We start from the raw sequence: 72,089 nt of genomic DNA, 5'->3' as shown, positions 1-72,089 counted from the left end.
ATTTATTTTGTCACACAGTATATATAAGCATAAGCATGAAATAATTGTACAATATATAAGCATATATATGAGTATAAGTATGTAATGACTATATTAATTGGATATAACGAAAGGAAACAATAGGACAGGAACGGTAGGCACGTTAAGCCTTCTTGTTTGTGTGCCTCTGCTGCCTGGTGTTGTGTTTAGAGATAGTCATGCTCGCAGTTATGCGGATTATTGCTTCCTCTGTTGTAATATAATTGTAAAGGAACACAACCTTTTGTTTAAAAGCAACTTTAAAAAAAATCCTAAATTGCAATCCTAATTACTGAGTAGGTTTAGCTTAAATTAATGCTTAATATAATGAGGACGACTTCCTTCGGAGGAAATGGAGATTGCACGGTTTGTTTGTTTTAGTTGTTCTTACTACGTCAAGAAAGCCATAATAATGGTGCTTGGTGTCAAACAAGTTAGCCCTCCTATGGAATTAAGTCTCTTTAAATATTGTGTTGGGTGTCATTGGTATACTGGTGACACTAATGGAGAAAGCAACAAAAGGCACCAAAACAAAAACAAAACAAAATAAAACCCACACCAAAAGACAAGACGAGAAACAATGAATGAATGGAAATGAACCAATGAGAGAAGCAACCTAGAACTAAGGAGAAATTTCCTAATGGTGAGAACCATCAATGGAACATCTTGCCTTCAGAAGTTGTGGTTGCTCCATCACTGGAGGCTTTCAAAAAGAGTCTGACAATAAATTATCTGAAATGGTACAGAATTTCTAAAATTCTGGGCTCATGGAAACTCACCGAAATGAAGGTGTTAACTCTGATACTACACTGCCAATGCTTAAAAGATCTTGACATAAAGATCAAGGTACCATATTTTTTGGAGTATAAGATGCACATTAGTTTTTGTGTGGGAAAACAAGAAAATTCTGCCTCTGCCTACCAGCATCCATCAGTATTCATCTGGCTAGCGTCCTGGCAGTAAATAGCAAACAGCCTAGTCAGCTTCAGCACATTATCGCAGCCTGATTCAGCACGAGCAACTGATTGGCAGGTGGATTGGCCTTTCGGAATACTCCCAATCAGCTGTTCCAGGCTGCAGGGATTGGCACAGACCATCGCCGTCTCCATGCATTGCATTTTTGGCCTCTGTGCCTCGTGTTTTTGGCCTCCAAATCCCCCATTTTTGGCCTCTGTGTGTCACATTTTCGGGTGGTTCTAAGCGGTGGGGATCCCCATTGCCACCGATCCCTGCCACCTAGAACCGCTTGAAAATGCGACCCATGGAGGCCAAAAACGGGGTGTGCAGAGGCTGAAAATGTGACCTGTGGAGGCTGAAAACGTGATGCTTGGAGGTGGCGATCTGCTGTGATGATCTCCACAGCCTGGAACAGGTCTAAAGCAGCATGTGGAGGCCGAAAATGGCCGAAAAGTGAAGGCCGGCGGGTGGGTGAGGCTACATTTGGTGTATAAGACACACCCAAATTTTCAGCCTCTTTTGGGGGGGGGGAGTCCGCCTGAAACTCAGAAAAGTATGGTATATGATGCTGTGAATGGCTAAATTCCTTTGTCAGTATAAAGAAAAATAATGTAGACATCTTTCCTCTTTGTTTCTTAGCATTAGTGATAGAACATGTGATTTCTGTAATTAGTAAAGGAGTTCATTGCATCCTGTTACGATATTCCATTGTTAAGTTTGCTATCTCATTCAAATGTAATGACATGAAACACATTTTCCTGATATTGGATAATAATAATTAGTTGTCCATACTATCTTTTGTGGGATGTTTCCAGCACTAAATTCCTATATGTTTCTTCATTAACATTTTTAAGACGGCTGTAAAACGAGTGAGTAGATTCAAATGTTCAGCATTTCTAAGGATGCTATTAGGCATGTTAGTAGTATAAATTAGATTAAGGAGTTCTTGGTGCTCTCCAAGCTTGGCTGTTTGCTTGCAAACATGTCATTACCCAACCAGATAACTTCATCAGTGGGAGGGAGAGAGGGATTTACTGGCTATCTACTGGTAAGTGTAGCTTGTCCTGCCAGTCTTGGAATGGGTACAATCTGATTCCGTGATTAGAGTAGTTAATCTCAATGTTGTCTCTTGGTGCGTGAATTATAGGCTATTTGTTTCCTTCTCAGGCTTTTGATGGAGAAAATAGCTTCCCAATTCAAAAGATAGCTAGTTGGTAACAGTTCCTTAATTTCAAGACATATAGAATAGAATAGAATAGAATTTTTATTGGCCAAGTGTGATTGGACACACAAGGAATTTGTCTTGGTGCATATGCTCTCAGTGTACATAAAAGAAAAGATACGTTCATCAAGGTACAACATTTACAACACAATTGATGGTCAATATATCAATATAAATCATAAGGATTGCCAGCAACAAGTTATAGTCATACAGTCATAAATGGAAAGAGATTGGTGATGGGAACTATAAGAAGATTAATAGTAGTGCAGATTCAGTAAATAGTTTGACAGTGTAGATGGAATTATTTGTTTAGCAGAGTGATGGCCTTCGGGAAAAAACTGTTCTTGTGTCTAGTTCTAGTGTCTAGTTCTAGTCTATATTCTTTAATGGGTAGATTCAACTACCATTTCAATTGGGAAAACTGTTAGCATCTAGGAAATTTATACAAACTGGGCCATCATTAGACACATAGATCACACAAATCACATTTATGCACCATTCAAAAGAGACAATAATAAAATCTAGGATGAAACAAGAAAATAGGGTTCATTCCCTCCAGCAGCCAATATTCAGATAAACGGGTCAATAGCAGATGATGAAGCAGAAAACAATATCCTAATAAGGAACCATCAAGAAGCAAAGCTGCTGTATATAAAGTATATATTATTATATGATACACAAACAGGCAGCAAACCTCTTACTCATTCGCACTGATATTACCTATCTGGATAATGAAACATCTGCAAGTGAACAACTAAACTCTTAGAGCATCAAGGATTCAATCCCAGACTACATTCTTCTGTTGAAACTAACTAGGTTCATGTTGCATATCTTAGTTTACAGTTAATGTTTAAGTACACAATATCTTTTTAAAGAATCAACAGACTAGATGAGCATTAAATATGTACCTCTTTTAGTATTAGCCCAAGGAATTCTTTGGGATTTATTTCTGACTAAATGACTATAATTGCAATGAAAATAATGGGGGAAAAAATCCACTGAGAGCAGGGGTGAAATGCTCCCAGTTCGGACAGGATCGGCTGATCCAGTAGCGATGGCGGCAGGTGATTCGGAGAACCGGTAGCAAAAATCCCTGCCCCCCTCCCCCGCCCCAGCTGAGCTGCGTGATCATCAGAGGTTGTTTTTTTTAACTTTTAAAAGCATTTTTTCTTCTGCTGAAAAAAAGAATTTAAAAGTAAAAAAAAAACCTCTGATGTTTGCGCGGCTCAGCTGGGTGCTAGCCAAAAAACGGGGTGTGTGTGTGTGTGTGTCCGTTTTTCCTCCCAGCAGGCTCCCTGAAGCCTGAAGCCTGCCAGGAGGAAAAACAGACTTCCCCCCCTCCCTGTTTTTTGGTGTGACTAGCAGGCTCCCTGAAGCCTGCTGGGAGGAAAAACGGACTCACCCACTCGTTTTTTGGTGTGGCTAGCAGACTTCAGGTAGGCTGGGAGAAAAAATGGTGTGTGTGTGGGGGGGTCATTTTTAAAAGAGCGAGAGAGAGGGGGGGAAGGAAGGAAGGAGGAGAGGAAGGAAAGGGTACAAACCTGGCACTAGACGCAGCTTCAGAGGATAATCCAGGGCTGGAAGGGACCTGGAGGTCATAGTCCAGGGGTCTCCAACCTTGGCCATTTTAAGACTTGTGGACTTCAACTCCCAGAATTCCTCAGCCAGCAAAGGTGGCTGAAAAACTCTGGGAGTTGAAGTCCACAAGTCTTAAAGTGGCCAAGGTTGGACACCTCTGATCTAGTCTAACCCTGCTCCAGCAGGACATTGTTAGTGAGTTTCTGTCTTTTGATTGCCCAGTCACATAGCCATGCCCACCCAGTCACATGACCTCCCCCAAGCCATGCCCCCCCCCAAGCCATGCCCACAGTACTGGTAGCAAAAAAATTTAGATTTCATCCCTGATTGAGAGTATATTGGGAGGTTTGCCTTAACCCCAAAATGATTAAGTACCAAAGACAGCAGTTATTTGTGGATTCAGTTTTGCTTTTTAATGAAAAGTATTGTATGGATTCAAACTTTGATTCAAAGAAACGTCCTATATTTTCTTTCAATAATTTAGTAATTAATTTCTAGGCATCCACAGGAAATGGATGGATTTCTCTCTGATGCAAATAGCTTCAGACAAATATTTTTGTCAGCATAGCCTAAGGAGAAGAAAGAACTTACCGTATTTTTCGGAGTATAAGACACACCGGAATATAAGACACAGCTTAGTTTTTGGGGAGGAAAATAGGGAAAAAAAAGATTGCCTACCAGTCCTTAGTCTGGTCAGCTTCAGCAAATTAGTTAGCTGATTTTTATCCCCTGCTTGGGGATAAAAAACAGCTTCTAAAGCACAGCTGATCTTTGGAGAGAGAAGCAATGAGAAAAGCAGGCGAAGCACAGAGATTGCTTCACTGGCTAGCGCCTCGTTTGGGCTGAGAGTCGGAGGGAGCAGGCAAAGCAGGAAGATTGCTTCACTGAAGAAAGCTTAGCACAGAGATCACTTCACTCGCTATCGCCTCATTAGGGCTAAAAATAAGCTTCAAAAAAGCTACATTCAGAGTATAAGACACTCAAATTTTCAGCCTCTTTTAGGAGGGAAAAAAGTTTGTCTGATACTCTGAAAAATATGGCAATTTCTATTCTCATCTGATTAGGTGGTGTTAATTGCCCTCAATAAAGGAGAATATTTATAGCTCAGGGCTGAAATGAGGGGTCCTTGGTGCTCTCTGGGCTTGCTTGTTTTCTTGCCAATGTTTCATTTCTCAGATTAGGTCACATTATCAATGTTCTTCTGTTATTGTAATTGCCCTCTTCTGTTGTTGTTTTTTCATTTTAAGAATATGCAGATAAAGTACAAAGATGTGTTGCTTTCTGGTACCTTTTTCCAGCAGTGTTTTCAAAAAGGTGTAATTAAAAAAGCATGATCACAATCTATCATTAACTGTTTAGAATGAAATGACAGGCGTTTCCTGAATACGTTTTTATTGAATAGCCATGCACAGGTGTATTGGAGGCAGGTTACTTCAATTACCAGCATAATCCTTTAAGTATGAATTCTGTAGACAGTGGATAGAAGACTGAAATCGGAAGAAATACCGATCTAGCTGGTCATAGCAACTTGCATAAACTATAAAAATTATTAAGCTACAATCTTGATGCAGAAAATATGACTTCAGTAATGAAGTCAATGCCTGGAATGCACTACCAGACTTTGTGGTCTCTTCCCAAAATCCCCAAAGCTTTAACCAAAAACTATCTACTATTGACCTCACCCCATTCCTAAGAGGTCTGTAAGGGGCGTGCATAAGAGCACCAAGGTGCCTATTGTTCCTGTCCTAATGTTCCCTTTGATTGTACTCAATTTCGTATAGTTATTACATACTTATGCTTTTATATATGCTTATATATCATATAGTTATTTCATGCTTATGCTTATATATACTGTTGTGACAAATAAATAAAATAAAATAAATAAATAAAATAAATAAAATAAAATATCTCATTGTCCCTCAGACCCAGTATTAGGATCCTGTACTGGTTAAAAACATCCCTTGGCAAAAGTAATACCTTTTTAATACCCCAGGCCCCCATCACAGAAAGCCCAAATCCTCTCGAATAAAAATCACAACAACCACAGAAAAGGGAAAACATTCTGCAGTATAACACTCATAGGTTTTCATAGCATAAAATGGTCTTCCTGATGTTTGCAGCTCACTTGAACCAAAAAGAAGGAAACTGCTTATGTTGCCCTCTATCCTTCCAAGACTAATATTGAAAATATTGGAGAATATCGAGGAAATAAAAAGTTGATTCTCATCAGTGCAAGGAGGAATTTGAATTAGCTAACTTTACCATGAGGACATCTGGTCTATATGAAGCCCCCAGGTAAATTCTGTCAGGTTTACTGTTTGTTTACTATTACTAAATTGTAATAGTAAGCAAAGAATATAGAATGACTTGGGTCCATCACATATGATCAACCTATAAAATCCTAATCCAATGATTGGAGTAGGTTTTTATAGATAGGATGTACCTAAATCATTCCATATTCTTTGTTTACTATTACAATTTACAAATTCCAGTGGCTTGCAGATTAATCCGTGATGGCTAATCACAGATGGATAAAGCTTCCAATTTATCTTGGAATCAACTCTTTTTGTCTCCTAATTATAGCATTTTGTTTGAATCTTAATTCCAAACAATACATATACAATTACTAATAGTCTTCTGGACAATTTCATTACATTACATTTCATTCCTGTTTTGTGCATTTGGGTTTCATGGCGTAACAAGGTTTTACAAACGTAGTAATTAAGAGGATGGAAAATAATATATTACTCAATCAATAGTAGAGTGGCTTGGAGCCCAGAAAGTAGCACACTAAATTCAAAGAAAAATAAAAGCAGTCCAGAGGCTGACAAAGAAATAAAGGCAGTACAAGCCAGTTGGAGAGGGAACAAAAGGAAACCTAAAACTTTTTGTCAGAAAGCCAGAATTTTGGAGGCTTCCTACCATAGCCAAGAAGGAAAGATAACATAAGAGATCATTCATGTACACATGCATTAAGGAAGAACATCTTCGGCTCAGATAGCACTTCACTTGGGAATGAAAAAATATATCACCTTACACAGAAAACTAGAGGACAAAGAAGCCCAGACCCCCTTTGGTTAACAAAGATGTTTCATGGAAGATCCAGTGTTTCATGAACAAATTAGGCCTATTGCTTCTTGAGAGGAATTGTCAGAAATGAATCATAACATTTTCTTACGGGAAATAGTCTACAAGTGCTCCATTGTTTTACCAAGATCTGTCAATCATCCGTGTAATTGGAAAGAATTGGTTCCCATCTTACTTTGGAGAAGTCATTCCTGGGTCCTTTTTAACCTTCTTTGTTACTACTAGAATTGCTATAGAAGGGTGCTATTGAAGGCACCTCTTTTTTCCTAGAAACTGGTGTTGTCTTCTCAATTTGAGATGCCTGCTAGATTTCTTGTAATGCATAAATCCAGCAAAAAACTTATCCCAAATTGGTGGTGTAATATAAAGGGTGTGGGAATAAATCACATAATAGTCTCTCCCCTCTCTCCCCTTCCATTAAGCAGAAGTCACCTGGTGTCTTCCTAGTTCAAGCACTGAATTATAAATGAGCATGCATTAAGCATGCTTCAGTTTACTTAACTCTTGTGTGGATTTTTAATAAAACAATAGCGCACACAAGGCCAAAATAACTTCAAAAAGCAAAAAAATGGCTATAAAGAGATGCAATAGGAATGAGAAAAAAACATTACAGGTAGTCCTCTACTTACAACAGTTCATTTAGTGGCCATTCAAAGTTAAAATGTCACTGAAAAAAAGTGAATAATGACCATTTTTCACACAACTGTTGCAACATCCCCATGGTCACATGCTCAAAATGCAGATTCTTGGCAACTTACTCATATTTATGACGGTTGCAGTATCTTTGAGTCATGTGATCGTTTTTTGCCACCTTCTGACAAGCAAAGTCAATGAGGAAGCCAGATTTACTTAACAACTCTGGCATGAAAAATTGTAAAGTGGGGCAAACCCCACTTAACAAATGTTTCACCTGACAAAAATTTTGGGGTCAATTATGGTCGTATATTGAGGACTACCTGTACCATGGTACTCCCATCCAACTAAGCATACAGGCTAACTTTTCTAATTTCAATTATTTGCCTACTCTTTAATGTCTGAGGAGCTTTAAGTTTCTCCTATAAATCTGGTACAAAACTAACAAGACTCAAATGAAAGAACTTTTGAATAAGGGCAGGCTAAAAAGGTATCTACTCTAGGATAGGAAAAGAGAAACCAGAAGCATGAATTGGCACCAGTCCTTGATATAAAATGCATTTGTTTCTATTTCAAGGACATTGTGGAAAAACACTACAAATACAACACTGGATATTACAAAGTGCAAGGGTTAAACAAGAATATTCAGGAATCATGCTGAGTGTCAGTCTTGCCTTCCTCAATTCTGTACCCAAATTAAGAATTGAAGAGATGACAAGTAAGGGTTTTAATTTCTAGAGAAACATTTCTTAAGCTTGACAACTTTAACATATCTAGACTTCAACTCCCAGAATTCCCCAGCCAGCCCTTAAGTCCACATGACTTAACGCTGCCAAGAAATGTTGTGCTAGAGAGGAATCTGCCCAGGATCTTCTTAAAATTTATTATTTCCCAGTTTCAGCATTACGAGCATGTTTCTCTTCTGAATGTACAGTGTTGATCAGGGAGCAGTTCCATAGGGCCTATTGGGTTATCTTGATACGAATGTATACCAGATGCTGATGAAACAAGAATCCTTGAATATTATTGTTCGGGACACATTTTTCAGTTTGCCACTAGCAGTTGCCTGCAATTGGGGGCACATTCCCCCCCCCCAGAAACCACAATAATCTACAGTGTGGGGCTCATCAGTGCTGGTTACCACCTCTAAAGCGCTCCATGGCTTAGGACCGGGATATTTATGGGACCGCCTTCTGTTACCATTTGCCTCCCACAGACCGGTGCGCTCCCATAGAGAGAGTCTCCTCAGGGTGCCGTCAGCCAAACAGTGTCAGCTGGCGACCCCCAGGGGGAGAACCTTCTCTGTGGGGGCACCTACCCTCTGGAATGAGCTTCCTCCTGGACTCCGTCAACTTCCTGACCTCCGGACCTTTCGCCGCGAGCTGAAGACGTATTTATTCTTCTGCGCAGGACTGGCATAAAATGGGTTTTAAATTGGGTTTTAAATGGGGTTTTATAATGTATTTTATTTTTAAATTATTGGCTATATTGAATAAGTTTTTTAATTTTGGTTTTATTGTATTGTATTGTATTGTTATTTTATCTGGCTGTTAACCGCCCTGAGTCCTTCGGGAGAAGGGCGGTATAAAAATTAAAATATTATTATTATTATTAGTAGTAGTAGTATATTTCACCCATGCCGATATATTTCTTCCATGATTTTTACCACTTCTTGAAAATGAACCTGTAAAACTCACTGGTAGGTATAAAATTTCCCCCTTTTTTGGAAGTTTATAATATTCTATTAAATTATAGAATAAAATACAAAAATACAAAAGCAAATAGTAGGACACAGTGAGGAGGGAAAGGAAAAGAAAAGTGAGGGGAGGGGAAAAAAAGTGTTGACTTCTGAAAATTTTTCTGCTGATCTAGAACATTCCCACCCACCCCCTCCAATGAAACCAAGGCTTCTTCCCTAATATTATAGAAAAAATGTTATCTCTTCCCTTCCTGGGTGTCCACTGCTGATGTTTTAATACCATAGTACACACCTGAGAACAAATTTGCTTGATATTCTATAATATTATAATTCCAAATGTATTTTTTTCCCCATATGCAAGCCTCTTTTTATCCTGCCTATGGGAAACCAAAGCATCCTTTGTCTGAAATATACTTAAGTTCAATATTTTGTTTCCTTGTGGTAAAAATAAAAAGAGAGTTACTAATATTAACAGAAGACAAATGAGACACAATATTTTTTCCCCCAGAGTCTCTTTAAAGCAAAACATTTGGAGATGCATTATACCAGCCGCTGGTGGCTCTATTTCTCAAGTCTTCCTGGTTTCATTATCACTGAACCATTTCTCCCAGACTCTTCCTGATTTATAGCAGTGAGGAGCTACAGTACCTCAATAAATAAATAAAAAAATAAGCATCGAACTAATAAATACTGATATTTAACTGTTTGCATTTAACTAGTCCCATAAAACTGCAAAGACTAATCCAGGGAGTCACTAGGAGTCAAAACTGATTTGAAGACACACACACAGACACACACAGACACACACAGACACACACACACACACCCCTTTTTGTAACCATTACCATCACTGCTGGTTCCAGATTTTGGATAGTCTTGGAGGAGCACCTTTTAAGCTTGAAAACAAAGCCTTAAAGGCAATTTTGAAAGCTTTGTGCCAAAAGCAATGACCTTGCTGTTGGAGCATTGGGCTCCCTGCCAGCATCCTTGGATGCCTTTCCTGTACTGATGTGTTCCATGCTTCTAGTGTTACAATGAGGCCACCTTGTGTTTAGAAAGAGAATATTAATTTCTGTTAAATCTTGGGGGGAGGGGGGGGAGGTAAAGATAAAGGTTATCCTTGTTTAGTCGTGCCTGACTCTAGCGGCCAGTGCTCCAGTGGTGGGTTTCTACCGGTTCGCCCCAGTCCAGGTGAACCGGTAATGGCAGCGGGAGTCTCTGCCCATCCACCCGGACGTCATCACGGATGCTCTGCGATTGCGCAGAAGCACTGTGCGCGAGCTCCTGTTTCTGAACCAGTAGCAAAGTTAAGTGGAACCCACTACAGCGGTGCTCATTTCCATTTCCTAGCCAAGGGAGCCGCCATTGGCTAAAGATGTTTCCATGTCACTTGGTTGACATGACTATATGCTGAGGTGCATGAAGCACTGTTACTTTCCCACTGAAGTGGTACCTATTTATTCATATTTGCATGCTTTCAAGCTGCTAAGTTGGCATGAGCTGGGGCAGGAATAGGGGCTCACCCAGTCTCACATAGTGTTTGGGTCTTGAACTGCCAGCCTTCCGGTCGACAAGTCCAGCATCTTTGGTTGATTGAGATTTGGAGTTGCCAAATTTTTGACCATTCCGACACAAAGTCAAGGTTCTCCTCAAATGCTGTAGATTTAGCCATTTAGAATGATACCTAGAGCGCACTTTCCTTTTTTTAAAGCTCTCAGGACAGATACAGATATTACATTAGGTAATGTAATTAGGTAATTAGCAACCATTCGAAGTTACTACCTTCAGGCAATATGACCTGGATTGAAAGTTCTGATGATCAGGGTCCCATTGCAGAGTTGTGACCAAACTTTAGGTGCAAGGCTAGATGGCCACATTGATGACCGTTTGCATGTCCTGTGGTCACATGATAGCCTTTTTTTGATGGTTTTGTTAAAAACAGGCGCTTTTGGTTTTTGGCAAAACTATAGCATAATGAACAATCAGCTTGTTTAATGACCTTGGTGTTTGTTTTATGATGGCAGTGGCTGCCTTATGACTGCTGTATTTGCTTAATGATCACTGCAAATAAGGTTGGAAAATTGGTCACATGATAGACCCACTTTATGACGATAATGTTGATGATGATGATATTTTTTTATCACTGCTCTTGCCATGGGGTTACTCTAGGTCAAGGGTCAGCAACCTGCGGCTCTGGAGCCGCATGTGGCTCTTTCACCCCTCTGGTGCGGCTCCCTGTCACTCAAAATAATGTGTCACAACTGCCAATGTGTGACACCCACCGGCACGTGATTTATTGAGCTTTTCAACCCCTGGTAGGCCAACCATGGATAAATCCAAGAAAAGAATAGTTTCAGAGGAAAACAGAATGTTTAATTCAACTACATATGCTAGTTTTGTGACCTCTCAAGAAATAGTCAGGCACGGGAAGGGTTTTGTGACTCCCGGTGTTTTCTTTTCTGTGGGAAACAGGTCCAAATGGCTCTTTGAGTGTTTAAGGTTGCAGACCCTTGCTCTAGGTGGTTGACAACCATACAAAAAAAAAAAGAAAAGAAAACCAGTTTAAACAAAGCGAAAGTAAAATAGAACAATAGAACAAAACAGTACCAAGGAAAAAGAAAACAAAGAAAATACATAATAAAAAAAGATGGAAGAGTGAGGAGCAGAGAACTGGGAGGGGGAAGTGGCATCTGCTGTCAATCTACCCCATTGGGTCCCCAGGCATACGCTGTTTAGGCTCTTATGAAATGATAAGAGGTTGGCGCAGATCTTACCCTGGAAGGCAGGATGTTCCAAAGCGGGTGGGGTAGTGCGACAAAGAAGGCTCTTTTTCTGGATCCCAACTGTTGGAAGTCTGCAATAGGCCCTCTCTGCCAGCCCAAATAGGGCAGGCTACACTTAGCAAACTGTACAATTCATGAGGTAACCTGGACCTATGCCGTTAAGGCCATAACCAACACTCTGAACTGCACTCGGGAGCAGACCGGTAGCCAGTGTAGTCTGTGGAACACCGGTGTAATACAGTCTCACCGTCTCACCATCATAACAGTACTTACTACTGTAATGGGCAGGGTCCATGACGATCACAAGGACTTACCTGCATGAGATTTTACATGACTTCCACCTTCCCTCTTAACAGCAGAAATTTCTCTATTATAGTTGTTTTACTTGGGTGGATCACTAGGTGGCAGTACATGACTAGTGGAGTCCAAACTAGGACAAAACTGATGGTAGTACCTTGACTTATGACCACAGATGAATCCAAAATGTCCATTGCTAAACGAGGCTATTGTCAAGTCGTTGCGCCTTATTTTATGAACTTTTTCTCATAGTTATTAAGCAAATCCCTGCAGTTGTTAAGCAAATCACTACAATTTTAAGTGTGTTCAGTTCCAGATTGTTCCGGCTCCAGCAGTAATAACAAATTACTTGAGTAGTATTACTAAGAAAAGTACTTGAATGCATCCATGAATAGAAAGAAAGAGCCACTTTGGTGTAGTGGTTAAGATAGCAGGCTAGAAACTAAGTGACCAGGAGTTCTAGTTCTGCATGAAACCTAATGGATGACCTTGGGCCTGTTGCTTTCTCAACTGTAGGAAGAAGGCAATCGCAAACCACCTCTGAAATTTTGCCAGGAATACTTCAAGGTGTAGTCCAGACAGTTGCCAGGAGTCAAAACTGATTTGAAGGCAGTCCCCTCCCATGTACCCATGAAGTCACTGGGGTGGAGCTCAACTTTTTTTTACCTGACTGCAAAGTGGTAGAAACCATGTGGGAGGAAGAACCTGAAGAAGCAAACTGGCATTTTGCAATCCACACAAGCTTTCCTGAGATTTTAAACTCTGACAGGCATGGCTGCAAAATAGTTTTTTAAAAAGTATATTTGTATGCATGCATGCATGTATGTTTATTTTTATTTATTTTTTATTTTATTTATTTATTTTTATTTATTTATTTTGTCACAACAGTATATATAAGCATAAGCATGAAAGTAACTATATAATATATAAGTATATATATATAAGCATAAGTATGTAATAACTATATTGATTGGATATAATGAAAGAAAATAATAGGACAGGAACAGTAGGCACGTTTGTGCTCTTATGCACGCCCCTTATAGACCTCTTAGGAATGGGGTAAGGTCAATAGTAGACAGTTTTTGGTTAAAGCTTTGGAGATTTTGAGAAGAGACCACAGAGTCAGGTAGTGTGTTCCAAGCATTAACAACTCTGTTACAGAAGTCATATTTTCTGCAATCAAGATTGGAGCGGTTAACATTAAGTTTAAATCTATTGTTTGCTCTTGTATTGTTGTGATTGAAGCTGAAGTAGTCTTTAACAGGAAGGACATTGCAATAGATGATTCTATGAGTTAAACATGTATGTATATATGTATGTATATATGTACGTATGTATGTATGTGATACATAGCTATTTTTCTGTTTCATAGCAAAGCATTGGCATAAGCCATGTAGTTATAAGAATGTAAAATCAAAGCTTAAAGAAATCCAGTACAACTGCTTTTAATAATAGAGATGAGGCAATTAATCTCTGTCTGTGATCTAGCCTTTTCTTTCCACTTGCAAGCTAGACCATTCCTTTAAACAAAGGACTTTCCTGTTAGTCACCCTTTTGCAAAATAGGTATTGTAGGAATTATTAGGAAATTACCTGACTAGGCTGAGGCATTAATAGGTCAGGCTGATTCCAGTCCCTAGAAAGCACCTTCTTGATGGGAGCATCTGAAGAGCTTGACAGAGAGCCAATGCCAGTTGTGGAGTCCCAGGGAATTGTGTATATTAAATTATAGATTTCTTAGTAAATCTTGATAAAGCTAAAAGTCATTGTCTACTGCAGTTTTAGGGGACACGGTGGTTCAGTGGCTAAAACGCTGAGCTTGTCGATTGAAAGGTTGGCAGTTCAGTGGTTCGAATCTCTAGTGTTGCGTAATGAAGTGAGCTCCCGTTACTTGTCCCAGTTTCTGCCAACCTAGCAGTTTGAAAGCACGTAAAAAATGCAAGTAGAAAAACAGGGACCACCTCTAGTGGGAAGATAAGAGCATTCCCTGTGCCTTTGGCGTTTAGTCAGGCCGGCCACATGACCAGGGAGACGTCTTCGGATTGCGCTGGGTCTTCGGCTTTGAAACAGAAATGAGCACCGCCCCCTAGAGTTGGGAATGACTAGCACATATGTGCGAGGGGAACCTTTTACTGCAGCTTTAAGAAATGTACAGAATTAAGAACAGGAGATGAGGTGAGCATTCTGCTTAGCCTGGGGAATGATTGTATCAGTGTGTCAGACTTTTGGGTGTCTGCAGATTCTTAGAAGAAAGAAACAGATAACTATTACAAACTGTGTTCTTCCTATAGAAAAAATATACCTTAGGCCTAGGTTTTATTTTACATAACATAACATAACAACAGAGTTGGAAGGGACCTTGGAGGCCTTCTAGTCCAACCCCCTGCCCAGGCAGGAAACCCTACACCATCTCAGTCAGATGGTTATCTAACATTTTCTTAAAAATTTCCAGTGTTGGAGCATTCACAACTTCTGAAGGCAAGTCGTTCCACTTATTAATTGTTCTAACTGTCAGGAAATTTCTCCTTAGTTCTAAGTTGCTTCTTTCTTTGATCAGTTTCCACCCATTGCTTCTTGTTCTACCCTCAGGTGCTTTGGAGAACAGCCCGACTCTCTCTTCTTTGTGGCAACCCCTGAGATATTGGAACACAGCTATCATGTCTCCCCTAGTCCTTCTTTTTATTAAACTAGACATACCCAGTTCCTGCAACCGTTCTTCACATGTTTTAGCCTCCAGTCCCCTAATCATCTTTGCTGCTTTGCTTTAGTATTTTATTGTACTAAATACTACAAATTTAGTATTTGTAAATCAGCTGAGTAGTATTAGTACATCAGCTCACAAATAAATAACAAGGGAGGGGGCAAGATCAGACCACCTAGTTTACATGTGACCCTCTTCTGGTTAGTAAATGACATTTCAAGGAAGGGTAGTTGTGTTTATAATGTTCTGACCCTATTGGAATCATCCAGGAGAGACGTTGTGCAGGCCACAAACGGATTGAATGAAATCCATTTGTGGATTTCACAATGGATTTGCTTTGCTTTGATTGTAGAGATCAAGTAGAAGAAATGAAATGTCTCAGGAAAGCACCTTCATTTTATTGCAATGCAAGCCCCGCCCCTCCCATTTCATATGTGCAATTATGCTGTTGCAGGTGCAGACCTCATGGTACGAGGGCACAACGCCACTTTCATCAGTTTGATAATTTAACTTGTGGATGCCTGTGGGAGAAAGAAATGTGTAAAGGTGGATAAGTCTGCAATGCTCACACCGGAGTAAAAAGTCAAAGAATCTGAGCCAACTTCTGAATGCCTTTTTAAATTTGGACTGTACCATTTTTGCTTTGAGTGTTTTACTGATACTAAATATATTTATAATATTTTCTCCTTAAAATAGATTCCCCCCTCATGGTTCAATGGAAACTAAATAGCTAAAAAGGGTTAATTACTGCTGTTTATGGCATTTTAGACTCCAAAAACATTTAGTCAAATACATAAGATGAGTAGCATTTAATATTTTAGGCTGATACATAAAAGTCCAAACCCCACATGTTAACAGATGCTGTTCTGCAAAGCAATTGATGAAAAATATTTTTAAAAGAGTAGGAGGTATAATGACATACCAGAGGAGCATAATTATTATTATTTTTAAGTGAAGCAGATATACCAATCTCTACTTAGTCTGAGTGATTTTTATCAGATTTATGAATGAATTTCAGCTTATTTTTGTTGAACTGCAAAAAAACTTCAGATTGAAGCTCTGCTCTTCAGCAATCAAAGGAGTGAAGGACTGGGAGAATTAGTTATTATGAGGTAGTTTTAGCTATAATGAAACAAAACAAAATTCAAAATGCAGAGTGTTTGTTTTATCCTTTTTATTGATCTCTATTCAATTTGATGTTTCTATCATTTGTAGTTTTCCACTCTATTTACTACCATACATGACATTTTTCTTCAGTTTGGTGAGAAACCATTTCTGAGATGCAGTCGTCAACCTATTTGGGTGGTAACCATAGCTTTCCTAATCTACATCAGATAACATAGAGTCATAGACTAAGAAGCCACCTCTGGTTTGCAGTAGCTGATCAGCCAAAACATCCCTGGTTTTCAGCTAAATAACTGCAGTAGATTTCCCATTTCACCTTTCCCATGTGCCCCTAGTGGAAATAAAAACGGGAAGAAACATTAGCTAGAGTAATCCCATTTCAAGTCAGTCTGTATTTGGAAGCTGAAGAGTGGTAGTTCACTGATTGTCTGGCTGGGTTTGGACCTGTGGTGGGTTGCTACTGGTTCTCCCCGGTTCGGGAGAGCCGGTATCGGAGATGTTGAAGTGACAGCAAACTGGTTTGCTCCGACCGTCATCTGGGCCCTCTTGCCCGTCCTTGCGCTATACCTACCTTTATTCCTCTGTTTTTAGCCCAGCTGCAGAGCAGATTGCAGTGCCTCAGCTGTTCAGCCAGTCAATGTGCTTGCGCCAAGCATGAGTTTGGTATGCGTACAAGCAAACCAAGCACACATATTAATTTGACTAATATTCAAGTCAGAAAACATACTGAAGGCAGATCTGCCCTTTCTCCTTGCCCAATCCACAGTACAACTCACCCACTGTTTGAGAATAGGAACTGAAGATACTGCCCTTCACTCATTACAAATGCACTCTCTACCTGTATTTTGAAAGTTTTCAAAGGAACTGTTTTCCCTCCAAAGCTGAAATGCAAATTGTACTGTGGTGGTTCCTTTTGACCTATTGACAGCTCTAAACCTGCTTGGTTACAGTGCCAACATTCCTCCTCATTTCCAGGGGAACCATTTCATCCTGTAGTGCCAGCTCCTATATCCTATGGTGGTCAGTAGCTGCCACTTTGAAATTATCTTATGATTGATTCAACTATGGCCTACTAAATCAAATAAGTTATTTCTCAGTTCTGCTAGAACAGGGTTTCCCAAACTGTGAGGTAGTCCAGAGGTGTGAGAAACCTTTTAGTTGTGCATGATTACAATAAGTCCACCAGAATTGTTTTCTCTTTTCATTTGAAAATTGGGACATCTGCTATTCTTTAATCTTAATCTTAAATTTAATCTTAATCCTAATCTTCCTTTAGCACCCAATCTATTCCCCCAAATTTTAAAAAGTTAATAGAAAACACATTTTTTGGTATCCTAGATGGATACAGTTTGGATGCAGTTGGCTAGGTGGCTGCACTCATTTAAGGTGGCTGAGTCATTTCTTATTAATCTTAAACAACATTCTGATCTAATACTAGTTCCTATTGTGCAATGGTTTATATAGCTCATTTAGGAGACGCTGGAAGCAAAATAAGAGTTGAGCAATTCTGCCTTCTCCTTGCCACTGCTTCATATTTAATTTTCTATAAACTAAGCAACAGAATTTGTATTTTATTCCTCTTATTTTCAACATACTTTCAGAAAAAAAGCCATTTTTGCAGCCTTTGCTTGTATTGGCTAGTTCTGAATTCAACTTCTTAGAAATTGTGCCTATGTTTATATATCTACGTTCATACTTTTCACACCTAAGCCTTTTATGTACAGTATCTATAGTATCTATCGTGGCTTTATAAACTTAAAGCATCTGAACTGTATTTTGTTTTAAGTTACAAGACAGGAATGCTCATACATAGTATACTAGTGGAAATATGATTGCAATATATTTCTTATGTATCCTTAGAATCTTTGAAGAAAAGGAGCTGGGAGAGATTTATATTATATAGTTGGTTTATGTATTGTAATTCTTTGGGTATGTTTGTAATAATGCATTGGTTCTGCCCACTGTTGCTGCCTCCGCAGCATTATTGTATTCAGGACAGTTTGTTGGGAAAGGTTGCAAATGAAACCCTACACTACAGATACCTATCCAGCCTCACCTATTGACTTAGCCAATTGGAAGGGCATCTCTACAGAATGCCACTGTACTGAGAAGGTTAGAGAGGCTCTGCTGATGCTAGTGCTTAATAATAGAGATGCAAGTCTGCCTGATCATCCTTATTTATTCCCATAGCTCCCCCAAGATGAAACAAATAACTTGTAGTAGCAGTAAATATTATTTTTGTACTGTAGCCTAAGAAGCTACAGGTTTTTTACTATGTAATAAACAGGTGAGAAAAAGTTGTTTGGATGTTATAGAGTGAAATAAATAAGATCATTAATGTATATATAAAGAACCAGAATCTCTACTACAGAATCTCGTCTACTAGACAAAGGCAGTGGTGGGATTCAAATAATTTAACAACCGGTTCTCTGCCCTAATGATCAGCTGGGTAGGTGTGGCTCGTTGGTCATGTGACCATGTGAGCGTGGCCAACTCAATGTTACTCAGGTCAATGGGCGCTTTGCCTTAGCTGTTACAATATAATAAGGGTTAGCCAGAGAGGCAGTTTCTGTAAGCAGGGTGATAAAGATTAGGCTAGAAACAACACCTGAATGCTTCAGTTCCTTACAGGATTAGCCCTGTAAAGTGGGAAAAAAAACAAAATAAGATTTCTTCCAACAACCGTTTCTCCGAATTGCTTAGAAAGTTAACAACCGGTTCTTCCGAATAGGTGCGAACTGGCTGAATCCCATCACTGGACAAAGGGGTATTATCAACATGGAATGAACCTGCTCAAATGAAATAAAATAAAGAAATGAAATAAAGAGGTAGATCACTCCATTTAATATTCTGCTATGTATTCTTAATTCTAGTAATTTGTTCATTTCCCTGTAAGCAGTGTACTTTCGTTTATGTACTGCCCTCAAAACCTGAAACATTGTTATTATCATAGGTTCAGATTTCTTAGGCAGCTGCTTACGAAATATATATATATATATACACACACATACATACATACATATATATATATAATTTTCCTTTGGTGGGATAGTTGTTGGAATAGTTGGAATGCAGTTGGATAGTTGGACAGCTGTATGATCAGGCCTGGTGCCTCTGCATAGAGATTCAGGGAAAGGGTCCTAGAGAGTCCCATCCATTTCTGCCTATTTTAATCTCCATCCTCTGCAGCTAGTCCTTGATTTATGACCATTCAAAGTTATGATGGCCTCAGAAAACACTACTTATGACTTGTCCTCAAAGTTATGATTGTCACACCATGCAGTAATGTGATCGTGTTTGCGATGTTTTTTTACTATTTTCCAGCAAAAAATTGTCCATTGAATAAAATGGATTTGGACATATGAACATGGGATTTGCATAATAATTTGCATTATGATTGTTGTACAAATGGTCATAAAATCGAGTCTGGTCTCAGGGTGACTAAACTTACGACTGCAACAATTCTTGATCAAAATCAGGATTGGCCATAAATCAAGGAATGCCTTTTATCTGGATCACGGATGTCAGAATTGTCCTCTAGTAAATAATCTGCATGACATTGGTGGGCGAGTTAGATGACTAGGTACAATTAGTTTGATTTTTAAAAAGACTGGGGTTTAATTTAACCCCTTCTATGTTAATTACTTGAGTTAACTCAATTTTTAAGTTTGTACAGGTTACTTATCTCTCTGCCTCAGGGTGTCATGGAAATGGAGCTTTGAATTAGAAAGCAAAGCACATTAGGAGCCAAATAAGGTCAAAGAACAACAACTATGAATGGCGAGGAAGGTTTTTGTCTAACTCTCAAGATTTCTTTATTGCCCAGTTTGATGCAAATCAATTCCTTTCAAAAAGCATGAAGGTCATCCACCCATCCATCCATCCATCCATCCATCCACCCATCTGTCCATCCATCCATCCATCCATCCATCCATCCATCCATCCATCCATCCATTCATCTTATTTCTAAATTGTTTATCTCCCTCAGAGTTTTAAATTTGCATAAGAGAGATTTAGGCCAGGGATCTCCAACCTTGGTCCCTTTAAGACTTGTGGACTTCAACTCCCAGAGTCTCTCAGCCAGCAAAGCTGGCTGAGGAACTCTGAGAGTTGAAGTCCACAAGTCTTAAAGGGACCAAGGTTGGAGACCCCTGATTTAGACTTTAGTTTCATGAATGCCAGTATCTGGCTTTTCACGAGGTCTTCCTTGGCTATTTAAAATGTTATATCTTCTCTTATTTAGAGTGAACTACAGTGGAAACTATTTCCAGCAGTGCAGAATAGGATTGCAGTTGATCTCTGAAGTTGTCAAAGCAAAGAAGCACCAAATGTCAGAGGCTTTCTTTTAGATATATTCAGGATTAAAATTAAGAAGAATTGCCATAATTACTTTATAGTACTTTATAACAATTAGATGATCACTTAGATGTTTGATGGATAATTACCTCCCCCTCCCTGTTTAATCATATAGGCTAATAATAAGCATGTTGATATCCCTAATGTAAATGCTGTCTGATTGAACTAATAGGAGTGACCAGAAAATGCAAGAAATATATGGCCAAACTATTTATCCCTTAACCATCATATGCTTTTTGTCTTCCTCCAGTTACAAATACTGTTTTTGAAGGGGCATTAAATAGCAAGGCATTAGAACTGCCACAACTTCACTTTAGTTTAGTGGATTATTCCCAGATATATTTTCTTACTAGATGCTAGTGATAATGGTACACCATTGATTGTAGACAGTTTTATGTGCGTAGACTGTAGTTTACACAGAGCAAACCGTTGTAAGTTATAACCATGGCATTTCACTGCATTTAAACCAGGGCTCTCCAACCTTGGCAACATTAAGACTTGTGGACTTCAATTCCCAGCCAGCTTTGAAGCCAGAGCTTCAACTCTGGGAGTTGAAGTCCACAAGTATTAATATTGCCAAGGTTGGAGACCCCTGATTTAAACTATTGCAATCAATGTAGCTGCCATTGAAGATGCACTCTAGAATATTCAGATAATTTTGCTAAGGTGAAGTTGGGGGAAGAGAAAGTTTCATGGCATGTTTGAACAAACTGCTCTAATACGTCAGAGGGAGTGGCAAGGCATTAGCTGGCATGAAAACTGAAGAGAGAGCAAACTTATTACAGGACTGCCGTTTGTACATAGTGCTAGATTGCTATCTACTGTATATTATCACCTAAAAACTTCCATGTGCTTTCTTTTTGTAAAAAACTGCACCATCTTTTCAGTGGATGTCTGTTCTGTAATACCTTTCTGAGGGCCATATCATAGGCCACTGAAAACAAATAGCCCTGATGTCATTTTATCATTTTTCTTGAAAAGAGCCCCAAAGGTAAAGAATTATAATTTTGATCTGGGAGAGAGAGAGGAACCTTTTTATCACGTGCTCTCTGTTAAATAACAATCCACTTGATCCGATGTGCAGTACGCCTTGGGCAGGAAAAACCTGTTGTAGTTGTTAATGGGAATTAGATCTCTACACACTTGATTACATTTGGATATAATCTATGAGTTAGAATTTCAGCAATGACCCCAGAATTCCTCCTATACACATGTGTGGCTTTTATTTACCAGCATGGCTGTTAGCAAGAGACAAGACACGTTCACTTCCACTTCTATTTTGAATTGGCTGCAGTTTACTGTGTCTTCTTCTTTTTTTTCTTCCAAGATGGTGCCGACGAAGGCTGCCTTGGTGAAATGCTCTCTAATGGTTTCTTTATTTCTAATTATTCTCTGCAACTCACTACGGATTTCCTACTCACAAGACCATCTGCTAAAAATTAAGCAACATTTCTTTAAGGAGCAGCTTTCTGTAATCTCACCCCCCCCCCGGTCTTTACAAACATGGAGGAAACTCTAACACAGAAAGAGTCATTTTCCCCGGAGCCATAGATTACCAAAAAAATCAAATGACAGAAGCAGCGAAGGAGAGGTAAATGGGCGGGGATTCTAATCAAGCTAAGAAATAAGAGAAATAAAACTCCTCTGCCTTCAATTTTCCTAACCAATGTACGTTCACTTGCAAATAAGATGGATGAAATATTCCTCTTAAACAAATACAATTCTGATTTTCACAATTCAGTAGTCCTATGCTTCTTTGAAACCTGGTTAAATGAACCAATTGAAGATGGCAGCCTGCATATCCCAGGGTTTCAGGTTGAACGATCAGAAAGAATTACAGAAACATCTGGTAAAAAGAAGGGAGGAGGCTTATGCCTATATATTAATAGCAGATGGTGTCAGGATTTTACCGTAATTTACAAATTCTGTGACAAAAATTTAGAGACTTTAATTATCAACTGCAAACCATACTATTTGCCTCGTGAATTTTCCTCATTTCTTCTAATTGCTGTTTATGTCCCACCACAAGCCTGTGTTAACAAGGCATTATGAACTCTAGCTGACTAAATCATGGAGGCTGAAGCCAAATATCCCGATTCACTGGCCATTATTTTGGGAGATCTAAACAAGGCAGACTTAACGAAAGAGCTACCAAAATACTTTCAGCATGTTAATTGTCCCACTAGAGGCAAGAATACTTTAGACCATTGCTACACAACACTAAAAGATGCTTATCGGTCTTTACCACGAGCAGCTGTAGGACACTCTGATCATTGCATGAGTCACCTTGTACTTGCTTACAGGCAAAGACTTAAAACCACAAAACCAACAATTAAATCAATGAAGACCTGGACTAAGGAGGCAAATTTAAAGCTACAGGCCTGCTTTGACTGCACTTATTGGAATATTTTTGAAGATACCTCTGCAGACCTGGATGAACTCACAGATACTGTAACATCATATGTCAGCTTCTGTGAAGACCTATGTGTACCGACAAGGAACTTGCAAATATACAGTAACAACAAACCTTGGTTCACACCTAAATTTAGGCAGTTATGTCATTCCAAAGAGGAGGCCTACAGAAAAGGTGATAAAATGCTGTACAATCAGGCAAAAAATGTACTAAAAGGGAGATCAGAGCAGCAAAAAGAAGCTACTCTGAAAAGCTAAAGAATCAGTTCTCAACAAATGAACCCACAAACACGTGGAAAACTCTTAAAAATATTACCAGCTATGGCAAACCTCCTTCCCAGGATGAAGGTAATCAATAACTGACAGATGACTTGAATGAGTTTTACTGCAGGTTTGAAAGGAAACTACAGCCACCTATCTCCACAACCCCCATCTCAGACACACCAACAACAGCTAAGCCTCCTACAACTGACCCCATCCCATTGGGTTCACAACCCCTAGTGATTACAGAAAAGGAAGTGCAGGATCTATTTCACAGACAAAAGCAGGAAAAGCTCCAGGCCCAAACAAGATAACTCCTTCTTGCTTAAAAGTCTATGCTGACCAGTTGGCCCCCATCTTCACCCATCGCTTCAATAAATCACTAGAGATGTGCTATGTTCCTTCTTGCTTCAAAAGCTCTACCATCATCCCAGTGCCAAAGAAGCCCACCATCAAGGAACTGAATGACTACAGACTAGTTGCGCTAACATCTGTAGTCATGAAAATCTTTGAAAGGCTAGTGCTGTCCCACTTGAAAACCATCATGGATCCACTGTTAGACCCCTTGCAATTTGCATACCGAGCAAATAGATGATGCTGTTAATATGGCTCTGCACTACATCCTACAACATCTTGAATCCCTAAAGACCTATGCAAGGGTCATCTTTGTAGACTTTAGTTCAGCATTCAATACCATCATTCCAGACACTCTTCTAACTAAGCTAAACCAGCTACAGGTACCGGAACAGACTTGTAAGTGGATCACAAGCTTCCTAACAAACAGGAAGCAGCAGGTGAAGCTAAGCAGGATCACATCAGATACCTGTACAATTAGCACAGGGCCCCCCCAAGGCTGTGTGCTCTCCCCACTTCTCTTCTCTCTGTATACCAACGATTGCATCTCCAACGATCCATCTGTTAAACTACTGAAATTCGTAGATGACCCAACAGTGATTGGTCTCATTTGAGACAATGATGAATCCGCATACAGACAGGAGGTCAAACGACTAGCCTCGTGGTACGACTGAAACAATCTGGACTGAACACACTCAAACCCGTATAAATAGTGATAGACTTTAGGAAAAACCGTTCCATACTTCCATCTCTCACAATACTAGACAACACTAGGTTTCTAGGTTCTACCATATCACAAGATCTAAAATGGACAACTAACATCAAAAACATCATGAAAAAAGGACAGCAAAGAATGTTCTTTCTGCGCCAACTCAGAAAGCTCAAACTGTCCAAGGAGCTGCTGATCCAGTTCTACAGAGGAATTATTGAGTCTGTCATTTGCACATCTATAATGGTCTGGTTTGGTTCTGCAACCCAACAAGACAGACACAGACTTCAGAGGATAATTAGAACTACAGAAAAAATAATTGCTACCAACTTGCCTTCCATTGAGGACCTGTATACTGCACGAATCAAGAAGAGGGCCGTGAAAATATTTACAGATCCCTCACATCCTGGATATAAACTGTTTCAACTCCTACCCTCAAAACAACACTATAGAGCACTGCACACCAGAACAACTAGACACAAGAACAGTTTTTTCCTGAATGCCATTACTCTGCTAAACAAATAATTCCCTCAACACTGTCAAACTATTTACTAAATCTGCACTACTATTAATCTTCTCATCGTTCCCATCACCCATCTCCTTCCACTTATGACTGTATGACTGTAACTTTGTTACTGGTAATCGTTATGTTTTATATTGATATTGATTGTTTCCTGATTGCTTATTTGTAGCCTATGACTATCATTAAGTGTTGTATCATTAAGTGTTAAATTTGTATCCTATGACCATCGTTAAGTGTTGTAAGTGTTGTACCTTGATGAACGTATCTTTTCTTTTATGTACACTGAGAGCATATGCACCAAGACAGATTCCTTGTGTGTCCAATCACACTTGGCCAATAAAAATTCTATTCTATTTTATTCTTCTGAACATTAAATTTGGTTTAAACTGAACTTTTGAGACTAATCTTAATCAACCGTGCTTAATGAAAACAAACCTCAAGAACTATGTTATGAAATTAAGATTTATTATAGTCTGTCTGAGTTTGGATGACCCAGCTAGCTGTGGTTAATTGTAAAGGGAAGTAAAAAAAATCAAATTCTTGTGGTTAGGCCAGAAAAGGTGGGGAAGTGGATGATTTTTGAGGAGGCTCATCTTGGTCTTGTGATGCTAATTTGTGTCTCTGTTATAGTCTAACAATTCAATGAAGAATTCACTTTGGACAGAATGTTTGGACAGAAACATCGCTGACTTCACTTGCATCAAAATCAAGGATTTGTTCAACCACAATAACAGTGTTTAGCAGGCAGCAGTTTTTTGTTTGTTTGTGTGTGTTAATTTAGGCTTATTAATGACCACAAATTGCTGAGCCAGTCTGAAAATGGAAAAATCAGATTTGTTTCTCCATGTTCTAATGTTCATTCCCACTCCCACTTTCCTTAGGCAGAGTATTGTCCTTTTTAAAGAAAGCTGCAACATCTCATCTTCCTGGACCGGGATGCCCTATGCACGGTCACTCATGCTCTTGTTACCTCTCGTCTGGACTATTGCAATGCTCTCTGCATGGGGCTCCCCTTGAAGAGCACCCGGAGACTCCAGTTAGTCCAGAATGCGGCTGCGCAGGTTATTGAGGGAGCAGTTCAGAGCTCCCATGTAACACCTATCCTGCGCAGACTGCACTGGCTGCCTGTTGTCTTCCGGGTGTGCTTCAAGGTGTTAGTTACTACCTTTAAAGCGCTTCATGGCTTAGGACCGGGATACCTACGGGACCGTCTACTGCCAACGTCTATCTCCCAATGACCGATGCGCTCTCACAGAGAGGGGCTCCTCAGGGTGCCGTCAGCCAAGCAATGTTGGCTGGCGGCCCCCAGGGGGAGGGCCTTCTCTGTGGGGGCTCCTATCCTATGGAACGAGCTTCCCCCTGGACTCCGACAAATACCTGACCTTAGGACCTTCCGCCGCGAACTTAAAACCTACTTATTTCGTCTTGCTGGACTCGCTTAAATTTTAAATTATCAAATTGATTTTATGGGATTTAAATTTTTTGTAAATTTTAGAGGGTAATATTTTATCTATAAGTAGCCACATCAAATAGGTTTTTTAAGGGTTGTTTTTAGTTTTGTATTGTTGTTTTCTTTCTGTATTTTATTCTTGGCTGTACACCGCCCTGAGTCCTTCGGAAGAAGGGCGGTCTATAAATAAAAATATTCTGTTCTATTGTATTCTATTCTCAGGTTCAACTCACCCCAAACACATTTAGAATAGAATCCATAATTATATATTTTGATATTGCTCTTGCTCTACTTCTTAGGCTCTTTACCAAAACCTCTTGGCAGTGAGAAAGAAACGTTTGTAAAATGGCTTCATCCTGCTGGAGCATGTTACAGCTGTTGGACTGCCTGTTCAGTCTGAATCCCATCATGTGTAAAATGCCAAAAGGGATGATTAATAACGAGAGAGAGAGAGAGAGAGAGAGAAAGAGAGAGAGAGAGAGAGAGAGAGAGAGAGAGGATAAGTACAAGCACAAAATAGGGAGTGGCATCAGAATTCAGGTGAACTAATACAGTTCAGTCTTTGTGCTTCATACTGTCACTAGTAACGCTAGTCTTTCGGTTGTGCTTTTTTCATCTTCTTTTTTTCTCAGTTCAGGAAATAGTGTTGCTACATAAAAAGGTAAGTGAGGAATATCTTTTACACCCTCTATAGATGTCTAAGCAATTGTTCAGGATTCTTTATAAAAGGCCCAGGGGAACTGAAAATAAAAAAGAGAGGGACACTGCAGGAGAAATTGAAGGATTTTCCCATTTTGCATAACTTCGTATGAACAATAGTTTTCAGAGTGAACAGTTGCTGGAACATTTCTATAGTTCTCTTGTTTGTACGTTAGATTATCGATCTAACCTGTATACGGTACAATAGTTCACTTTTTAGCAAGTTGTTTTGAAAATCACACCTTTCAATGTGGAACAAGAATGATAAGCTTTCTTATTCCATTGATTGACTGGGTGGTGAAAAACCTTAGTCTGTTGTATAGTATGCAAGACTTTTCTTGTGCAATTGTCCTTTTCATTTATAGAATTTAAGGGTGGGTGGTGGTGGTTTAAAATAGTGTCTTCTATTTGTGATCCTCCTATGTTTCCACACTACTTTCTCTTTCTCTCTCTTTCTCTCTCTCTTTCTAGCTCCCATCCGTCTCTTTCTCCATTTTTTCCAAGGTCAGACAAATCTGTTAAGGTAAAATAGCTACCTAGTGCCTTCTCCTTGGTTGTATTAGGAGCTGTCCATTGGAATCACTCTGTCTATGAGATTGCTAGTAGAAACTTGATTAAAGGTGAGATTTTTCATAGGGGTGTGGGCCTTTTGACTCAGCTTCTTTTATGTTGTACATCAAATAACAAATGCTTTTCAGACTTAAGAGGATGTTAAGGCCGATTTTTATTTCAGCAGGCAAGGGTTATTGTCTAGTCTTGTGTTTCTACATACAGAAGACGTGATGATTGTTTCTGCCTCTTTAGACTGTATCAGGCATGAAAGTGGGAATGGATGAGTCTAAAGTTTGCATCAGGAGGGCTTTACATTTGTTCTGCATTTTCTTTCCTTCTCTTTCTGCATGAAAAGAAACTCAATTGGAGTCTGAGGAGGAAAATACAGACCCATTTGCACCAAGACAAATTCCTTGTGTGTCCAATCATTTTATTTTTTTATTGGCCAATAAAAAAAAATTCTATTCTATTCTATTCTATTAACATTTTCTACCCCGTATTTTTTTTTTAATCCTGAGGAAGAATACCAACTTTTATGATCTTATCCAAACATAGAATTTTTAAATAAAAGTGAAGCCTCTAACTTTGTTTAGTTCAAAGCTGATAGTAAAACCACATACCACTCTTCTTTTTTGATGGCTTGGCTTCTATTCATGCCATTTCTAAAACAGTGAATAAAGTTTTTGGACTAGGAGGCTCAGATTCAAGTCCACTCTTAGACAGCAGCCTGATTTAAACTATCTCACCAAACTAGTTTGCTGTTATGGAAATAAAATTAAAAGAGATTCTTATGGAAGCTGCTCTGAATTCTTGGAAGAATGATGAATGTAAGCCCTGCAAGGTAGTTGAGGCTAAAAAAACCTGTCCTTCAAGGCTCTTAAGTATGCATTCTACATCAGAATATAACTTGAACAAACTTAATTATTAACATGGCCAAAACATTTTACCGACTCAGGCAAGGAACCAAATGGCAACCTGTCTTCTTAAACAAAATTTGCTTTCATAAAACTGGTGTTAGGACAGTACCATACTTAAGAAAATCAAGGTGAGTCAATCTTGAGTTTCTTTCTCATCCCCTTCTCTCTTTCAAGGTAAGCCGTTTATATAACTGCTTTTACATTCACACTTCCGCAAGCAGGCAGAGCATACCTTGTAGCTGTTTCCCTTCAAGCGCCCTTCCAACATTTGCTATTAAAAAGTGACAGCTCCTTTTTCTCCTTGATAGTAGAATCATCCCCAGCTTCTAACTCTTTCCTCTAAAAACAATTTAGTTAAGAAGTTGCATGAGGCCAAAGAGAATTATGCCTTACACAATGTAAGCCGCCCTGAGTCTTCGGAGAAGGGCGGGATATAAGTGTAAATAAAAAAAATATATTTTACCCTCCAAAAAGTAGCCAGTGAGCCTGAGTCAATGCCAGTGTATATGTCTCTTGTAATTTTTAACTGATGAAGATGGAATCATCTTAATTTATTTTTAAGAATCTGGAAAACATTCCAACTCAGTTGTATCTCATGCTGCTAATGGGATTGCTGTTAAGGCATGGCATAGTTTGAAGAAACATGATGCAACAATGGTGCTATCTTGCTCAAGTGAAGAAAATGTGGATTGGGTCCAAATTTCATGAGAGATCCCTGTGAATTCCGGGCTGCAATTCCTTCTGCTTCGTCATGGGAAAAAGGCAGACTATAAGTATACTAAATGATTGTAATATAAAATTTAGTACTCCCCATGTTTCTACATGATGTGTAGAAACTATTCCAGCATCTGTGTGTGTGTGTGTGTCTGTGTACATACACACACACACACACTAACATGCATGGAAAACAAAGGTATATTTTCCATATGGGTAAGTACATTTTATATTATCCTGGAAGCTTGAGATTAAACAATACTTCTGTGGATCACACTCAGCAAAAGTAAAATGAATACATAATTGATCATGCTTTACTGCATATCTTGTGAATTAGCATAATTATTGATCATACAAGGTTGCCCATCCAGGGTTTAATAGATCCTGTGTTGTACTTTTCTGGGATTGCAAAGACAGACAGCTTGTCAAAGTTCTTGGCAAACCACAATCCATAGTTAGTGAGCCTTCTATTCAGATTGGTGAATCATTACATTATGGAAATTTCTCTCCCCCCTCCCATTCCATAAGATGGAAGCATAAAATATTTATCTCCTCTATTTGATGTTGTGAGCAGAAGCACTGAGAAATGTTTTGGGGACATGGCAGAACTTTCCAACTCCTAATAATTTGGGAGATAACTATTGGCTTCTGCAAAGTAAATTAAAATTGTAAAATACTTTAGGAAGAGCCAAAAATGATTTTTGGGTGGAAAAAAATGGCTATATGTCAGTCATATTCCTCAGTTTAGAATTCTTTAATTCCATATGTGGCTGTTGTACAAGACTACAGCTAGTAGAACTGGAGGTTCTGTTTAAACCAGGGGTAGTCAACCTTTTTATACCTACCACCCACTTTTGTATCTCTGTTAGTAGTAAAATTTTCTAACCGCCCACCGGTTCCACAGTAATGGTGATTTATAAAGTAGGGAAGTAACTTTACTTTATAAAATTTATAAAGCAGAATTACAGCAAGTTAAAGCATATAATAATAATTACTTACCATTTAGTTTCACTTACGTAACATGAGCTAAACTTATGCGCGGGCGATACAAATAGTATATTTTCAGAAATTTAATTGGTCACGGGGAATTTTATGAAAACTTAATGAAAATGTTTTTAAATAATGTATGAATTTTTTTAAAAAAGTCAATTAAATTAAAAAAAAGGAAAGTGCTTCAGTATCAGACAAAACCCCTACCGCCCACCATGAAAGCGGGAATGCCCACTAGTGGGTGGTAGGGACCAGGTTGACTACCACTGGTTTAAACCAACCAAGAAAATGTAAAGATCTCTCAAGCCTCAAATCACTGATGCATAAAAATGAATTTAGCTGAAATTTAAATGATGCTTCTGGAAAAGAGCAAGATTATTAAGCAGCAAGGTTCATCCCAGGCATTTTAGTAAAATGTGGGTGTGTTTCAAACTAGCTGTACTTCAAAGACACTACTATGCCTTGAGCAATTGGTTAGAGGTGCTGACTTAAGCATAATTCTCCATACAAATTCCTTAACTAGTATATCAGTTACGCACTGACTCCACCTCACTGAGGTTTTCCAGTGACTAATAGCTTCATATTCTTCTTTTTGAATAATTCTTCATTGGGAAATTGATACTAAATATGGCCTCTAAGTCTATTGCTGAGTCTTCTTATGCTGCTGCTTGTTTCATAGGGAGGTTTTCAACAAGGGAAATTACCGTAGATGGGGATATATCTGCAGTAAGCCAAGATTTATGCATCTAAACAGTGGCATGTTTTGCTTTCTCCAGTTGCTGAAAGAATAATACTTATGGGATTGCGCAGAACAAGAATATGTTAGTATATTTTCTTCATCTGTTACTGAGTTCAGTTGCTCTTTGACATGCCTTATCTTTGCATGTTCAGAAAATTGTTAGGATTTCCTTTTTGGAGAACTTTTTTTCAAGGTGTAAGTAGACAGTGCACAGGTGCACAAATCTGTGCAATAATTCCTGCATTTTGCCTGAGGTAAAACATGCACTGTGTGAAGACTTATTACAAGTAGGAAATGTTCTAGTCTGGAGCCATCATAAGTGTTCATTTGACCTACGAGTTATACTTGGGAACATTATACTTGGGATGGTTTTCAAATAATTTTGTTTTAACACTGATATGGATAGGTCCACATGAGGATTTTGCCACCTCAATCAAGACAATGATTGTTATATTTAAAGTAAAATAAAATAAAATAAAACAAAACAAAATAAATAGAACGTTAGTTAATTGGTTGTTTAGACACACAACTTAAGTACTCTGTGTCTTTTAAAAGAATAAAACATGAATTTTTTAAAAAAATTTCATTTGTCACAACAGCATACAAACATCGACATAAAACAACAACATATCGTATAAGAAATATATATATATATATATATATATATATATATATATATATATATATATATATATATATATATATATATTTGTTTTCTGAGGTTTTCACGAGTGTTTGTATGTAGGTCTTTGGTTGTTCGGGTTTTCTCCCGTGTAAAATTGGAAATGTCTTGGCAACGTTTCGACGAAGTCTCTTTCGTCATCTTCAGGCTTCAGCTTCGTGCTTCTTCGTCCCATATATATAAGGAAAAGAATGCAATAACTATGTTAATTTGATATAATGAAAAGGAACAATAGGACAGGAACGGTAGGCACTTTTGTGCTCTTATGCACGCCCCTTATTAGGAATGGGGTGAGGTCAAAAGTAGATAGTTTTGGTTGAAGATTTTGGGATTTTGAGTAGAGACTATAGAGTCAGGTAATGAGTTCCAAGCATTAACAACTCTGTTACAGTCATATTTTCAGCAATCAAGTTTGAAGCGGTTGACATTAAGTTTGAATCTATTGTTTGCTCTTTTATTATTGCGATTGAAGCTGAAGTAGTCTTTTACAGGAAGGATATTGCAACAGATGATTCTGTGTGTTAAACACAGGTCATGTCGGAGTCGGCAGAGTTTTAAGTTTTCTAATCCCAGGATTTCAAGTCTGGTGGCGTAAGGTATTTTGTTGTTTACAGAGGAGCGAAGAACTCTTCTAGTAAAATATTTCTGGACGCCTTTGATTGTATTAATATCAGAGATGTGGTATGGGTTCCAGACGGATGAGCTGTATTCAAGAATAGGTCTGGCAAATGTTTTGTATGCTCTGGTTATTAATGTAGAGTTTTTGGAAAAGAAGCTGTGTAAAATTAGGTTTACAACTCTTAGAGCCTTTTTTGCTATGTAATTGCAATGGGCTTTGGCATTTAGGTCATTTGATATGAAAACTCCAAGATCTTTGACAGGGTGGGGGTCGTCAGTAAGGTAATGTCTGTCAAGCTTGTACTTGTTGTTTGGGTTCTTTTTTCCAAAACACTTAATAGAGGTGACCCTGATGGTTCTTAATCTTATAGTAGTATGTACTGAGCAAAAGGGTGTAGTAGTATATAAATCGAGAATTAAGGATTCTTGAAATCTCCTCCTGGTAGGAAGTAATAGGCTACATGCTAGGCTTTGTTTATTCTTGTGACATTTTTCTCTCTAAGTAAGTCTCCCTTCTGCTATATTTATAAAACTTGCTTCAATCATCACCTCCCAGGTCAAATTCCTGCTCTCAGGAATGCTCATACCACCCACAGAGCACTTCAATTCCCAACAACAATTCCTCTCACATTTAATGAATTCAACAGTTGTAGATTCTCTGAAAAAAGTGTATGTGTGTGTGTATGTGTACATGTATGTTTATGGCTGCAAGCCAAGAACATACTGTGTTTCCCCGAAAATAAGATCCTGTCTTATATTTTTTTGAACTCTGAAATAAATGCTTGGTCTTATTGCCATGCGCTCAAAAGCCCGATTAGGTTTATTATCAGGGGATGTCATATTTTGGGGGAAACAGGGTATTCTATGTATCAGTTGAATGTCTGGTGTTGTATTATGATTGCTATAGTGAGGTTTTTTTTACCACTAATTAGTGGATCAAATGTGAAAAGGCAAAATATTCCCAAACATTTAAACTTCTTAGGAAGAAAGTTTTAAATTTCACGGCGGTAAGGGAAACTAATGAACATATATCTGAAAGCCCTAGTCTGAAACTTTGATAGATCTGCTTCAGCTTTCAGAACTGTAAGAAGAGAAATTTTGCCAGTTGTGTGGATTCTTCTGCTGTAATGTGATGAGATAATTCAAGAGGTTGGTTCAAAGCTTTTCGACCCAAGAAAACTTCAGAGCAGATTTGTGCCCACCTTTCTGTACATACCACATGTAGATAGTATTAAACGTCATGATTGTTACTTCAGGTTAAACATCTGTTAACTTGTACGGCAAGGTTGCAGTGCCATTCAGTGTTTATTTGGCATGTGGGATGTGAGAAAGTAGCAATTATTCATCCACAAGATTGTTTGGCTGATCAATTATTTTGCCCTTTTGATTTCAGAATCGTAACTATGGATGCTATACAAGCTGCAAATACAGCTTTTTCGGTTGATCTATTCAAAAAACTGTGTGAACTGGACAAAAGTGCTAATTTTATTTTTACTCCACTTTGCATATCAACTTCTCTTGCTCTAGCATATAAAGCAGCTAATGGTGACACAGCAGCCCAGATGAAACAGGTAGGATGTTTACTTTTAGCATAACTCTTGCTTATTGTAGATGAAAAGTCTATTTCCTTTTGCTGCATAGATGATGATTGATCCTTCTATAAATTCAAATACTGTTACATTCTTCATTAAATAATATTGGTAGAAACATCTTGGCTTGGTTTAGTAGCAAAGGAAGGAAATAATAGTAAACCTAAAGATGAAATGAAGACAGACAACATTGCCATATATTTGGCATTTAAAAAGAGATTTACGGAACCTGAAAGGTGCCTTAAATATTTCCAATTGTTTATAACTTTTTCTTGTTCTCTCCTCCTCTTAGCGTTGCCGCTTGGTAGGGTTGCATTTGCACAACGACATAACAAGGTGTGGGTTGACATTCTGTGGTTTGCTGTGGAAGCCACTGTTAGTTTATTTTATCTAAGGCTAAATCTAGAACTAATTTATAACAGTACTATCTTGATACCACAGAGTTGATAAAAAAATATGAAGGAAAGCTACTTGGACCATGTAAAATGATATGTTTAGAAGTAGTTACACTTTTTAAAAGGGCAGAATGTGGAAATAAGATTGTGGATCTTTTATGTGCATTTTTTTGGTTCAAGAGAATGTAGCTCCTCACACTTTCACTTAGGACCCTAGCATTAAATGTTGTTGGATTAACCTGTTACAGAATAACATAATAACAGAGTTGGAAGGGACCTTGGAAGTCTTCTAGTCGAACTCCCTGCTCAAGCAGGAAACCCTATACCAGTGGTGGTGAGCCTTTTCAGCACCGAGTGCTCAAACTGGAAAGCACGTATGAGCCCTGGAAACCCAAAGACCAGCTGGCGACAGCGTGCATGCCCACAGAGAGGGTTCTGCATGCCACCTCTGGCATGCATGCCATAGGTTCGCCATCGTGGCCCCATACCATTTCAGACAACTGGCTGTCCAACCTCTTCTTAAAAACCTCCAGTGTTGGAGCCCCCACAACTTCTGGAGGCAAGTCATTCCACTGATTAATTGTTGAAACAAGTAACCATTAATTGTATTGAACATTGGGCGCTATCTAACAAAATGAAATTTAACAGTGAAAAAAGTAAGGTTCTACATTTAGGCCAAAAAAACAAAATGCATCAGTACCGTATATGTTACCACATATACGGTACCTTGCTCAATAGTAGTACCTGTGAGAGGGATCTTGGAGTCCTAGTGGATAACCATTTAGATATGAGCCAGCAGTGTGCAGCAGCTGCTAAAAAAGCCAAAAGCTGGGCTGCATAAACAGAGGGATAGAATCAAGATCACGTGAAGTGTTAGTACCACTTTATAATGCCTTGGTAAGGCCACACTTGGAATATTGCATCCAGTTTTGGTCGCCACGATGTAAAAAAGATGTTGAGACTCTAGAAAGTGTGCAGAGAAGAGCAACAAAGATGATTAGGGGACTGGAGGCTAAAACATATGAAGAACGGTTGCAGGAACTGGGTATGTCTAGTTTAATAAAAAGAAGGACTAGGGGAGACATGATAGCTGTGTTCCAATATCTCAGGGGTTGCCACAAAGAAGAGGGAGTCGGGCTGTTCTCCAAAGCACCTGAGGGTAGAACAAGAAGCAATGGGTGGAAACTGATCAAAGAAAGAAACAACTTAGAACTAAGGAGAAATTTCCTGACAGTTAGAATAATTAATAAGTGGAACGACTTGCCTTCAGAAGTTGTGAATGCTCCAACACCGGAAATTTTTAAGAAAATGTTGGATAACCATCTGACTGAGATGGTGTAGGGTTTCCTGCCTGGGCAGGGGGGTTGGACTAGAAGGCCTCCAAGGTCCCTTCCAACTCTGTTGTTATGTTATGTTATGTTATGTATAATTATTAATTAAAACTATCAAAATCTCCATCCCAATTCCCAATGTGAAACCTATAGTATTTAACTGGCATTAGCTAGTGCATTGCTAATCTCTGCATATGGCAGCGAAGATGAAGTAAATCTATTATGGCAAACCAAACTGCTTATACATTGATGGAGCTGAATTAATTCAAAGTAATTAAAAATTTGCTATATTATTGCGCCACTACTATACTCATGTTAAAAGAGGTGAAGCCCATACAGGAAGGAAAAGATTATTAGAGACTATTTGTGAGTAATAGCTGCTAGTCAGGGCTTCACTCTTCATGTCTTACTTACATGCTTCTCAGTGGCTTCTCCTTGGCCACAGAAAAAAATAAGCTGGACAAAGTATCAGATAGAAAAGAACTCTTACGTTTTATTTGATTGTGCTGAAAATATTAGGCAGAAATCTTTATTGAAATCAATATTTAAACTGGTATTCATTTATTAACAGGGGCTCCATCTAGAAGATGTCAAAGATATTCCATTTGGATTCCAGACAATTACCTCGGATGCTTCCAAACTTAGCTTATTTTATTCATTAAAAATGGTTAAGCGGCTTTATGTAGAAAAATCTCTTAACCCTACTCCGGTAAGTTGGGAAGAAATAATAATAATTTCTATCTGGCCCAGCAGGTTGACAGTTATTATCTAAATTCCATAAGAGCGCAAATGTGCCTACCGTTCCTGTCCTATTGTTTCCTTTCATTATATCCAATTAATATAGTTATTACATACTTATGCTCATATATATGCTTATATATTATATAGTTATTTTCACGCTTATGCTTATATATACTGTTGTGACAAAATAAATAAATAAATAAATAAAATAAAATAAATTCATTACATTATGCTCATGGTTGCTTTACTAAATTTAATTTTTAAAAAACAGTCTATTACTGCTGTAAGTTATGATGATTGTAAAGCGGGTCATCGCGTGAATGATCTGATTTTATGACTTTTTTTCCAGTGGTTAAGTGAATCACCACGGTCATTAAGTGAACGCATTGTTCACTGTATAGGACATTTTTACCGAAAACTAGAAGTAAGCAACTTTCCCAAGGGGCTGATAATAACCTGATAGTTCCAGCCATGGAAATTGTTCTTGCTGACAGTAAAAATGATGAATGAAATTGCAGCCCAAATTAGAATCCCCACGGCAGGGATATTCAACTTTGGCAACTTTAAGACTGGTGGATTTCAATTCCCAGAATTCCCCAGCCAGAATTCTGAGAATTGAAGTCTACAAGTCTTAAATGTTGCTATAAGGATCAACACTCCTGCTTTGCAGGCTCTTAATTATAGAGTGTGCTTTTAATGAGAATCATTAAGATTCAGTTGTCATACAATGGGTTGTATCCAGTAGTGCTCTTCTGCTGACAGAAGATGTTATTAGAAGCTTTAGGCAGGAGAATAAAAACAGAGATTTGGGCTGTTGTTGTTGTTGGCAGTTTGATCTTCCATTGAATTCCCTACCACATCCAAAAGAAAAGACTCACTAAAGAATTATTAGGAGCATCCAGGGGGCTCTGAGAATGTGAAAAATGGATTTTTCTCTCTTTTCTGCTGCCAGAGGTCTGTAAAGAAATTTGTCTTGAAGAATATGAGTTGGAAACAGACCTATACTTTTTAATTCCTTGTTTATTTAATGTTATCTTATGCATTTTTCCTTTTATCTTTATTTTTACATGCTAACTGAAGAATGTTTAAAATTGAGTTTCACGTATTTGAAGCATATGCCGCAATAAATATTTATTTGATTTTTAATGTGTGGGTGTAATTGAATTTTGAAGCTGTTCATCTTATGTCCAGACATTATTGATGCAATGCCACTTTTACTGATGTGGAGATAATTCAGGTAGTCCTTGACTTATGACCACAATTGGGATCAGAATTTCAGTTGCTAAGCAAGGTAGTTGTGGTAGTTGCTAAGCAAGGTAGCTGTGGTGGCGCAGTGGTTAGAATGCAATATTGCAGGCTAACTCTGCTGACGGCCAGCAGTTCGATCCTGACTGGCTCAAACTTGACTCAGCCTTCCATCCTTCCAAGGTCAGTAAAATGAGGACTATTATATTCTGTGGGTTCCGTAATAATTGAGGCTCCACAGATGTTCACACATAGCGTTTATTTTTAACTCACAGAGACCAGCAACAACACAAGAACAGCGCGCCTGCTTTGACAGCCCTTTTATACTCGGCTGTCAAAGCGGGAGCCAATCAGAACAGAACAAGAAACCATCTCCACCACTAGGGGCCGCCACTGCAAGTGCAGGACATAACAAGGACCCAGATTGTTGAGGGCAATAAGCTGACTTTGTAAACCACTTAGAGAGTGCTGTAAAGCACTGTGAAGTAGTATGTAAGTCTAAGTGCTATTGCTAAGTAAGTCTCGCCTGATTTTATTACCATTTTTTCCCACTGCAGTTGTTAAGTGAATCATGCAGTTGTTGAGTAAATCGGGCTTTCCCCATTGATTTTGTAGCTGAAAACCAGCTAGAAAGGTAACAAATGATGACCATGTGATCCCAGGATGCTGCATCTGTCATAAATACATGCCAATTGACAAGTGACTGAATTTTGATCCCAGGAGCAGAGATGCTGCAATGGTCATAAGTGTGAGGATCAGTTATAACTCACTTTTTTTTCAGTACCATTTTAATTTCAAATGGTAACTGAATGAATGGTTCTAAGTTGAGGACTACCTGTGTATTAATGTTTAAAATGTATAATTTTAAATTAAAATGATTTATACAACTTTAAAATAGGGAGCTGCCCTGCATTGCGTATGATAATGTTGTACACTGGATTAAATAAAACATTTTAGTTTTTTTTACTTTGCTGCCTTACTTGATCATGGAAAAATCCTAGCCCATTGAAGTTCATTATGGTATAACCGATGTGTTCTAGACAAAGCTATTGAAATCGAATTTCGTTTAATTCATTATGAAAGCAGTAGATGGAGATTTGTAAAGGGGATCTTTGCTATGAAATGCACAAGAGCAAGAGTCATTAATATATGATGCCTTTTGACATATTTGGCTTTGGTTCATCGAAATACAAAAGCAATATGTTATGAATTGTGCGGGTTTGGCTTGGAGATTGCCAGCTGGCCCCAAAACTGCCTAGTGGGCCTGATAGTTCCCAGTCCTCTTGTGCTACTGCAGGGATGTCAAACTCAAGGCCCACGGACCAGATCCGGCCCTCAGGGTGCTTAGACTTCCACTGTGCTGGAAACAGTGAAGGACTGGCCCGTGGTGCCTCTGCAGGCCTCTGCCAGTGAAAATGGCGCTCAGGAGGGCTGTTTGCACTGGCAGAGGGCTGCAGGAGGCTGTTGCAGCTGAAAACGGAGGTTCAATAAGTGACGTTGAGCTGGCCGTGCTCCCCCCCGGCGGCCCAAGGTCAAACACAACCCTGATGTAGCACTGAATGAAATAGAGTTTGACACCCCTGTGCTAGTGTGCATGGAATCCAAGTCAAAGCCCCCACCCAGTTGTCTTTCCAAGTTTAAAATTGCCACATGCGTGTTTGTTGCAATTTTTGTCCTTGGCAGAAACACCCTTGGTCTTCACCTTCATGTTACCAGTGGGGAAACTTAAGTCTTAACCTGGAACTTTCTCTCTTTCAGGAATTCATCAATTCTGTCAAAAGGCCCTTCCCATCAGAATTTGAAGTCGTAGATTTTAAAGACAAGCCAGAAGACACCCGGCTCCAGATCAACAAATCTGTTTCTGACCTTACCGATGGCAAGTGCATTCTTTATCAAGAGATCTCTTTTAAGCCATGATTTGGGATGTCCTTGAATCGGGAATTATCCCTTCAGGTCATAGTACATGTTTGCTTATAGGGCTACCGTGCTTATAATATTACAGTATCAATACACCGATGCTAATAAGTTTGAATATATTTCAATTTTAAAATGGACATCGCTACAGGTAGTCCTCAACTTAATACAGTTCATTCAATGACCGTTCAAAGTTACAACGGCACTAAAAAGTGATTTATGACCATTTTTCACACTTTTGACCGTTGCACCATCCCTATGGTCACATGGTTCAGAGATCTCCAACCTTGACAACTTTAAGACTTGTGGATTTCAACTCCCAGAATTCCTCAGCCAGCTGCTGGCTGAGGTATTCTGGGAGTTGAAGTCCACAAGTCTTAAAGTTGTCAAGGTTGCAGACATCTGACATGGTTTACATTTTGATGCTTGACAACTGGTTCATATTTATGACAGTTGCAGTGTCCCAGGAGTGGTGGTGGTGTCATGTGACCATCTTTTGTGACCTTCTGACAAGCAAATTCAATGGGGAAGTCAGATTCACTTAACAATCATGTCCCTGATTTAACAATTGGGGTGATTCCTTTAACAAATTTGCAAGAAAAGTTTTAAAACGGGGCAAAAGTCATTTAACAAATTTTTCACCTAGCAACATAAATTCTGGGCTCAATGGTGGTCGTAAATTGAGGACTACCTGTATTCCCTGGAAAGGTTAGGCTTCTTTAAGAATTACTTTTCATTGGCATTCAGTAAATGAACTACTGTATCAGCAATGTGAAAGCCTTTCAAGATTTTTTGGCACTGTATCTTACACTATTACATTATTATTTTTGCATGTAGTAGACAGATAGAAAAAAAAGTCATACTTTTCTCCCCAAAGGTATGGAAAAATTATGCCAAAAATAGATTCTTTATCACTTCCTCCTAACCAAGGGTTGAAAATATCCAGTAATTGTCCATCCCCCCCTGCCTATGACATTGCCTTCATCTCATTCTCAGGCCATTTCTAAAGTCATCATTACCGGTTCTAGTTTTAAAGTTGTCTTTTTCCTCTTCTCCTGAATCATTCCCTTCCCCCCACCAAAGATATAATTTGGTAATGAATTATTGACCATTTGGTTGATGATGCAATCAACAGTTGTGACCTGCCCAACTCCTATTGGTCACTTTAGGCTTCAGTAGGCCCGCCTCCTTCCCTCCCATCATTGATTCTGTCTTTCATGGGGATTTTGGCCTGGGCTGTACAGAGGCATCTCTCATTATAATGTCTGACCAGGGCACACCATAATACTCATTGGGTATTCTGCTTGTTCCCTGTAAACATGGCCTTGCATTTGAAAAACCAGTATCTTGTGCTACATAGATCATTTAAACCCAGAAAGAAAGATGTTTCAGCTGAGTATCACTTAGTTCTGCCATGATTGCTTGTAGAACAGATTCCTGCTGCTTCTGCAAACAAGGGGTTTCATTTAGCTAACTTTTTACTATTTTTTTATTATTTTGATTTGGGACCCTGTGCAAGGACACTGCAACTACTACTGACAGGTCAATGCTCAGAAAAACATCTGTAATTTATATGGTGGTTTGTTCAATATGTCATAGATACAGTAGTTATGTCAAAACTGTCCTGCCCTGAGTACAGTAGCTTTGCAGCAGCTTCATTGGCTCTTTGGGTGTGACCATATGAACATAAAAAACTCCTTAAGCTAGTGATATTAACAGATAAGTAGAATTAAAACTGCATTCAGTTTTGGTAGCCACGATGTAAAAAAGATGTTGAGATTCTAGAAAGAGTGCAGAGAAAAGCAACAAAGATGATTAGGGGACTGGAGGCTAAAACATATGAAGAACGGTTGCAGGAACTGGGTGTGTCTAGTTTAATGAAAAGAAGGACTAGGGGAGACATGATAGCAGTGTTCCAATATCTCAGGGGCTACCACAAAGAAGAGGGAGTCAAGCTATTCTCCAGAGCAACTGAGGGTAGGACAAGAAGCAATGGGTAGAAACTAATCAAGGAGAGAAGCAACTTAGAACTAAGGAGAAATTTGCTGACAGTTAGAACAATAAATCAGTGGAACATCTTGCCTCCAGAAGTTGTGAATGCTCCAACACTGGAAGTTTTTAAGAAGAGGTTGGGTAAGCATTTGTCTGAAGTGGTGTAGAGTTTCCTGTCTAAGCAGGGGGTTGGACTAGAAGACCTCAAAGGTCCCATCCAACTCTGTTATTCAAAATTCTAAAAACCATGCATCAATCCCCTCCCTCAAAAAAAAAAATAGAAATTAGGAACATCTGATGAATTCTTTATTGGAGAAAATTTAGGAAGCCATAATGAAAGACTTTTAATGAGTGTCAGGTTTCCAAATGCAAGAACTTTTATGGAATCAATACGAAAAGTTTTTCAGTTTCTCCTTTTTTGCTTATTAAATTAATGGGCTACTCAGTCCCTCCTTTTTGGAGAGAAGACCCAACTTCCATCTGCCATTTTTTTAGTAATGGCTAGAAATGACATCAAGTAATCATTTCCTCTGGCAGTATAGAAATTAGCTCTCATGCCTAGAACACATGATTTTAGATTTGCACAGAAAGCAAACTGAGGTTTCCACTGTTCAGCTGTTGGCATTGTTGGGTCAATTGTATGACAGAGATTCAATTTGCTTCTTACGTATTTTGCGCCCACAGGAGAACAGATTGTATGAAAACGTTGGGTGGATTATTTGTTTATGCTAAATAGGTTAATTTTTCATAGACTGCTATTCTTAGTTTTATTGGACTAAATTTCCTATCTTTGGATGGAGGTAGTGCCAGTCCAATACAATAGAGCAACATCAGATTGACAAGACATCCTTAAGGACCAAATCTTTTTCTTAAAGCAAAAAACTGAGATAGTAGTATTGCTAAAGAGCTAAATGCCTCTTCTAGAATCTAAACTCTTCTGGAGAGACAGCATCTTGAATTGCCTTTTCCTAGAAACTTTGGCTGTTCTTTCCCTGTATCTGTGGTTGTACCTCTAATGAAGTATTCTTGCCCTTGTATCTGCAGGTAAAATGGAAAACATTTTAATTGAGGAGAGTGTCAATGATGAGACCAAGATAATCCTGTTAAATGCAGCCTATTTTATAACAAACTGGATGAAGAAGTTTCCGGAGGCACAAATCAAGGAATGCCCATTCAGAATAAGCAAGGTATAGGAAGACGTAACCTCAAACTGTTAACACAAATATTACAAGCTACAGAAAAGCCTTCAATTGCTCGCTGAGTTTTAAACTAGCATTTACTTCAATTAACAAAATTCTAAATCAGCTCTAATGAGTGATTTTATAGCTAATGACCCAAGTTGTCGATGTGTCATCATGATTCATTTATGGTCTATCCCAGTGATGGAATTTTTTTACTACCGGTTCTGTGGGCGTGGTGTGGCTTGGTGGGTGTGGCTTGGTGGGCATGGCAGGGGAAGGATACTGCAAAATCTCCATTCCCACCCCACTCCAGGGGAAGGATAATGCAAAATCCCCATTTCTTCCCCACTCCTGGAGGAAGAATATTGCAAAATCTCCATTCCCATCCCACTCGGGGGCCAGCCAAAGGTGGTATTTGCCGAACTCCTCAACTACTCCTCAACTACTCCAAACTACTCAAAATTTCCTCTACCAGTTCTCCAGAACCTGTAAGAACCTGCTGAATTTCACCCCTGGTCTATCCCTCAAAAAACCCATATGACACTTTTAGAAGACATCAGAAGGTTCCTTTTTGCAGTTAAAAGTGATGGGCCCCAAGATGGTAAAAATATATGATTTTAGAACGTTATGGATAGCAAAAAGATTTGGAGTCAGTGTCAAATGGATTAGATTTTCTTACACTTTTTGTCACCATTTTGATTAATGGTTCCTCATCATCTCTCTTTTTAGCTTCTGTTGTGTATAGCAAATTCATTCAGGATTTCAAATGGGTGATACATGGTGATCCATCCTAGAATTCTTAATATGCGCTCTTTTTAAGAATCTAGATTTCATATGCCAGTTCTAGGTTAACAAATGCAACACTGAATTTCACAAAATAAGATGCTGAGATTAATATTCTCATGTATATGATTCTAAAAAAGCAAATGTAATGTTGCTAATCACACAGAGTACACTTCTTAAAAATTCTATTTATTTTTAAAAATCCAGTCGAAGGACTGCGTTTTTTCAAAATATTAACTTTTATTTTACAGTACACACATTTGTACACAACTGTAATAGTTTAACAATGTAACATTTAAGTTCTATTCTCAATTCATATTTTCAATTTATGAAGACAAATAGAAAAATAATCAGGAATTTTTACCACAACTGGTATTTAAGTGAACTTTCAATTTCTGTTTTTTTCCTTATTAGACAGAAACCAAACCTGTGCAGATGATGAACTTGGAAGCTACATTATGCTTGGGCTACATAAATGATTTAAAAATCAAGATTCTGGAACTCCCATGTCATAATAAGCATATAAGCATGCTTATCTTACTACCTAAAGATCTAGAGGATGATACAACTGGATTGGAACAGGTAGAAATAAATATTTGGATAATTTTTTTTAGAAAGCTGCATATCAATCACTCTCTTCCTTGAATGTTTCAAAATAGTCTGATTAGAAACGAGTGAAAAATAGACATATTCTAATGTGTCTCATAGCCATTTGTTTAATTCATTGAATGTAGCAGGGCCATATTGTTTGGACCTGATATTAATAAAAAGAAGCTGGACTGGATGATTCATTAGCTCAAATCACAACAGCTAGTAGCATTCCAGGAGTGATATTGCAATTGCATTAATTGTCCTCAGCCCTCAGGCAAAACATAATGCCACAGTAAATTAAAAAATGACAACAGTTGCATGGATTAATGAACCCAAATTAACTTTGACTTAATATTAAATAATCTCCATTTATGATCAGTAGTTTGCCAGCTGCTGGACAAATTTCACTGTGTATGACTGATGGGCAATAATACAATATAATACCATGCCATGCCATGCCATGCCATAACCATACACCATACTGGTGATGGCAAACCTATGGCACACGTGCCAGAAGTGGCACACAACAACCTCTCTGTGGGCATGCAAGCCATCACCCCAGTTCAGCTTTGCCGCACATGCGCACACACCTCCCACCAGCCAGCTGGTTTTCGGGTCTCTGCTGTGCAGGGGCAGGGTGCATGCAGAGGTTGCATGGGTTGGGGCATACGTGGGGGCCGCATGCACAAGTGTGGGGGGCACATGCAGGGGCACATATGCATGTATGGGGGCTACTTGTGCATTGCATTTTTGGGGTTTGGGCATGCACTCGTGCATTCGAGCGTGCAAGTACACACTTTGGGCACTTGGTCTGGAAAATGTTAGCCATCACTGCACCATACCATACCATACCACACCACACCACACCACACCACACCACACCACACCACACCATACCATACCATACCATCCAGAGGTGAGTTCTACTTACCTTTACTACTAGTTTGCATTGTGCCCGCTTGCTCCACTTGCATGCACGCTCTTCTGCGCATGCTCAGATCACTTTTGATGACATTTGGATCAGTGGGCGGAGCCTCTCGCCGGTTTTACTACTGGTTCCATAGAACTGATCTGAACCGGGGGCAACCCATCACTGATACCATACCATACATACCATACCATAGTATCCAATCAGAGCTGATACTCTAGTCACCTACTATTTTTCTTATTTCTGTAGCTTGAGAAGGAGATCACCCCGGAGAAGCTGGTACAGTGGACCAATCCTAGTGTGATGGCAAACAGTAGAGTTAATGTGTTCCTCCCCAAATTCAAAGTGGAAAGTGAATATGACTTCAAACCCATTTTAGAAAGTCTTGGTATGACTCACATGTTTGATGAGAATGCATCTGATTTCTCTGAAATGTCAGAGTCGAAAGGCATTGTTCTTTCCAAGATCATTCACAAAGTCTCCCTGGAAGTAAATGAAGAAGGAGGAGAGTCTCGAGATGTTCCTGGGTACCGGATCCTACAACACAAAGATGAATTTAATGCGGATCATCCTTTTCTTTTCTTCTTCAAGCACAACAAAAGTCGCAGTATTGTATTTGCTGGTAGATTCTGTTCTCCTTAAACAGAACTGCCTATAAAGAAACCTGATATCAATATTTTCTGGGTATGAAATATTCAAAGGTAATCTACGCAGTTTCTCTTGTTAACTGAGTTGAATAATTTCCTGTTCAAGTGAATTTACAGAGGAGTGGCCATATCAGTTAGTTGTAGCAAAATATAAATACAGGGACACCTAAAAGACTAAAATAGTTCATTATGGCATATCTTCTAGTGACCCATAGTTGAATTTAACAGCCAGATATTATACACCAAAGTTGGGAAGACGGTTTCTTGTTGTTTACACATGAAATAAGCTCAGAACAAATTCAGCAAAATGAATCTTTGATAGTTAGCAATAAAACAATATGCAAAGTTGTGATGTCTCCAGAATGCTGCAGTTTGTTTTATGCTAATTGGCAATATTGGATTTCAACTCTGTAGCTAGGGAAGAGCTTGTATGAGTTTCTTCAGATCTTAAAAAATCCTGAATTAGTTAAATCACTAATTTGTCATTGGAATATCAGAAATTTTATATCTGTAGTGAGCTTCATTACATTAATCAATTAATCTGGATTATTTTTTTAAATATGTTTAACAAATATTTTCTTTTGGTTTTTTAATATTCATTTTGGGCAGTTATTAACTTAGATTACCTTCATTTGTTCCAAATAAAGCATTGCAAAAACCTGTATTTTGTCATTGCTGACATTTAAAATGAAAAACAAAGCTGCACCTCTTGCATCATTTGAAATCTGATTTCATGTATCAGTGATAATATGCATTAATTAATGCTGTTACTTAATGCTGTGCTTTGTTATATGGGAAGCATACACTATTTTAGACCTGAACAATGGAATGAGTTTCAGTTCAAGGTTTGGATTTGTTGATGACCATTTACAATTTTATGTCTCTTCTGTGATAAAGTTTTGAAATAATGCTGATGTCCATGTTCCAAGTAATGTACCCATAGAAAGGAGAACTCTGAGGCAGGCAAGTTCCTCAAAAAACAGTTTATTGGAAACATCATATTGGCACAACTGGTGAAAACCGACTAAAGTTCCCGCAGCTTTCACCTAATTAAAAAGTAATAAATACTTTTTAATTTTATTAAAAGTAAAAGGGGAGGTTTAAAAACTATTCACATGGTGCTTAGAAACCAACCTTCACCTGAACATCAGCAAGACCAAGGAGATGGTGATGGACTTCTGGAAGAAGAGGGAGGAACCTGCCCCACTTTACATCGAGGGGGGGGCTGTGTGGAGAGAGTTTCGTCCTTTAAATTCCTGGGAGTCTATCTCAGTGAAGACCTCACCTGGAAGATCAACACGACCCAGGTGGCCAGAAAGGCCCAACAGAGACTCCCCTTTTTTAGAGTCTTGTGAAAAACAAAGGGGAACAACAACTGATGACCACCTTTTATCGGGCCACAATAGAAAGCATCCTCACTCGGTGCATTACGGTGTGGTATGCTGGCTTGATAGCCGCGGATAGAAAAACATTACAGAGGGAGGTGAGCACAGCACAAAACATTGTGGGCTGTCCCCTGGTACCACTAGATGACATTGCTAGGGCTCGCTGCCTTAGAAGAGTGAGGAAAATCCTCAGGGACAACTTACACCCTGGTCAGCACGTCTTTACTCCTTTCAATCAGGAAGGAGATACAGAAGCATAGGCAGCTGCGCAAACACGCTGAACAGTTTTTAGCCATGGGCTGTCAGACTCCTGAATGAAAAATAACTACAACAACATAGTATGATTGACTTGTGAGCGACGTGCAATAGGATTGGGTGATTGTTAGCAGGATTCAGTGGGATTTTTTTGACTTTCACTGTGAGTTGTATTGTGTTGGGGGGGGCGGGTGCACGAAGGGAGCCAATCTCATAGTACACATGTTGTACTCCGACAATAAAGGTTTGAATTGAATTGAATTGAAGTAAAAGTTCCCCCTTTCCCCAATCACTAGTCACATTGTCCAATCCAGTTGCTGGCCAGTTGCTTGGTTACTTCACTCCTCCTCTGGCCAGCTACCTGTGAGAATGTCCTTGGTTCCCAGTGTCCACAAGAAAACGTTATTGTTTGGCTATTAAACCACATCTAACTATTTCCTCCCTCCTTCTATTGTGTGGTAACCTTGAAGCCTCCAAGATGGCCTCAGCCAGGTTCACGTCAGGGTTGACAGCTAAATCATATATTTCAAGAAGGTATTTGGTAAAAGAAGATACCTATTCTTTGGGAGAGTGATTAAGAAATGTTAGCTAAATGTTGGAAAATGTCAGATATGCCAAATTTTACTGAGCACACCTCCCAATGGCCTTTTTAAATTTGACTGATGACAAGGCATACCATTAGCTATACATCGACAATATGTGGTGGGCTACCATTTCTCCAACCCTCCTTTAATATGTAAGTAACTATGTAACTGCCATACTTCCACCTCTCACAATACTAGACAACACAATATCAACAGTAGAAACCTTCAAATTTCTAAGTTCTACCAAATCGCAAGATCTAAAATGGACAGCTAACATCAAAAACGTCATCAAAAAAGGACAACAAGAATGTTCTTTCTGCGCCATCTCAGAAAGCTCAAACTGCCCAAGGAGCTGCTGATTCAGTTCTACAGAGGAATTATTGAGTCTGTCATCTGCACCTCTATAATGGTCTGGTTTGGTTCTGCAACCCAAAAAGATAGACACAGACTTCAGAGGATAATTAGAACTGCAGAAAAAACAATTGCTACCAACCTGCCTTCCACTGAGGACCTGTATACTGCAAGAATCAAAAAGAGGGCTGTGAAAATATTTACAGATCCCTCACATCCTGGACATAAACTGTTTCAACTCTACCCTTAAAACGACGCTATAGAGCACTGCACACCAGAACAACTAGACACAAGAACAGTTTTTCCCCGAATGCCATCACTCTGCTAAACAAATAATTCCCTCGACACTGTCAAACTATTTATTAAATCTGCACTACTATTAATCTTCCCATGGTCCCCATCACTCATCTCCTTCCACTTATGACTGTATGACTGTAACTTTGTTGCTTGTATCCTTATGATTTATATTGATATTGATTGTTTCCTGAAAGCTTAATTGTACCCTATGACTATCATTAAGTGTTGTACCTTATGATTATTGATGAACGTATCTTTTCTTTTATGTACACTGAGAGCATATGCATCAAGACAAATTCCTTGTGTGTCCAATCATAATTGGCCAATAAAAAAAACTATTCTATTCTATATTCATTACAGGTAAACATGGGTAAAAATGTTAGCATTTACCACCTATTATTGTCATTTTTTAAAATAAAAATCTGGATTCGAGTTTTGGTATTATGTAAAAAATGTTTCATTATGTATTTTATTCCTTTAAATCTACAGTCTTAAATATAGGTTAAAGCCATTTGGAATCATCAGATTAATCTACTCCCGTGTGGATTTGCAATGGATCACGCCATCAAATTGCTAAATCTGTGTGTGTGTGTGCGTGTGTTTGTGTATGTGTCACAAAGTGCAAAATTAATTGTCCTCATTTTCTAACTTGTTAAACTTGTACAGGCAAGAACCTGCTTCTATTACTCTCCAAAAATATTCTATTGTATTGGATATTATTTTGTTTGGCTAAAGGTAGCCTAATCAAATGGGATTAAATAAAAGCAGAGACTGAGATTATTTTAGGGTAACGAAAAATCACTTAAAACATAGACTAACACATAATAAAAATAAAGATTTCATACAATGGGAGGTGGATACAAATTTCTCCAAACATCACGAAATCATCTGATGCATATAGGGATGAAAGGGTGTGGTAATTACAGACTTCCTCAGAAAGCTGAAGAGAAGTGTTGAGTAAAGGCAATCTCATAACAACCAAAGTCAAGCAGCAGGTAAATACAATTTTGTTTAAACATTAATATGTCTAAGTAATGAATGGAAAAGCAGTGCTTTTCATAGCTAAGGGGTGGTGGTGAATGTGTGAAAAGAAAATGCTATTTTAGGAATTCAGAGGACCGTTGAAAATTTAATACAAGATACTGAAGAACAACAGATAGTTATGCCTGTACAAACAAAGCCAAGTGAAAGGTGTCAGTTTTGTGAATGAACATTTGTTAGTGAAATGAAATTAATGTGACTGCTTTTTTATTTTAAATGTAAATATAGTATGGGCTGGATCTATCATGTCATGACAGATACCCTGTTTGGAAAGGACATGGGAGATATTGCAAACAGGGCATTTTCCAGGATAGGTTTCAATTGCTGAGAACACATTGGTAAGATTCCTAAAATGGGTAGAGTAAGACAATGCAGGGAGAAAGTATCTCTTGCAGGGGTGAAATCCAGCAGGTTCTAACAGGTACTAGAGAACCGGTAGCGGAAATTTTGAGTAGTTTGGAGAATTGGCAAATATCACCTCTGGCTGGTCCCAGAGTAGGATGGGAATGGAGATTTTGCAATATCCTTCCCCTAGGAGTGGGGAGGGAATGGGGATTTTGCAGTATCCTTCTCCTGGAGTGGGGTGGGAATAAAGATTTTGCAATATCCTTCCCCTGCCACGCCCACCAAGCCACACCCACAGAACCAGTAGTAAAAAAAAATTGAATTTCACCAGTGATCTCTTGGTATCCTAAATCCTGCAGGCCACTCTTGTCCCCTTGAAAATTGAATATTTCAATTTTGAACTTGCCATAAGAAATTTGTTGAGGAAGAGGGAAAGAATTTAAATATCTGTTTCTCCAAAGACAATGACTGGTTTGTCCATACAGTACCATACAGTTCAATTCAGGAGCACCCAACATTGTCCCGCAACTATGGTACTCAACAGGGAGACTTCAGCCCACCCATCGGACATGGGGATATGTTTTTCCGCTCATTTATACCTATGGCATGATTTAAAACAGTGTGACTGTTTTAAGTTCCTCTGGTTCAATCTTGTTCAATGTTACTTTAAAACTAGTGTGTAACTATTAGACAGTCAACATTGTCTCTATACTTGTATAGGTAGTCCTCGACTTACAACAGTTCCATTAGTGACAGTTCAAAGTTACAACGGCACTGAAAAAAAGTGACTTATGACCATTTTTCACAGTTACAAGCCAAGTCAATGGGAAAGCCAGATTCACTTAACAACCAGGTCATTAACTCACTAACTGCAATGATTTATTTAACAACTGTGACAAGAAACTTTGAAAATGGGGGCAAAATTAACTTAAGAAATGTCTCACTTAACAACAGAAATTTTGGGCTCAATTGTAGTCTTAAGCGAGGATTACCTGTATTGGGCTAGATCAGTGTTTCTCAGATTTGGCAACATTAAGATATGTAGACTCTAAGTCCCAGAATTCCCCAGCCAGTTGAAGGATTCTCGGAGTTGAAGTCCACATATCTTAAAGCTGCACCACTCTAGAAAGCATCCAATGTTGCGTCTTTGTTGTGAATTGTATTTGTTGCCAAGTATATTAATCATCACCTGCTTCCAGTCTAGTTAGGTTTTTCTGTAATTTCCTAAATAGATTTTTTTTTCTAATGCCTTTTGCTTCACTTTTTCTATTCTTGGCTCACCTGCTCCAGTTGCAGGAATTTTGAATATAAAATATACTTGCAAATGATACTTTGAAAAGCACAGCTTGACAGATGCTTTCATATTAAACTAATTTCTTCTGCTTCCCCCACATTTCCCTTGGGTGTGGCTTTCTAGGCATCAGCATGCGATATCCGAAACCTGTTGCTCCTGAGCATCTGGATACTTATAGGTTTTCTCTTCTTTTTCCCTAGCCAGTCATGGATTTGAGTCTCACCAGGCAGTCACTTTCCAAAGCCATTACTGCATTTGCCCTGGATCTTTACAATACGTTAAATTCCAATAAACACCGCAAAAATGTTTTTTTCTCCCCTGCAAGTATTTCAACGGCCCTGGGCATGATTTTAATTGGTGCAAGTGGGAATAGTAAAATGCAGATTGAAAAGGTAAGCAAGACCACGATAGGCTTCCTGACAACAACACCCAACAACACCCAGGCACATGATCACCTAGCCACGCCCACAGAACCAGTTGTTAAATTATTTGAATCCCACCACTGCATTTACCTAAACCAGGGGTCTGCAAACTTGGCTCTTTTAAGACTTGTGGACTTCAATTCAGCTTTGCTGGCTGAGGAACTCTGGGAGTTGAAGTCCACAAGTCTTAAAATAGCCAAGTTTGCAGACCCCTGACCTAAACCAAATGTATTACATCAATTGTCTGCTTTAAAGAAAACAGACTGTGTTGGTTCTTTGGGAGAGAACTCCAATTTTATCCATGGCATTCAAAGTCAGTTGAAAAGGAGTTTGTAAAATTGAAGTTTTCCTATGCCCTTATTTTTTAAATTCTCCCTTTTTGCTGTTTCTATTTTTATAGTGAGTATTAAATTTCAAGTTATGTGATTCTGTTAATATAGTTGTATATAGCTACCGTGTTTCCCCAAAAATAAGACCCTGTCTTATATTTTTTTAAACCTTGAAATAAGTGCTTGGCCTTATTTTTGGGGAGGTCTTATTATTTTGGGGCACATGGAGCAAGACGGGGCTCCTCTTGCCGTCTTACCTGATTTTCAGCTCTGTCTCCCTAACCCTAACCAGAGGAAATGGCGCGGACCAGCTGTGTATGTGGTTAAATATTTTTGGGGAGGGCTTATTTTTGGGGAAATACGGTATACTTTTCTTAATTAATGCATTATTTCTTGGGGGAGGGCTTATTTTTTGGAAGGGCTTATTTTTTGGGATAAATAAGTTTATTTTAGGGGGAGGGCTTTTAGGGGGAGGGCTTTAGGGGGAGGGCTTATTAACAGGGGATGTCTTATTTTTGGGGAAACACAGTATACTTTTCTTAATTAGTGCAGTAAAATAAGTAAACTCTTTTTCCTGTTTCTGCTTTTTGTTCAGCATTACATGTTCATAACTGATAACAGGAGAGAATAATATCTGTATTTGAACCCTTCCTCCAGATGAATTAGATTGTAATTTCCATTTTACTAGCCATCTGGAGGGCATCAGTTTTGGGAAAGTTGGCCTATTCTCCCAAGCCAAATTCAGCAACTTGACATACCCACTGGGTATTTCCTATAGAGTAATCCATCCATTCTTGAATGGGCAGAAATCTCTTTTAAGATTTCATGAAATTTGCTTTTCCTCCAGTTAGCGATCCTTTTCCTGCCTCTGTTCCCACTCACTGAAGTTCCTTGCCTTCCAACCAAGGTAATCGGTGACGCAAAGCCTAAACAATTTGGCACATCTTGACATGCCTTGGATGGTAGACAGAATAAAACAGAAAATATTCCATTACATCTAAGGGTGACTGGTAATTCTTTTAGACTTGTGGGCTGGGGATGAGATGACATCAGAAAAAATAATTGAAGGCAATATCTTGAGTACATTGCCAAAAAGAATATATGGCTGGGACATGTTTGTGTTATGTTTAGGTAGAAACAGAGACTAGTGTTTGTTATAAAAAACATAAAGTTGTCGTAAATCATGGCAATTTTGCACATGGAACATATTTGGAATTTTGAGTGCATATCATGAGTGTATTTGCAAATGTGGAGAATTGCACAGTCATGAAGTAGACCAAAATAAAATAACCACACCAGCTGCTCTTCGCTCAAAGGCATTCTGCAAATAAATATAATCCAGAGGATGCTGCTTTGTTTTGCACTAGGTTATATTTGATTACAAAAATTTATTGTTGATGATTTTAAGTTGAGGTGGAGACACAAACCAGTTGGGACCAGTTTCCTTGTTTGCAGATGCCATGTTGCCTGCCTGTTTACTTGCTTGTTTGCCTGACTGCTTATTTATGTTATAAATAAGTCCTCCCCTGTTTTATTCTGTGTTGATTGCAACTACTTTTGCTATAGGTGCTACATCTTGCTCAAACTCCTAGAGAAGCAGGACCACTTGATTCTGAAAGAAGAATGGCTGAACTTGTGCCAGAATCTGTGAGACAAGACATACATCTTCCAACAGTATGTCCAAAAACATTGTTAAACCCCACATAATGATATAATTTATCAAATTATTTGTTCCTTCTAGTACTTTGTTCAATAATACTTTGTGGACAGACTCAGGCTGAGCTATTATATATGGTAGTGGTGGAGTTAAGGCTATCAGTATCAGAAAAACTACTGTGTTTCCCCCAAAATAAGACCCTGTCTTATATTTTTTTGAACCCTGAAATAAATGCTTGGCCTTATTGCCATGCGCTCAAAAGCCCAATTGGGCTTATTATTATCAGGGGATGTCTTATTTTGGGGGAAACAGGGCCTTTACCCTCTAAGGATCATAGTTGGGTAGTAAACCACACAGCAGATACAAAAATAGGAAAGCAATGAAATATACAAATGTACCCATACTACAGGAATACAACCAGAGTCCATTTCTGGACTTCCAATATTTATTTATTTATTTATTTATTTATTAATCGTATTTGTATACCGCCCTATCTCCCAAAGGACTCAGGGCGGTTCACAGACAAGTAAAAAACATATATGTACAAATTAAGATAACCATTAAAAAACTTATTCTAAAAGCCAAATTATTAAAAAATAGTATAAATATTAAAACCAATTAAAACCACTATAAATTTAAAATCTAGTCCAGTTCTGCGCAGATGAATAAATGTGTTTTAAGCTCACAACGGAAGGTTCGGAGGTCCGGAAGTTGACGGAGTCCTGGGGGGAGTTCGTTCCAGAGGGTGGGAGCCCCCACAGAGAAGGCCCTTCCCCTGGGCGTCGCCAGACGACACTGCCTAGCTGACGGCACCCTGAGGAGTCCCTCTCTGTGAGAGCGCACGGGTCGGTGAGAGGTATTCGGTAGCAGTAGGCGGTCCCGTAAGTAACCCGGCTCTATGCCATGGAGCGCTTTAAAGGTGGTTACCAAAACCTTGAAGCGCACCCGGAAGGCCACAGGTAGCCAGTGCAGTCTGCGCAGGATAGGTGTCATACGGGAGCCACGAGGGGCTCCCTCTATAACCTGCGCAGCCGCATTCTGAACTAACTGCAGTCTCCGGATGCCCTTCAAGGGGAGCCCCATGTAGAGAGCATTGCAGTAATCCAGGCGAGACGTCACGAGGGCGTGAGTGACCGTGCATAGGGCATTCCGGTCTAGAAAGGGGCGCAAATGGCGCACCAGGCGAACCTGGTAAAAAGCTCTCCTGGAGACGGCTGTCAAATGATCTTCAAAAGACAGCCGTTCATCCAGGAGGATGCCCAAGTTGTGCACCCTCTCCATCGGGGCCAATAACTCGCTCCCAACAGTCAGCCGTGGACTCAGCTGACTGTACCAGGGTGCCGGCATCCACAGCCACTCTGTCTTGGAGGGATTGAGCTTGAGCCTGTTTCTCCCCATCCAGACCCGTACGGCTTCCAAACACTGGGACAGCACTTCGATAGCTTCGTTGGGGTGGCCCGGGGTGGAAAAGTACAGCTGGGTGTCATCAGCGTACAGCTGGTACCTCACACCGAAGCCACTGATGATCTCACCCAGCGGCTTCATATAGATGTTGAACAGAAGGGGCGAGAGGATCGACCCCTGCGGCACCCCACAAGTGAGGCGCCTCGGAGCCGACCTCTGCCCCCCTGTCAACACCGTCTGCGACCGATCGAAGAGATAGGAGGAGAACCACCGATAAACGGTGCCTCCCACTCCCAATCCCCCCAACCGGCGCAGCAGGATACCATGGTCGATGGTATCGAAAGCCGCTGAGAGGTCTAATAGGACCAGGGCAGAGGAACAACCCCTATCCCTGGCCCTCCAGAGATCATCCACCAACGCGACCAAAGCCGTCTCAGTGCTGTAACTGGGCCGGAAACCGGACTGGAACGTGTCTAGATAGACAGTTTCATCCAGGTGTAAGGGAAACTGATATGCCACCATACTCTCTACAACCTTCGCGCGGCGGGTTGGAGACCGGACGATAATTACCTAAAACAGCCAGGTCCAGGGAAGGCTTCTTGAGGAGGGGTCTCACCACCGCCTCTTTCAAGGCGGCCGGGAAGACTCCCTCCACCAAAGAAGCGCTCGTAATTGCCTGGAGCCAGCCTCGTGTCACCTCCTGAGTGGCCAGCACCAACCAGGAGGGGCATGGGTCCAGTAAACACGTGGTGGCATTCAACCTACCTAACAACCTGTCCATGTCCTCGGGAGCCACAGGGTCAAACTCATCCCATACAATGTCACCAAGACCACCCTCAGCCGCCTCACCTGAGTCACCGCAATTTTGGTCCAGACCATCCTGAAGCTGAACGATTTTATCGTATAGATAACCGTTAAACTCCTCAGCACGTCCCTGCAACGGGTCATCCTGCTCCCCCTGGTGAAGGAGGGAACGAGTCACCCGAAACAGGGCGGCTGGGCGGTTATACTTCTGGTAGGCCCGTTTTTCACCTTTCCAGAGCCTCTGTGTGGACCCTGCACTTACCTGAACAGGCTGCATGGAGACTCCTGGGAGGGGCGGGGTGGGATAGGCAGGGTCAGCCAGTCCTTGCAACTACTGGTTCGGTGAACCAGATTAAAATTAACATCCGGTTCATCCTAACTGGTCTGAACCAGCTGAATCCCTCCCCTGATGCTATTCCAGATCAGGCACCATGCAAAGCTTTCCACCCGTCCATATTTCTGGCACATTTGGTGCATAGTCCTTGTGAGAGAAAGATTCCAAATTTGTAGGAGAGAACTTAATGGCTCCCACATGACTGCCATAAGAACTTATGAATACTTACATGGCTGCCACAATGATCCAACTGAGCAGAAAAGACTCATTTATCCGAAGGCAGACTGAGGTTACTTCTGGTGACCTACTCTAGTTTTACTCTTCTCTACCACTTGGGGAGGCAATTGTATTAATATAATATTGGAGGCTTATGTTTTCTTTAACATACCAGTATTGTTTTTTAAAAATAATAAAGTCAGACAACTCAGAGAACTTGTGTGCCTCGAGAGAGAGATTAGCAGACACCCTGACAGAAATGGGCACCAAAGTTGACTGCCTTGCCATGAAATAAATTGAACCTTGTGATATGTTTCCTGTCTTTTATCTCAAGGAGACAGCAATATAATTATTTTTATTCCGTTTCCAATTTTCTCTTTCATATCTTGACTAGGAAGGGACAATTTATTCAGAGTTCAAGCAACTCCTACTTCAGCTGAATAGCCTCAGCCATGGTTACCAGCTGAAACTGGCCAATAATTTGTTCATGCAGAAAGGATATCAATTTCTTCAGGTAAGGCATCTCTCCTTTAAATAAAGTTAGAGCCCTTTCATTGCTTGCCAAGTGTTCTAGGTTCAGTGTGTGTAATCTTCACGTGAAGCTGGGAAATACCCAGTGCTGATTCTGTCAGTCAGTGTGGGCAATACTGAAATAGGTGGACCAGTTAGCTGGCTCAAGTTCAAAGCAGCTTCCTATGTTGTTGTAATCTAACATCAGACACTTTCTTTAAGAAATGATGGAAAGTGGAAAGCAGATTTGCTGATTCTTTGCAGCATTCTAAACCATTGTTAAAAAGGGTTCTGTTGTGACTCCAGCCCCCAAACCTGGCCCCATGCCCGAAAGTGACTCTGAAAGTGAGGGGGAAGGGCCAGTAAGGCTTACCTCGGGAGCACCGATTCCTTTGGCTCGGCTCCAGGAGCCAGAACCAGATTAGTCGGAGGACGTAATGAGGCCGTCATCCCCTGATTCCTCCCTTCCTCGAGCTACGCCTTCAGACCCAGCTGATAATAATAATCAAGCTTGGCTTGACCTGCGCTTCAGAAGATTAGAGAGGCAGTGTCATCAAAAGGAAGGATATATAAGGAGCTTTGGGACTGCTCTCACTCCACGGGAAGCAAAAAGTTTAATTGAACCGTTTCAAAAAGAGCTGAAAGTCTTGCTACATGAGTCATTTGTTTGAACTTTGGCAGGCAGCTGCAATTTCTCTACCGGGACTGATAATAGCTGTGAATCCACTGGCTGAAGGCCAGCTCGTGGGTCTGAAGTGGGGAAGGAGACAGAACAGGTTGTCTTAACTGAGGCCATTTTCAGTTTGATGTTCTATTGCCTTATATCAGGAGTGTCAAACTTGCGGCCCACGGCCCAGATGCGTCTCATGCTGACCATGCCCGCCCCCATTTTAGTGAAGGGGGAAAAAAGTCACGATATGTCATGTGATGACAACATGGCTTTGCGAGTTTGACACTGTTCTGACCTAGGCTCCCTTAACAAGCAGGAGGTAGGAATTGGTCCCAGCAAAACCTTTTTTATTTACACGACTGTGAATTACATTCATTCACAGTTCAGCAAGGTTTGTCCAAACAGTTTTGCAAAGGAATATTTCTCAATCCACCTTATCTCGTTTGGCAATCTGCCACGTAACTTGTTTCCAACTGCAGTACAAGGCAAAACCTGGCACAGAATCTCTCAGAGTCACGGAACAAACAAAATTTTTTTTTATTTCTTTTGTCACAACAGTATACACAAACAATTGTTATAGATAAAACAACATGTCTTGAAGAAAATATATAAGTAAAAAATATGCCTCAACTATATTAATTTGATATAATGAAGGGAACAATAGGACAGGAATGGTAGGCACTATTGTGCTCTTATGCACGCCCCTTATAGTCCTTTTAGGAATTGTTTCCTGCAAAAGCCCTCTCCCTGTTTGCTCCACTTTTATTTCCTATGGGAGAGGCCAATCACCTCCAAGGTGTGGCTATATTTCCGAGTCAACCCTGCTTTCTGAGTTGTTCTTGTCTTCTGGCAGCTCTGCATATGTGAACACTGGAAATAGGCTCCTTTGCCTCGCTGCTGTCTAACTCCCTCTCTGCCTCTGATGCAGAGTGCTTGTCTGAGCTTTCCCAGGACTGGCCCAAGTTCCTCCCCAACCTCCTCACTGTCCGACTCTGCTGCCAGCTCTGCTGGCCGCCGGCGGGCCACAACAGACACCCCTGTCAACAGAGGAGGAAAAAATGCGTCCTTTCCTTTGGAGTCACCATGAATATTTTAACATTCCATTCCCCAACTCTTAATGTCTCAGAGGAGCCTCCATCCAATAGCATTATGTTCTGGTTAGGGTTACCCAGATGTCCAGCAAAAAGAAGAGGTGCCATCTTTTTTGTCCTCAATTCCTTCTTCCAGCAGGCATAGCCTTAAAATCAAGTACTGTTCAGCTTTTCAAATACAGATAGTCCTCAACTTACAACAATTCTTTTAGTGACCGTTCAAAGTTACAAGGGTAATGAAAAAAGTGACTTCTGATTGTTTTTCACACTTACGACCATTGCAGCATCCCCACGGTCACACGATCAAAATTCAGCCGCTTGGCAACGGATTCATAGTTATAACGGTTACAGTTGCCCCAAGGTCATGTGATCCCCTTTTGCAACCTTCTGACAAGCAAAGTCAATGGGGAAGCCATATTCACTTAACAACTGTGTTACTAACTTAACAATTGCAGTGATTCACTCAACAATTGTGGCAAAAAAGGTGGTAAAATGGGACAAAATTTCACTTAACAGCTGACTCAGCTGTTAACAGAAAATTTGGGATCGTAAGTTGAGGACTACTTATATTTTCCTGAGCAGCTTTTCTCCACAGTTTCTCCACAGCTTCTCTAATATGTGCTAACCACAAGTTTACAAGCCCTACGCATTAATTTAAACACTTGATTAAATTAGTGGTCAGGTCAGCTTACCCAGCTGCCTGAAATTAACCAGACCTCAATCAGTCAATGAAGGCTTTTGCCTCCTAACTGTACAAGCATAGTCCTTTAATTGAAAAACGGTTCTTTCTGATGCTGGAAGAACTTCATTTCATATTCACATAGACCTAAATACATTTTTGGCGGTCTTTCACTGTAATTTTTGCGATAAGAAAGTTAAAGAGTTAGTGTCTTTGGAGATTCTCAGTCACCAGGTCATGGTTGTCCCAAAGCCAGCATTTCAGAAAGTCCAGTTGTCTCTTGAAAAAGCACCTTTCGGTTAAAGAGTTAGTGTATTCTCCTCCCCCCGCCCCCATTTGTCCTCCTTTCCCCTTGTCCTCACCCTCCTTTGTCTGTTCAGTTCTTTGGTAGACCTGATTCCAGCAGATCTGAAAATTCCCTTTCTGTGGGAAAGCGCAATGAATTAGAGATCTTCTTGAGCAAAGCCTTGGTGGGTGGGGAAATGTATGCTCATAGGCTTGTTGGATTTGTGTCTTGCCTCTCCAATGTAAGAAAAATTCCTAGCATTTCACAAACAAAAATTCTGCTGACTAAAAACGCATCGCCTCAGGATGTATTTGTCTTCCCTCCTCTTTTTCCTTCTCATTGAAATTTTCCAGCAATATCTCACAAGTACTAAAGAAATCTACAATGCTATGGTGCAGATAGTGGATTTTTACCTCGCTACTGAAGAAACAAGGAAGAGAATTAACCTTGAAATTTACAAGCAGACCCAAGGTAAGAAAGGCAAGGTGTTATGCCCCTGTCGGAGTCTGAATCTGAAGGGGAAGAGGAACAGCTGACAGAGAGTGAGAGAGTAGATCCGTTGGCTGTGGAAGAAACTGGGGAAGTGCAAAGTCAGGCTGGGGAGAGGTAGAACAAGGGAGAGGGGGTTCAGATGAAGACCAAGGCCCACCCCATCCTCATCCTAGGCAGCGGAGGGAGGAATGGAGAAGAGAGCAACGTGGGTTGCATGGCTTACGCGGGAGGAAAGGGACCTGATCCTCTTTACAAGGCACAGCTGCTGATGGAATTTAAAAGGAAAGGCAAATGGGAGGGGCGCTGAAGAAGCTTCTTGGATGAGAAGCGAAATCTCATCAAAGAAAAACCAGAAAGTCCAGTTGCCTCCTGAAAAAGCACTTTTGGGACATAAATGTGTAAGCATTAATAATTTTGGGGAGACTAGACTCATACATCAAGCACTTAGGGGAGTGATGGTGAACCTTTGATATCATCACGTGCCGGAAGTGGCACACAAAATTATCCCGCAAGGTATGCGCAGCCCCGTTGGCCCTCGCGCGCGGAGAAGCGCCGATACCCAGAAAAGCAGTGGTCCATCACATAGGCGTGAGCTGGCACCTGAACACCAGCATGGATGAGCGTCCGACGAACAGCTGGCCATGACGCATGCACATAATGTCAACCTGGAAGCTCGGGTGCCGGCCTGCGCATGTGTGACAGCACACCGCTCTTCTGGGTTCCGCCGCTCCCGTGTGCATGACGGCCAGCTGACAAGTGCACTGTGATCACAGGAATGTGGAATAGGAGGCAGCGAGGCTGTGCAGTCTTCGTGGGATGGTTTCATGTGCCACTTCTGGCATGCGTGCCATAGGTTCACCGACACTGACTTAGGGCATTGGCCTAAGGATAGCATTTAGCTAAACTTGGCTGATTCTCCCTCCACCTTCAAATACACACACATACACACACACACATTAAGCAGATTTCTTGGAGGAGAAACCTCCAAAGAATTGTAGGACTATAGACTTGACAGCAAAATTGGGAAAATATAGTAATATAAGACAATGGCAAACTACAAGTTATTGCTGCCAAGAAAACTCCATGTCTCCAGAAATTTACTTGGAAGGAAGCTTCCTCTTTTCTTATGCTTTTCAATAGATGCCTAAAGATGCCTAGAAAGTCCATGGTTTTGGATATCAGCCCTGGGAAATCCTTGTCAAAATACATATGAGTCTATAGGGTGCAGCTTAGATGGAGTAAAATAAAGAGCAATTTCATGCAGAGCAGAGTTAGATAACTGATAAGAAACTCCTTGAAGATAAGATGAGACTTAACTTACTAGGGAATTCTGGGAGTTGAAGTCCATATCTCTTGATGCTGCTAAATTGAGAAACACTGCTCTAGAGCAGGGCACTGGCCACACCCATGCCTGGTTTAGCGAAGGGGAAAAAAGTCATGATACGTCATGTGACACCGCCATGATGACGCGAGATTGACACCTCTGCTCTAGAGTATTACCTGTTATTGAAAATAACATTGTGGTTTGCCAACTTAGTTATTTATTTCATATTTAAATTTATAGATCCTCCCATTCATCAACAATTCTAATTTCTCCTAACCTACCAACTTTCCATTTCTTTATACTGATTTTTTTTAAAAAAAAGGGTATGCTATGCACCATTCAGTATGCCCTTAGTCTATAAAATATTGCTCAAGTAGATACAAGGGATATTTCTTTACCAGGTTAAAAAAAGGCAACCGCACGATTCATTTTGTTTTCCATATCCATTCATATTTCTTTTTGTCGTAGGAAATATTAAGGAACTTTTTGCTCCAGGTGTGATTGGACCACAAACGGTGCTGGTGTTGGCAAATGCCATTTACTTTAAAGCAACTTGGCAACATCAATTTGATCCGAAGTATACAACTGAAAGAAATTTTAGGCTGAATGAGGTATTGCAGTGCTCCATAAAATATCATTACAGTACAGTATAGCAATATGTGACCTTTTAAATATATCTCAATATGGCATGACTTGGCTATACGTTTGAATATAATTGATGTGCTTCCAACATTGAGAGTTGTTCTATTGTTCATAAGTAGGGAACCTGTGTCCTTTTAGATGATGGTGGACTACCTTTTCCATAATGTGTGATGAATGGCCTTTGGCTAGGACCAGGGGTGAAATCCAGCAGATTCTGACAGGTTCTGGAGAGCCGGTAGCGGACATTTTGAGTAGTTTGGAGAACCAGCAAATACCATCTCTGGCTGGCCCCAGAGTGGGGTGGGAATGGAGATTTTGCAGTATTCTTCCCCTGCCATTCCCACCAAGTCACACCACCCCCACCAAGCCACGCCCACAGAACCGGTAGTAAAAAAAAAATTGGATTTCACCACCGGCTAGGACCAATGGATTTTGAAGTCCAACAACATCTGAAGGAATCACACGGTTATATAAACATTTTAAGTTATTGATTGGCTGACTTTCCAGTAACAGAATACAGGCTTAGTATACATCATCGGATAGAAGTGGGAAAGATCTATATCCAAAGAGACCTGTTACTAATCATTTTTCCCCTGATAAATGACCATCCCCTTTATAATGCCAAATTACAAGAGATTCCATTGTTTTGTCTATGGAGATTCTCAGTCATCCAGGTTATGGTTGTCCCAAAGGTGCTTTTTTCAAAAGGCAACTGGACTTCGTTACTCAAAGCCTACTCAAACAAAGTCCAGTTACCTTTTGAAAAAAACACCTTTGGGACTTCATTGTTTTATTTTGCAATTAGTTAGACAGTTTCCACCTAGCACGTTCTTGCTTCTACTCAGTCAAATCTCTTTTCTCCTTATTTAAAATCCAGTAGCTTGGACTTTACTCCTCTCCAATATACAGAATAGAGAGAAAAACGTCTGCAGAGATTTTTATTTCCTTACAAACAGTCATCTCAATGGCTGAAGGCAGGACTCCTGTTTCTCTACCTCCTTGTAGCAACTACTGCTGGAGATGCCAGCAGTTGTCTAAATAAAGTCAAAGCAATGGTGGCAGCCATCTTGAGTTTAATCTACCTTTAATCTACCACCTTTAATCTAAGTTTAAGTCTGAAATTCTTTAGTACAAACCTGGATATGATCAGCTGCTGGGTCAATGTGCATCTACCCATGAAGCAGCAGACCAAAGGTAGTCCTCATTTAACAATCGTAATTGGGACCAGCAACTTGGTTGTTAAATTTACGGGACCGTCTACTGCCATCTTCTATCTCCCAGTGACCGGTGCGTTCTCACAGAGAGGGACTCCTTAGGGTGCCGTCAGCCAGACAATGTCGACTGGCGGCCCCCAGGGGGAGGGCCTTCTCTGTGGGGGCTCCTACCCTGTGGAACGAACTTCCCCCTGGACTTCGTCAACTAGCCGACCTTCGGACCTTTCGCCGCGAACTTAAAACCTATTTATTCCGTTTAGCTGGACTGGCTTGATTTAAAAAATTTTAATTTGTTTTTATGGGTTTTAAATTTTTGTAAATTTTTTATAGGGTGTTATTATATTTTAAATTTTCGGCCAATTGAATAAGTTTTTTAAGGGGTGTTCTTAATATTATATGTATTGTTTTTCTTTGTATTTTTATTCTGACTGTGCACCGTCCTGAGTCCTTCGGGAGAAGGGCGGTATACAAATTAAAATATTATTATTATTATTATTATTAAGTGGTTGTTAAGTGAAACCGGGACCATGCTTATGAACTTACTTTAGGTTTCCTTTGCTTTCCAGATCCGTCAAAGGTTGTAAATGCAAGAATTGGTTGTAAAGTTATTTTATCACCACTGCACCTGCAAATGAGGCAGCAGAAATTGTAAAATTTTCTAGTCTGTAATTGACTTATCTCTTCTTTCAAGTATAACCATGTGCTAAATTTGCATGTTACCAAATCCTAGGTCTGTATTTTGTTTTCAGCTTCCAAAAGTTATAAATTGTACTATGTTGGTCCGTAACGTAAGAGGATGTTTTATATTTTAAACGTGTATCTGCTCCTATCTTTGGAAACAGAATGAAACTAAACCTGTCCATATGATGTATCAGCGAGGGAGATTTAAACTGGGACACACAGATGGAAAAAGTGCCCAGATCCTCTGCCTGCCATATGTTGATGAACTTTTGTCCATGATTATAATATTACCAAATGACATCAGCCGTCTGGAGCAGGTAAATCCAAAGCACAGCACTGAAACATAAAAATTTATGTATTTATTTCACGGTTTCTGCAATCTACTTTAAACTTCACAATACATACATAAAACAGTCACCTGGTTTCTAGATTTTTAAATTTAGCCTACAGATATTATGCTTCTTCCTCACTGTGCAGTATCTGAAGACTGCTTCAATTAATCCTACTTTCCTATTGTATCTAAAAAAAGGAGGCTACAACCACCAGAATCCAAATGAATTAGTTTTTGAAACAAACTTCATGTTTTCAAATCCTGGCTTGCTTCATGCCTGTCAGTCCTAGTTTCCTTGTAAAGGCATAATGGCCAAGGGCAGACTATGTATTAAACCACGTCAGGTAACATCCTATCAGATGGATTCTCACTACATATAAATCCTGAATAATATTATTCTTACCAAACTTTTTATAGAGCAAATAAATGAACAAGTAAATTTGCATGTTGTATCATGCATGCATGTCTGATTTCTGAGTTTATGGTACTGAATATTGGGCAAATATTGTAAATAGATTAATCCAGTAACCAGATTAAGCATGTTGTGTGAATGCAGCCAATGGGAAGCTACGGTTAATTCACTCAGCAAATCTAGAGAAGTAAAAAAAGAAAATGATGGCTGCATAAACATAAACCAAGGCAGTGGCACCTGCAGGGCCCAAACTAATACTGCACTGATTCAAGGTAGTTGAGTTACCTGCAGGTGGCAATAGTGTTGAAGAAAATTTGTACCAGCTTGTTGGCTGAAGGCACTCTCCTGTCTATGGTTTAACAGTATGTTTGTAGCAGCACCTTTCAGGCGTTAGAGGGAGCTAACAGAAAAGAAAAGGAAGGGAATTAAGACTCAGCCATATAGTTGCCAATTTGGCTGAGATGGCGAAGATATCAGCCTTTTTGAAAGACAATACGCAAGAAAGATACTTAAAGGAATGGGAAAAATGGATTGACTATATTTGAAGTAGATATCAGACTAAGAGTTATCAGACTGTTTTTGAATGATTACGATGTATTATTTTTGATTGTTTTCGGGGGAAGTTAGGAATTGATGATTGTAGGGGTATAATTAAGTTGGGACGAAATTTTTTTAGCATATGTTTGTTTTATTTTTAACTATACCTTGTGCTCGTTCCGGGAAGTTGGGGGAGGGTTGTGAAGGGAGGGGAGGGAGGTGGGGAGAAAGGGGGAAATTTTTTTTTTCTGTAAAACCTTTTGAATAAAAAAAAAAAAGACTCAGCCATATAGAATGAAACATTTGTTTCATGAGAAATTCTATCAGATCCCTGTTCACTGTTGCTCAGTGTTTGGTAGATTCAAGCTAGATAAAATCAGGGTTTAAGTGAAGGACGTGGTCTTTTTTATTAAAAATGTGTTTATATGAAGATAGATTTAAAACCCAAGTTATCAAGTGAAATACAAGCTCCATGTGACTGTAGGAATTTACTGTTAAAATGATAAATTTCTACCTCGATTTAGTTTCTTTCTTTCTTTCATTAATTAATTAATTAATTAATTAATTCATTCATTCATTCATTCATTCATTCATTCATTCATTCATTCCAGGAGAGCTTGTTTGCTGCAACAAATTTATCATTGCACAAGAGATGGATGAGTAGGGTAAAGATCACACATGAGATCAACAGACATTGTGAAATCACACAGAGGCCACAGATATTGCCAACAAATCAATGCTACTTTTCTCATTATATTCATGAAATAAGAGGCATAGCTTTTTTCTTTCTTTTTTGCTTCTTAAACATTCCCCAGAAGGACATGGTGGCTCAGTAGCTAAGACGCTGAGCTTGTCGATCAAAAGGTCGGCAGTTCAGTGGTTCGAATCCCTACTGTTGCTTAACGGGGTGAGCTCCCATTATTTGTCCCAGCTTCTGCCAACCTGGCAGTTCGAAAGCAGGTAAAAAATGCAAGTAGAAAAATAGGGACCACCTTTGGTGGGAAGGTAACAGCGTTCCGTGTGCCTTTGGTGTTTAGTCATGCCGGCCAAATGACCATGGAGACATTTTCGGGCAGCGCTGGCTCTTCGGCTTTGAGCACCACCCCCTAAAGTCAGGAACAGCTAGCACATATGTGCGAGGGGAACCTTTACCTTTACCTTTTTAAACATTCCCCAAACTCCTGAAATGGAGCAAGACTCTTGCTTGTCAGACTGATAATACAATTGCAGGCCTTGAAGATGAAAAGGGATGAAATTGCAGTCTGCAGCTGTAATGGGCTGTGAGTATAACCTTTGGAGACAGAAAGAAGACCTTTAGCCTAAACAAGGCTCTCGCAAGAGAAATCTGAGTTCAGATTTCTGAAGGTGGAGAAAGCATCTCAGAAGGGATGCTCCCTAGTTCTAAAGGATGGGGGTGGGAGGCGGTACTGTTACTGTAACCTTATCATAAAGGTGGTGTTAGTATTCATGGTTTTGGTTACTGTCTGGATTAAGGGCTAATGGAAGCTGACAAAAAGCATTCATTCCTAGCATAAGATTCTGGATTGCAGGATATGCCATCCAATTGAGATGTAGGATCACTTACACAATGAGTTCAATTTAAATGAAAATACATCCAGGGGTGAAATTAAAAAATTTGCCCTACCCATTCCCTGGGCGTGGTTTGTTGGGTGGGGAGGTCATGTGACTGGGTGGGCGTGGCCAACTCGACATCACTCACATCGAGAAGCTCCTCACTGCCCCCCCCAGCCACTCCTTGTCGTGAATGGCAGGAAAATGGGGAAGGGAATATTCCTGCCAACCATCCTTCCCTCCGTCTGTGCTGAGATTGAGGAATGGATGACAGGCAGGAAAATCCCTTTTCCCATTTTCCTGCCTTTCACAAAAAATGGCTCCATTCCAGCTGATTTCCCCCCCCCCCCGGTCCCTCTCCCTCCTGGGGACTACCTTAAAGAGAAAGGCTGCAGCAGCTCTGTTGTGAATGGAGGGAGAAAAGTTAGCATTCTCTCTGCTGCATTTAACATTGAATTCTGTGGCAGAGAGAATGTTAAGTTTTCTCCCTCCATTCCGAATAGAGCTGCTGCTCCCTTTATAATTCCCTCCTGGGCCCCTTCTTCCTGGAGAGAGAAAAGTTAGCATTCTGTCTGCTGCATTTAATGAAATAAAATGGCCGGAATATCGAGTGGCCGGAAGAGGTGGCCGGTGGAATATCGAGTGGCTGGAAGAGGTGAGCGGTGACCGGCTGGGCATGGGTGGGGCCAAGGAGGAGTAATTACTACTGGTTTGGCAAACTGATGCCCACAATCCCTAGCGGTTCGCCCGAACCGGTAGGATTTCACCCCTGAATACACCCCATTTCACCATATGCATGAAAGATAGGCTCTGCTTCCCAGGTGCCCCATCACTTATTGACAATTATATTTAAACTACACAGGTGGAGGCTGCCCTGACCTGCAAGAATTTAGCAAGCTGGCTTTCTCCAGGAAACCTGAGGGAGCATCCTGTGGAAATATATATACCTCGCTTCAAGTTAGAAACCTGCTATGATCTCAGCCTGACGTTGCAAGGCTTGGGCCTCATTGATGTATTCAGTGAAGCAAAAGCAGACCTTTTGGGAATGTCGCCTTCCCGCCAACTCTTCTTGTCCACAGTTATTCACAAAGCTTATGTAGACATCAATGAAGTAGGGACTGAAGCAGCAGCTGCAACAGGTGTCGCAGTCTCCAATAGGAGCTTAGAACGCCACAAATTGTTTGTGGCTGATCACCCCTTCCTCTTCTGCATTCTGCATAACCCTACAGACACGGTTCTTTTCCTTGGGAAACTCTGCTGTCCTTGAAACTCAAGCAAGTATTTTTTTTTCTTGAAGTTTATTAAAGTGTACTCCAAACCACAATTTCTTTGCAATAACCTGATTATAAAATGGCAGTTACAATGCACCTTGAATATATTGTTTAATTTCATCTCTCACATACACAAACATTTTTTGGCAATGCATTTCTTAAGTTAATTCGGTAATACGTACAGCATTATATTTCTGAAAGCACAAATAAAAGGAATTGTATACAAGGGATATGGTACGCAGTGGGAAAGACTTGTGAATTATCTTACAGCACCTAGAACAGTCTTCTCCAATCCAAAAAGCTCAAGATACGTTGGACTGCCTAGGAAGTATACAGGGTATCAGTCAATGTATTCAGAGGACACCTGGTGGCAGTCTAGAACTGGTGGCATTGTGGCTGAGGAATTTTGGGCATTGAAGTCTTCATATCTTAAAGTTGACATGGTTCAGAAACACTGGTCTAGAAGAATTTTATTTTCCCTGCGCAAGAAATCACTTTTTGTGCCAAACCTCAGCAAATAACATACAGAACAGAATTGCCATCCCCCACCCCCACAGCAACCTTCTGGTTTTGAAGTGTAATAGAAACAGCTTAAAATCATAGAGGTAAATTTCAAGGTTTATACACCTTAAATACATCAAGTTCTCCCAAAGAAAAACAAAACAAATACACGTAATAAATCCAGGTGGAGTGCAGTTTAACAGCTGCCACAAAGGGAAGTATTTAACAGATGGAAAATGCATATGCACAATATTGAAAATTGAAATCTGCAAAATTGCTTACTGTGCTGAGATGGAGTTTTTGAAAAGGTATGTTGAAATTGACAAATTAACCCATCTATGGCTAAAAGCTTGCAGGCATTTTCTGTTGCAAAGATTAGGAAATGATTTTTTTTGGGGGGGGGGGCGGGGGCGGGAGGGATTTCATTTGAACCCCAGACAAGTTCTTCAATTCTCAGTCTGGATTTTCTTTCTCTAAAGCTCACAGTTGCCACGTATCGATTACAGTTACAGATGCTAAAGCATATTTGTATTATTTTATCACTTTTACATCCTGTCAATTATATACACACTTCATTCACCCTTGTTCCCTTTATTACTTTTGCTGAAAATTAACCTCTCATCTTCTGAAAGGAACCTCACATCCAACAAAGGAACAACTCAGAACGAGAACATGATGATTCCTGCTAGAATAAGTTGTGGAACAGTAAGGTGACACTATAAGGTGATTTGATTTATCCAAAAATAAGGCAGGGTACAGTATAGTAGTGGCCAAAATTGTGGAAACCTTTTGGGAAAAGTTTTTCTAAAACTAGCTAATAACACCACTTTTTTGGGGGGGGGAATAGTACTATAAAATTATATATCAATGGAAAAATAATTTAATCAAGAATGTAATGCAATAACTTTTATGAAGGATTTGCTATTAGAATAGCAGTTAGAGTATAAAGAAGAAACACATAGAAAAAATGAGATATACAAAAATTATCACCATGTCAGTTAATACTTAGTTAGGTAACCTTTAGCATGAATTACGGCCTTACGTCTTCCCATGGAGTGAACCAAGTCTTTTAGTTCTGCAGCTATTATAATGTGAAACCAAGATTGAATGATTGTTTCTATTAACTGGGTTTTATTGCTGGGTTGCTTCTGACTAACAAGTTTCTTTAGTCAGCTCTATAGATTTTCAATTGGGTTAAGGTCTCCCAGTCCATTCCAGCAGTGGAATATGATTATCTTGAAACTCCCCCCCCAAAAAAGTGATATTATTAGCCATCAAACCTCAAAAATACACTTTTCCCAAAAGGTTTCCGCAATTTTGGCCACTTCTGTATTTGCCTGACTTGTCTTGGCAAACAACACTGCATGACAAGAACAGTATTTCTTCACAAAATATTCCTAGCAAGAAAATACCAGTGAATAAATGTTACACAACTCAGTAGGGCTGAGTAAGTATAATATGCAACTGGATGGTAATTTAAACAGGTAACTGGAATCTTCATGCTTACACCTGCATCTAAAATGAGTCAGGTATACTTATTTGTCTTGAATTGTCTTCCTCAGCTCCTCTTTACACTTAGATTTTTACAATTTTGTCGGTGGTAATTGAAAGGAAGGAAAATGTATCTTTTCTGCTCTCTCACCATCATCACTGCCCCACTTCCAAGCTTTCTCAAGGTTGGAAGAAGAGAGAAGTAAGAAGAAAGAGAAGAAAGTGAGAGACTTTTGTTACTACTGCTGAATTCGCAATAACAGTAAGAGATCATGGAGCTCATTAGAACAGATAGGAGTTACATAGACTTGACTGTTTATCAAAAGGATAATAATGCATGAATTCACACTTGGAATAAACAAAACCAATATCTGGTTCCTTTGAAGAACAATTGTTTTCTAAACTCTTATGAATTTGAAGTTTCTTCAACAATTTAAAGAAATAGGTTGGCAAACAATTATTATTATAAATTTGTTTTCTTGCCTGAACCCATTTGAAACCTTGGCAGCAATGTTTCTTTGCCAAGACAATGTCACAATAAAGTCAGCATTACAGCACCAACTGTGTCCATCCATAGATTATTTAAAAACACTTTCAGAAAATCATTGCTCATAATGGTCTGATGCACTGTCTGGAGTTTCTTTTACATTTTAAATTTCTTGCTCACAAAAATATATGACCTGATTGATCTCCCAGATACTGTTTGCTCTTACAGTTGGAACTATTTGCAACTTTAAAAACAAAACAAAACAGAATTGTGTTTTCTGGCATCCATTTTTCAAATGACAAATATGCTCTTGTCAGTCCTATAATGTAGATAAGACCAGGAAATAAACAGGTTAAAAGCAAAACTACCTTTATTTAGATTGGCTGTAATAAACTATCACAAGTCTAATTGTGCTACTTGTTCCTCTCTCAACCAATTATCTTCCAGTGAATTAGGTAGGCATCTCGCTAAATCACTTCCGGATGTTATCTTGTTTTTAGGGCTTAAAAATATTGCAACCTCTTTACCAAAGTAACAGTTCTTGCATATTTCTGTGAAGTTCATCTTCCTTATGCTTCACAAATGTCACCAATCTTTATCTTATCTATTTAAACCAGCAGGACATGGTACTGAATTAAAAAACAACAACCATCCAACCCAATTCAATCCAACCCATCATTTCCCTGAGCTGATGTAATTTTTTTCAGCAACAATTTCAAATTTGTTTGCTGCTATTTACTTTCGGGATGCTTTTGCAGCTGTCATGCCAAGCCAACAAGTAATAACCTGGATAGGCTGCTTCAACTATTGTAGTAATTGTAGCATTAATTACCTATGCACACGTATCTTAATTTATGTTCTACTGGAAATACCAGCACAACTCATATTTATTTATCAGCTCAATTCCCAAAGGCCTAATCTAATATGAAAAGTTACAGTGATCTCATTCTCTTAGACCTTTTTTGAATAGGCTACTTCGCCAGCAATAGAGATGTTTTTTGCTGCCCTCAGAACTATGCATTTAGGAAATGACAGGAAAGAGTGTAAAATGCAGACACCTTGGGTACAGTTGGCAGAGTGCATATGCATGTACATGTGTATACCGTTTTGGATACCTGTGCCTAGTGTTGGCAACCTGAACCCGAATAGTGATCCTGTAGGTCGAATTCCACACCACTCTCTATTACTTTCCCTGCCTGAACTCATCGGGGGTGGGGGCAATGTCTGAGAACCTAGAAGGTGGGATTTTGGTGGGATTTAATACTGCAGGTACCGTCCTTAAGAACAATGCAGTCATTTATGGCTGCCTGGTCAGCTGTGGCCCTGTCTAATATGATGTATGGTTCAATGCATGTAAAGGTAATAATTTGGGGGTGCTGTTGTTTTTTTTAATAGAATTTAGATAATATAATATGTGAGTTGGGGAAGCAGTAATAACTCATTTAGAATGATCAGATCATTACCGGATTGGCTTTGACTTTCAGCTACCTGTCACCTTAAGACTGGGAAAACAGACTAAACATTGAGATCCTCTCAATATTTCTTGGTTCATTTTTTCCATTCCCCACCCCCCAAACAGTAATATTTTTCATGTGCAGCTATCTGGAAATCCTAGTTAGTGCAATAAAGTTCCAGATCAGCGGTCTCCAACCATTACGGCTTGGTGGCACAGCTGGGAGGAACAGGGGATCCAGGCCCCATGAGCTTCAGGCTAGCATAACACGTGTGATTGCACAGCTTGACTCACGCAAGCAGCAGGTCAGCATGC

General features: G+C 39.6%; 2 protein-coding genes across 4 annotated transcripts; both read left to right on the top strand.

The window, feature by feature from the left end:
* Positions 1–26,694: 26,694 nt before the first annotated feature.
* On the top strand, positions 26,695–46,073 carry SERPINB5 (serpin family B member 5). 2 transcript variants are annotated; one of them, XM_058177068.1, is made up of 7 exons: positions 26,695–26,825; positions 33,469–33,646; positions 35,962–36,099; positions 39,135–39,252; positions 42,327–42,469; positions 43,661–43,828; positions 45,015–46,073. In XM_058177068.1, the coding sequence occupies exons 2-7, from the start codon at positions 33,479–33,481 to the stop codon at positions 45,405–45,407; spliced, it is 1,128 nt and encodes a 375-aa protein (XP_058033051.1). In that variant the 5' UTR covers positions 26,695–26,825; positions 33,469–33,478; the 3' UTR covers positions 45,408–46,073. The 2 variants fall into 2 exon arrangements, with proteins under 2 accessions (XP_058033051.1, XP_058033050.1); XM_058177067.1 differs by lacking the exon at positions 26,695–26,825 and adding an exon at positions 27,364–27,483.
* Positions 46,074–46,209: 136 nt separating this feature from the next.
* LOC131195277 (leukocyte elastase inhibitor-like) lies at positions 46,210–67,950 on the top strand. Of its 2 annotated transcripts, XM_058177065.1 has the most exons (8): positions 46,210–49,279; positions 51,165–51,356; positions 53,282–53,389; positions 56,525–56,644; positions 59,720–59,837; positions 61,651–61,793; positions 63,881–64,036; positions 67,434–67,950. In XM_058177065.1, the coding sequence occupies exons 2-8, from the start codon at positions 51,171–51,173 to the stop codon at positions 67,836–67,838; spliced, it is 1,236 nt and encodes a 411-aa protein (XP_058033048.1). In that variant the 5' UTR covers positions 46,210–49,279; positions 51,165–51,170; the 3' UTR covers positions 67,839–67,950. The 2 variants fall into 2 exon arrangements, with proteins under 2 accessions (XP_058033048.1, XP_058033049.1); XM_058177066.1 differs by lacking the exon at positions 51,165–51,356.
* The last annotated feature ends 4,139 nt before the right edge of the window (positions 67,951–72,089 follow it).

The sequence above is a fragment of the Ahaetulla prasina genome, chromosome 3, assembly GCF_028640845.1.
Source record: "Ahaetulla prasina isolate Xishuangbanna chromosome 3, ASM2864084v1, whole genome shotgun sequence".
Classification (NCBI taxonomy): Eukaryota; Metazoa; Chordata; class Lepidosauria; order Squamata; family Colubridae; genus Ahaetulla; species Ahaetulla prasina.
The sequence above is the reverse complement of the archived record's forward strand: the minus strand, read 5'-3'. Positions and strand labels throughout refer to the sequence as shown.

Excerpts from the sequence above, each read along its gene's own strand:
- SERPINB5 (XM_058177068.1), top strand. The coding sequence starts at position 33,479 with ATGGATGCTATACAAGCTGCAAATACAGCTTTTTCGGTTGATCTATTC. Across the intron at positions 36,100-39,134 it reads AATCTCTTAACCCTACTCCG|GAATTCATCAATTCTGTCAA; the intron begins GTAAGTTGGGAA and ends TCTCTCTTTCAG. Across the intron at positions 42,470-43,660 it reads GCCCATTCAGAATAAGCAAG|ACAGAAACCAAACCTGTGCA; the intron begins GTATAGGAAGAC and ends TTTCCTTATTAG.
- LOC131195277 (XM_058177065.1), top strand. The coding sequence starts at position 51,171 with ATGGATTTGAGTCTCACCAGGCAGTCACTTTCCAAAGCCATTACTGCA. Across the intron at positions 56,645-59,719 it reads AAGGATATCAATTTCTTCAG|CAATATCTCACAAGTACTAA; the intron begins GTAAGGCATCTC and ends GAAATTTTCCAG. Across the intron at positions 64,037-67,433 it reads ACATCAGCCGTCTGGAGCAG|GTGGAGGCTGCCCTGACCTG; the intron begins GTAAATCCAAAG and ends TAAACTACACAG.